The sequence below is a fragment of the Bos mutus genome, chromosome 1 (assembly GCF_027580195.1).
Source record: "Bos mutus isolate GX-2022 chromosome 1, NWIPB_WYAK_1.1, whole genome shotgun sequence".
Lineage (NCBI taxonomy): Eukaryota > Metazoa > Chordata > Mammalia > Artiodactyla > Bovidae > Bos > Bos mutus.
In genome coordinates, this window is record NC_091617.1 from 43,804,290 (window position 1) to 43,876,378 (window position 72,089).

Consider the following 72,089-nt stretch of genomic DNA (forward strand, 5'->3'; position numbering starts at 1 on the left):
GGGAAGAACTGACTCATTTGAAAAGACCCTGATTCTGGGAAAGAGTGAAGGTGGGAGGAGAAGGGGATGACATCACTGACTCAATGGACATGAGTTTGAGTAAGCTCTGGAAGTTTGTGATGGACAGGGAAGCCTGGCGTACTGCAGTCCATGGGCTCACAGAGAGTTGGACACAACTGAGTGACTGAACTGAACTGAATCTTCATTCCAGCTTATGCTTCATCCAGCCCAGCATTTTGCATGATATACTTTGAATATAAATTAAATAGGCAGGGTGACAATATACAGCCTTGACATACTCCTTTCCTGATTTGGAACCAGTCTGTTGTTCCATGTCCAATTCTAACTGTTGCTTCTTATAGTGCATACAGATTTCTTAGGAGGCAGGTCAGGTGGTCTGGTATTCCCATCTCTTTCAGAATTTTCCATAGGTTATTGTGATCCACACAGTCAAAGGCTTTAGCATAGTCAATGAAGCAGAAATAGATGTTTTTCTTGTATTCTCTTTCTTTTTCTCTGATCCAACGAATGTTGACAATTTGATCTGTGGTTCCTCTGCCTTTTCTGCTGCTGCTGCTGTTGCTCAGTCGCTTCAGTCATGTCCAACTCTGTGAGACCCCATGGACTGCAGCCTACCAGGCTTCTCTGTCCATGGGATTCTCCAGGCAAGAACACTGGAGTGGGTTGCCATTTCCTTCTCCAATGCATGAAAGTGGAAAGTGAAAGTGAAGTCGCTCAGTTGTGTCTGACTCTTAGCGACCCCATGGACTGCAGCCTACCAGGGGCTCCTCCATCCATGGGATTTTCCAGGCAACAGTACTGGAGTGGGGTGCCATTGCCTTCTCCCCTGCCTTTTCTAATCCCAGCTTGAACATCTGGAAGTTCTTGTTTCTTTTTCTGTTGAAGGCTAGCTTGGAGAATTTTGAGCATTACTTTTAGCGTGTTAGATGAATGCAATAGTTTTATATAGTGCTGACCAAAAAGGAGGATATGTGTGATTTTTATTGGTCAATCATGTAGCAATGGAATGAACAGAATTTGCAGTATGTTTTAGCTTGGTATCCCTTTGGATCTGCTTGATTAAGCTATTAAACCTCAACATTTAAATGACTTAACCTAATAAAGGGTTGTTTCTTGTAGAAATCTGATGCAGGCTGTTTGATTGTCTTCTATCTTGTAGATATGCTATGCCCAGGTTGCCAAGGCAGGGGAAAAGTGAGTTAAAGGAAGCATGTAGATTCTTAACTGACTCACCCTGGAAGTGACAAATGCCACAGTCCACTGCTCAGAACTGGAAATGTGATTCTGATCAAATGGTGAAGTGGCTGGGAAAAGTGTGGAAGAGTACACAGATATTTGATAAGTACTAATGATCTTTTCCACACTCTTGGTGTTTGATACTTTGAAATTACCTATTTAAAAATTCTTGTAGGCAATTTTATATCACTTCAAGTTTTAAACATAAAGATAAAACTTTCATGTTACTTTCTTTCAAATATATTTAAAATGTGTTGGTTGAGTACACACTATCATTTTTCAAAGATCTTTTCAGTTCTCTGTTAAAAACAATGAAGTTTTTTTTTTTTTTCCCAATAGTTGTGAGGTTTGGGTAAGTCATTTCACTTCCTATACTTGTATGCCAATTGAAAATGTGATTTAACCCTTGATTTATGCGTATGTTGTGAATATTACGTTAGAGATTACATGTAAACCACTTGACACAGTGCCTAGACAAAGGTAAGTGTTCAACAAATGTGGATTTTTCTACTTGCTGGTATTGTTGATATTGTAATAGGTCTACTACTGTCATCAGTAATACTGGATCCTCTGACTCAGTGGTATATCTACCATTATCAGAGATAGTATACTTTACAGAAAAAGTGACATTTAGGCCAAGTTCTGGAAATGAAATGCCTTCATCTTCTCTATGTTCTTATTTTGGTAGTCATGGGGGATTTCAAAGGCCATATTCTCCCTGGCGTCTTCTTAATTACATTGGGGATTTGGTGGACTACAAAGTGCGTTCTGAAATATGCCTTCAAAAACCAGAAGCAGACTTCCTACTTCGATCCCAAAGCATTATTCTGTCGAATGGAAATGTTGGAGGGAATTGTACTAGTTGGAATGGCTTTAATCGGTGAGTGATCCTTTTCTGTGTTCTGTTTGCTTTCTTGGTGTATTTTCACATGCAAAGAGAAGACTGAATATCAAAACAAGAGATTACTAAAACAAATTTTTTATTCAAATACATCTGAATACGTATTCTAATTGTATTTCTGTTTTTTATTGCTTGATCATGTAGCAATTCAGTTCAAGCCTGGTTTTCTAACAGTTCGGTTCAGTTGCTCAGTTGTATTTGGTTATCCTTAATTGGGGAGAAGCTGAACTCTAGCATTTTAATCCTGAACCAAGCACAACTCCCGACCCAAAGACGTACTGTGTAAGAAGGAAGTAATCAGATGCTATAGGATTGGTCTCACAAATCTAAATCCAAAATTACTCAGGATTTATCTAGTCATTAGATTAAAATAGGAACTTAGTCTGTCAGTGTAACTGATCGGGGAACTCAGTGGAACTAAGTCCATTAGCTTTGAAGATCTGACATAGCTGTTTGACAGAATTGGCTATCTTTGACTAAAAGGGATTATCTAAACCAGTCTTTTAAGCTCTAAACCAGTCTAAAGAACCAGTGCTCAGCTGTTAGGTAATGGCCCAGAAAGAAGAATCAGTGCCATAAAAAGACAATATATTGGGCTAAGCTGTAGGCTGATCCTTCTGCATCTTCAGTTTTCAGTAAAGCTGTGGAAAGATGGCTTAAAGTGTGATTTATCCCTCTGCAGGCATACTTTCAGGACAGTTTATTCCTGGAGGACCGCACTTGATCTTATACAACTACAAAGAGAATCAATGGGTCAGACTCCTAGACTGGCATCATTTTACCATATACCTCTTCTTTGGGCTGCTGGGTGTGACAAACATCTTATGTTCCATCAGGTCACTTCCTCCCTCCTTTAGCAAGTTAATGCTATTAAATGCCTTATTTGTGGAGGGTAAGTATGAGTGTTTTCATTTATCTTTCATTATTATTGGACATTTGTCTAGCCCTTTACAACAATAAAGGGCACCTTTCCTTTGGTGTCCTGGTACAGCCTTGACCTATAGGCCAGCTGTCTGGGTCATGGTAAGCTATTGAGGTGTCCTAGACAGGATGCCAAAGATTTCCCTTCCCTACTAACTTATTTAGTAAAACTGGACAAGCACAATATTCAGGTATCGTATTCAAATTTCACATCTACCTTAAAGAACCACCTGCTATGCTCATTTATCTCAGGTTTATCCTGGAGATGATCATTATTTCCATTTTTAACACAACAAACTAGCTCAGAGTAGTGAAGCGTTGTTGTTGTTGTTTTTTAGTCACTCAGTTGTGTCCAACTCTTTGTGATCCCATGGACTGAAATCCATCAGGCTTCTCTGTCCATGAGATTTCCCAGGCAAGAATATTGAAGTGGGTTGCCATTTCCTTCTCTGGGGTTAGTAAAGCATGAAGATCCTCCAAAGAAGAGACCACTCAAAGCAGAATAGTTCCCATACCTATGAAGTAGCCTTTTTAATATTGATATAATGAAACTCCACCATTACATGATAAACAGAGTCCAAAAAATCCAGTCACATAAAATTGAGGTCCTAACACTTTTTGTTCAGTTGGCCTCCCTGTTACTGCATAAGAAAACACTGATGACAAGTATTTAATGCTTTGTTTTCATTTATTTTATATGTATGGAGAAGGAAATGGCAACACACTCCAGTATTGTTGCCTGGATAATCCCATGGAAGAGGAGCCTGGTGGGCTGCAGTCCATGGGGTCACAGAAGAGTTGGATACGACTTAGTGACTGAACCACAACATTTTATATGTAAGGGGTAGACTGGTCATAGAACTAAAAAGCCCCCAGTTATCAAGAGGCAGTCATTTCTAATGTCCACCTTGCCTCCTACATCTAAAGATAAGTGCTTTTGCCAAATGCTCTTTGAGAACAAGTGATAGATAAAAGTTGGGCAACAGTCACCAACAGCATGATTCTCATTATCTCAGATGTTATATTATTTTAAACTTTTTATTTTATATTGGAGTATAGTTGATTAACAATGCTTTGATAGTTTCAGGTGGACAGCAAAGGGACTCAACCATACATATCTGCATGTATCCATTCACACCGAAGCTACTCTCCAGATGTTACTATATTTTGAATGAACATCTTTTCCTATACATCCGAATGAAAAGGATGAAGTTGAAGCCACTATCTGTCCATAGGATTAAAAATATAGTTAGTTACTACTTCTTGGGAGCTTCCAGAGAACCTTGCCCTACCCATCGCAGTGCACCCTTATGATTTGTGTTTATATTTGCTGCCTCCAGTAGACTAAATTGCTTAAGGAAAGACTATTTCATTCATCTGTCCACTTGCCCTAACTCCTGCTCCCCTGCCTTCATCATGCTTATTATTTATCCTTTTGCATAAAATATGGTTTGAAATTTAGTTAGTTGAAAATGTCATGATGTATTGGAGAAGAGAATAAAGACTGGGGAAGGGAAAAGGAGATTTCAAAGATTACATTGTAAACAGGTATAGTGATGACTCCAAAAATGCTAGAGATTTCCATTATTAATGGAAGCAGTGGGCACCTTATATTTTGGACAAATGTGTGTGCTTAATGTAAAGCTGTGTGGAGATGGGGGAGGAACAGTAGTTTCATTGAGAAAGACAAACTATTTTTTCTGCCTCCAACAGCTTTTGTTTTCTACAATCACACTCATGGCCGGGAAGTGCTGGACATCTTTGTGCACAATCTTCTGTTCTTGGCCATCTGTTTGACAGCCCTGATTACCTTCATGGAGCTCTTCATACAGGCCAAGATAACTGTGGAACTTCTGCGGACAAGCCTTTTCCTGCTTCAGGGAAGCTGGTTCTGGCAGGTGAGTTGGGGCCTCCAGTGAATGTGCCTGGTGTCTGCACTGATGACCTTCTCTCTTTGATTGTGGGTGTTGTGCCCTGGAACCCAAAGATTTCCTTCTGATATGCTGCTGGTAGTGAGAATGCAGGCCTTTGAGGGGCCCAGCAGCCCTGGTGAGAATAGTGGCAGAGCAGCAGGGAAGGAGGTGGGAGGTGTACACCTTCATCACACACCTGAATATCCATTTGTAGGAACTCTGAGCTGGTGCTTAGCTGGAAGCAGTTCCCGATGCTAAAGTCACTTAAAGCCTAATGGGTAATAAGCTCGAGAAACATAAGGAAGGCAGGAAAGGAAGGGAATTATTATCTATTGAGGAATAAGTATGTGCCGGCCCCTGGACATGACTTTTACATACACATTGTTTCATTTTCATTTTGTCTTCACGACAACTTGGAAGTTAGATATTATCATCCCCAACTAACTGATAAAGAGACTCAGAGAGAGCAGGTTACTTGCTCAGGATCACACAGTAGTGGAACTAGGATCTAAATGTGGGTCTGTCTGACTCCAAATCCCAGGCACTTTTATTGTTGACTCCCTAACCTTGGAGTGTTGTTGAAAACATATATTCCAATCAGTGAACATATACTTTATCAGTTCAGTTCAGTTCGGTCAGTCATGTCCGACTCTTTGTGACCCCATGGACTGCAGCACACCAGGCCTCCCTGTCCATCATCAACTCCTGGAGTTTACTCAAATTCATATCCACTGAGTTGGTGACGCCATCCAACCATCTCATCCTCTGTCTGAACATACATTCATGAATATAAGGAAAGTCTGGAATAAAAGGTGAATGTGGTTTAATCACAGAAGATTTCTTAGAGGAGGTTTTTAGTCACTAAAGTGCAGGGATTTGGGATGATGAGGTTCTTCCAGGGATTTGCATTTCAGTGAAGATTGATAAGTAAGCTCTGGTAGACTCAGAGAAACATCATGGTCAAACGGGGGCTAGGAAAGATGTGATATTTAAGCTTGTGGGGGAGTAGAAAGGTTGTTGGAGCACAGGCTAGTAAATAGGGTCTGAGATTCAGGGGTTTTTTGAAGGTAAAATGATTTGGAAAAAATAACAAATACCTTATCATGGTATAATTTGATAATCAGTGAATTTAACCATTTGGTATATAGATGTTGTATTGTGAGATTATTTACCATCAGTTGGCAAGCTAAATAGAATGGCATGTAAGATGTGATTATGCATTCTATATCTCTTGATTGGAATATTTTACTATGTTCTGGTATTGCTGATTCAAAACTAAAAATAAAATTAAACAACTTAATAGTGATAATTTCAGATCAAGATGACACAGTGAGTTTATGCCTCAGTGTATTGCCTCTGCTTCAAATATGTAACAATGACACATAAACTATCAAAAATACCTATAAAATAAAAAGTAAATTAAAAGAATAGAAAAGTAAATGAAAGTAAGAGAGTTTAAAAATACACAGTTGCAAATTAAACACCACAAACAAAAATAGGGCAAGCCCCCAGTGAATAGAATAGAAATAGACGAGACTAGACATTCCCAGACTGAGCAGAGCTGGGCTGTAGCTCTGTGGACTCCAAGTCTGGGGTAGGCATGATGGTTGGTTATTTGGCTCCAGGGGAACTAAAAGGAAATTAGAGATTTCTCTGGATGTAGGGGTAAAGTCAAGCTCTTCGACTCTTTTTATTTTTTTAATTTTTATTTTTAAACTTTGCAATATTGTATTAGTTTTGCCAAATATCGAAATGAATCCGCCACATGTATACATGCGTTCCCCATCCTGAACCCTCCTCCCTCCTCCCTCCCCATACCATCCCTCTGGGTTGTCCCAGTGCACCAGCCGCAAGCATCCAGTATCGTGCATCGAACCTGGACTGGCGACTCGTTTCATACATGATATTATACATGTTTCAATGCCATTCTTCCAAATCTTCCCACCCTCTCCGTCTCCCACGGAGTCCAAAAGACTGTTCTGTACATCAGTGTCTCTTTTGCTGTCTCGTACACAGGGTTATTGTTACCATCTTTCTAAATTCCATATATATGCATTAGTATACTGTATTGGTGTTTTTCTTTCTGGCTTACTTCACTCTGTATAATAGGCTCCAGTTTCATCCACCTCATTAGAACTGATTCAAATGTATTCTTTTTAATGGCTGAGTAATACTCCATTGTGTATATGTACCACAGCTTTCTTATCCATTCATCTGCTGATGGACATCTAGGTTGCTTCCATGTCCTGGCTATTATAAACAGTGCTGCGATGAACATTGGGGTACACGTGTCTCTTTCCCTTCTGGTTTCCTCGGTGTGTATGCCCAGCAGTGGGATTGCTGGATCATAAGACACTTCTATTTCCAGATTCTTAAGGAATCTCCACGCTGTTCTCCATAGTGGCTGTACTAGTTTGCATTCCCACCAACAGTGTAAGAAGGTTCCCTTTTCTTCACACCCTTTCTAGCATTTATTGCTTGTAGACTTTAGGATTGCAGCCATTCTGACTAGCATGAAATGGTACCTCATAGTGGTTTTGATTTGCATTTCTCTGATAATGAGTGATGTTGAGCATCTTTTCATGTGTTTGTTAGCCATCTGTATGTCTTCTTTGGAGAAATGTCTCTTTAGTTCTTTGGCCCATTTTTTGATTGGGTCATTTATTTTTCTGGATTTGAACGTTAGGAGTTGCTTGTATATTTTTGAGATTAGTTGTTTGTCCGTTGCTTCATTTGCTATTATTTTCTCCCATTCTGAAGGCTGTCTTTTCACCTTGCTAATAGTTTCCTTTGTTGTGCAGAAGCTTTTAAGTTTAATTAGGTCTGATTTGTTTATTTTTGCTTTTATTTCCAATATTCTGGGAGATGGGTCATAGAGGATCCTGCTGTGATGTATGTCAGAGAGTGTTTTGCCTGTGTTCTCCTCTAGGAGTTTTATAGTTTCTGGTCTTACATTGAGATCTTTAATCCATTTTGAGTTTATTTTTGTGTATGGTGTTAGGAAGTGTTCTAGTTTCATTCTTTTACAAGTGGTTGACCAGTTTTCCCAGCACCACTTGTTAAAGAGATTGTCTTTAATCCATTGTATATTCTTGCCTCCTTTGTCAAAGATAAGGTGTCCATAGGTGCGTGGATATATCTCTGGGCTTTCTATTTTGTTCCATTGATCTATATTTCTGTCTTTGTGCCAGTACCATACTGTCTTGATAACTGTGGCTTTGTAGTAGAGCCTGAAGTCAGGTAGGTTGATTCCTCCAGTTCCATTCTTCTTTCTCAAGATCGCTTTGGCTATTCGAGGTTTTTTTTTGCATTTCCATACAAATTGTGAAATTATTTGTTCTAGCTCTGTGAAGAATACCATTGGTAGCTTGATAGGGATTGCATTGAATCTATAAATTGCTTTGGGTAGTATACTCATTTTCACTATATTGATTCTTCCAATCCATGAACAAGGTATATTTCTACATCTATTAGTGTCCTCTTTGATTTCTTTCACCAGTGTTTTATAGTTTTATAGTTTTCTATATATAGGTCTTTAGTTTCTTTAGGTAGATATATTCCTAAGTATTTTATTCTTTCCATTGCAATGGTGAATGGAATTGTTTCCTTAATTTCTCTTTCTGTTTTCTCATTATTAGTGTATAGGAATGCAAGGGATTTCTGTGTGTTGATTTTGTATCCTGCAACTTTACTATAATCATTGATTAGTTCTAGTAATTTTCTGGTGGAGTCTTTAGGGTTTTCTATGTAGAGGATCATGTCATCTGCAAACAGGGAGAGTTTTACTTCTTCTTTTCCAATTTGGATTCCTTTTATTTCTTTTTCTGCTCTGACTGCTGTGGCCAGAACTTCCAAAACTATGTTAAATAGTAATGGTGAAAATGGGCACCCTTGTCTTGTTCCTGACTTTAGAGGAAATGCTTTCAATTTTTCACCATTGAGGATAATGTTTGCTGTGGGTTTGTCATATATAACTTTTATTATGTTGAGGTATGTTCCCTCTATTCCTGCTTTCTGGAGAGTTTTTATCATAAATGGATGTTGAATTTTGTCAAAGGCTTTCTCTGCATCTATTGAGATAATCATATGGTTTTTATTTTTCAATTTGTTAATGTGGTGTATTACATTGATTGATTTGTGGATATTGAAGAATCCTTGCATCCCTGGGATAAAGCCCACTTGGTTATGGTGTATGATCTTTTTAATGTGTTGTTGGATTCTGATTGCTAGAATTTTGTTAAGGATTTTTGCATCTATGTTCATCAGTGATATTGGCCTGTAGTTTTTTTTTTTTTGTGGGATCTTTGTCAGGTTTTGGTATTAGGGTGATGGTGGCCTCATAGAATGAGTTTGGAAGTTTACCTTCCTCTGCAATTTTCTGGAAGAGTTTGAGTAGGATAGGTGTTAGCTCTTCTCTAAATTTTTGGTAGAATTCAGCTGTGAAGCCATCTGGACCTGGGCTTTTGTTTGCTGGAAGATTTTTGATTACAGTTTCAATTTCCGTGCTTGTGATGGGTCTGTTAAGATTTTCTATTTCTTCCTGGTCCAGTTTTGGAAAGTTGTACTTTTCTAAGAATTTGTCCATTTCTTCCACGTTGTCCATTTTATTGGCATATAATTGTTGATAGTAGTCTCTTATGATCCTTTGTATTTCTGTGTTGTCTGTTGTGATCTCTCCATTTTCATTTCTAATTTTATTGATTTGATTTTTCTCCCTTTGTTTCTTGATGAGTCTGGCTAATGGTTTGTCAATTTTATTTATCCTTTCAAAGAACCAGCTTTTGGCTTTGTTGAATTTTGCTATGGTCTCTTTTGTTTCTTTTGCATTTATTTCTGCCCTAATTTTTAAGATTTCTTTCCTTCTACTAACCCTGGGGTTCTTCATTTCTTCCTTTTCTAGTTGCTTTAGGTGTAGAGTTAGGTTATTATTTATTTGACTTTTCTTGTTTCTTGAGGTATGCCTGTATTGCTATGAACTTTCCCCTTAGGACTGCTTTTACAGTGTCCCACAGGTTTTGGGTTGTTGTGTTTTCATTTTCATTCGTTTCTATGCAAATTTTGATTTCTTTTTTGATTTCTTCTGTGATTTGTTGGTTATTCAGCAGCGTGTTGTTCAGCCTCCATATGTTGAAATTTTTAATAGTTTTTCTCCTGTAATTGAGATCTAATCTTACTGCATTGTGGTCAGAAAAGATGCTTGGAATGATTTCTATTTTTTTGAATTTACCAAGGCTAGATTTATGGCCCAGGATGTGATCTATCCTGGAGAAGGTTCCATGTGCGCTTGAGAAAAAGGCGAAATTCATTGTTTTGGGATGAAATGTCCTATAGATATCAATTAGGTCTAACTGGTCTATTGTATCATTTAAAATTTGTGTTTCCTTGTTAATTTTCTGTTTAGTTGATCTATCCATAGGTGTGAGTGGGATATTAAAGTCTCCCACTATTATTGTGTTATTGTTAATTTCTCCTTTTATACTTGTTAGCATTTGTCTTACTTATTGTGGTGCTCCCGTGTTGAGTGCATATATATTTATAATTGTTATATCTTCTTCTTGGATTGATCCTTTGATCATTATGTAGTGATCATCTTTGTCTCTTTTCACAGCCTTTGTTTTAAAGTCTATTTTATCTGATATGAGTATTGCTACTCTTGCTTTCTTTTGGTCCCTATCTGCGTGGAAAATCTTTTTCCAGCCCTTCACTTTCAGTCTGTATGTGTCCCCTGTTTTGAAGTGGGTGTCTTGTAGACAACATATATAGGGGTCTTGTTTTTGTATCCATTCAGCCAGTCTTTGTCTTTTGGTTGGGGCATTCAACCCATTTACATTTAAGGTAATTACTGATAAGTATGATCCTGTTGCCATTTACTTTATTGTTTTGGGTTTGAATTTATACACCATTTTTGTGTTTCCTGTCTAGAGAATATCCTTTAGTATTTGTTGGAGAGCTGGTTTGGTGGTGCAGAATTCTCTCAGCTTTTGCTTGTCTGAAAAGCTTTTGATTTCTCCTTCATATTTGAATGAGATCCTTGCTGGGTACAATAATCTGGGCTGTAGGTTATTTTCTTTCATCATTTTAAGTATGTCTTGCCATTCCCTCCTGGCTTGAAGAGTTTCTATTGAAAGATCAGCTGTTATCCTTATGGGAATTCCCTTGTGTGTTATTTGTTGTTTTTCCCTTGCTGCTTTTAATATTTGTTCTTTGTGTTTGATCTTTGTTAATTTGATTAATATGTGTCTTGGGGTGTTTTGCCTTGGGTTTATCCTGTTTGGGACTCTCTGTGTTTCTTGGACTTGAGTGATTATTTCCTTCCCCATTTTAGGGAAGTTTTCAACTATTATCTCCTCAAGTATTTTCTCATGGTCTTTCTTTTTGTCTTCTTCTTCTGGAACCCCTGTGATTCGAATGTTGTAGCATTTAATATTGTCCTGGAGGTCTCTGAGATTGTCCTCATTTCTTTAAATTCATTTTTCTTTTATCCTCTCTGATTCATTTATTTCTACCATTCTATCTTCTAATTCACTAATCCTATCTTCTGCCTCTGTTATTCTACTATTTGTTGCCTCTAGAGTGTTTTTAATTTTATTTATTGCATTATTCATTATGTATTGACTCTTTTTTATTTCTTCTAGGTCCTTGTTAAACCTTTCTTGCATCCTCTCAATCCTTGTCTCCAGGCTATTTATCTGTGATTCCATTTTGATTTCAAGATTTTGGATCAATTTCACTATCATTATTAGGAATTCTTTATCAGGTAGATTCCCTATCTCTTCCTCTTTTGTTTGGTTTGGTGGGCATTTATCCTGTTCCTTTATCTGCTGGGTATTCCTCTGTCTCTTCATCTTGTTTAAATTGCTGAGTTTGGGGTGTCCTTTCTGTATTCTGGCAGTTTGTGGAGTTCTCTTTATTGTGGTGTTTCCTGGCTGTGTGTGGGTTTGTACAGGTGGCTTGTCAAGGTTTCTTGGTTAGGGAAGCTTGTGACGGTGTTCTGGTGGGTGGAGCTGTATTTCTTTTCTCTGGAGTGCAATTAAGTGTCCAGTAATGAGTTATGGGATGTCTGTGGTTTTGGTGTGACTTTAGGTAGCCTATATCTTGGAGCTCAGGGCTGTGTTCCTTCGTTGCTGGAGAATTTGCTTGGTATGTCTTGCCCTGGAACTTGTTGGCCCTTGTGTGGTGCTTGGTTTCAGTGTAGGTATGGAGGCGTTGATGAGCACCTGTCAATTAATGTTCCTTGGAGTCAGGAGTTCCCTGGAGTCAGGGTTTGGACTTAAACCTCCTGCTTCCAGTTATCGGTCTTATTTTTACAGTAGTTTCAAAATTTCTCCTTCTATATAGCACCATTGATAAAACATCTACATTAAAGATGAAAAGTTTCTCTACCATGAGGGTCACCCAGAGAGATTCCCAGCGTTACATGGAGAAGAGAAGAGGGAGGAGGGAGTTAGAGGTGACCCGAATGAGATGAGGTGGAATCAGTAGAGGAGAGAGTGGGCTAGCCAGTAATCACTTCCTTATGTGCACTCCACAACTGGACCACTCAGAGATGTTCACGGAGTTATACAGAGAAGAGAAGAAGGAGGAAGGAGACAGAGGTGGCCAGGAGGATAAAAGGGGGGAATGAAAAGGAGGGAGACAGATTCAGCCAGTAATCAGTTCCCTAAGTGTTCTCCACCGTCTGGAGCACACAGAAATTCACAGAGTTGGGTAGAGTGGAGAGGGGTTAGGGAGGAGACACAGGCGACCTGGTGGAGAAAAAGGAGAGTTCAAAGGGAGAGAGAGCAGTCAAGCCAGTAATCTCGCTCCCTAGTGAAAAATGGGTACTGAAGATTGGGTTCTTAAAGGTACAAAATTGGTAACAAATACATAAAAGCAAAAATTAAAAATCTAGAGTAGAGTTTGGAATTTCAAAAATATGATGTTAAAGGAAAGAAGAAGGGAAAGAAAGAGAGAAAAAATGAACAAACAAAAACAAACAAGGTCACGAAAATTATAAAAAAAATATAGGTACAAAATTGATAACTAATACCAAAAAGCAAAAGTTAAAAATCTAGAGTAGAGTTTGGAATTTCAAAAATAAAATGTTAAAAAAGAGAAGAAGAAAAAGAAAGAGAAAAAACAAAACAAAACAAAAACAAAGTCGTAAAATTATAAAGAAAATACATGTACAAAATTGATAACAAATACCAAAAAACATAAATTAAAAATCTAGAGTACAGTTTGGGATTTCAGATATACAATGTTATATAAAAGAAGAAGAGAAAGAAAAAGAAAAAAAAAAAAAAAGTCACAGAAATTATATAAAAAAACTATAGGTACAAAATTGATAACAAATACCAAAAAGCTAAAATTAAAAATCTAGGATAGAGTTTGGAATTTCAAAAATACAATGTTAAAGAAAAGAAGAAAAAACAAAAGCAAAAAGAAACAAACAAACAAAAAAAACAAGGTCAAAAAAATGATAAAATTTATATATATGAAGTTTGCTTTGTAAAAGAAATGGGTCTTTTTTTTTTGCAAAGTAATAGGTTATAAAAGTGAAAATTAAAGGAATAATACAGGACTTAAAATTTTTTTAAAAAATTTAAAAAAAAAAGAAAGAATGATCGTAAAAATAGTAAAAGTATATCTAGGACTTTCTCTGGTTTTGTTGTGAGTTTTGTGGGTTCAGTTCATTTTCGGCTAGTTCCTTGGTCTGACTTATATTTCTCAAGATCTATAGGCCCCTTCCTATGTAGTTGGTACTAACCACAGGGTTTTAATCTATTGCCTGTAGCTTCCAAGGCGGTTCCCTCTGTTATAGCTCCTTCTGTTTGCTGGTCTCTTCAGTGTCTGGTTTCCGCCCTGACACAAAGGGGACGGTGGAGGACACTTTTTTTTTTTTAGGCTCACTTGTTCAGTCACACTGTGGGGAGGGAGGGAGGGATGCTGCAAACAAATAACACTGGCGTGTGCTCGCAGTGCCTCAGCCACACTGGGCCAGCCCCCGCTCACTGCGCATGTAGCCTCCCTGCCCACACTGCTCAGGCTCTAGGTTGCTCCGCCAGGAACCATCCGTGCCCGGCCCTGGGCTGCCTGCACCTCCCAGGTCCAAGCAGCTCAGGTTCAGGCACTCGGGTAGTCCTCAGAGGCGCAGACTCGGTTGGGCCTGCGTTTTGTGCCCTTCCCAGGTCCGAGCAGCTCAGGTGATGAGGTGTTTGGTGAGCACAATTGCTGCGACTTATCGCCTCCCTGCTGCTCGGTTATCTAGGTGTACAACCGGCGCACCTTCTCAGGCAGATGTTGACCGTCCAGACCCCCAAGAAGTTTTAGTTAGCAAAGAAGCCTGCTTAGTTTTATAGATAATGTTTCTCTGGGGCTGCGATTGCCCCCTTCCGGCTCTGGCTGCCTGTCACTGGAGGGGGATGGTCTGCAGCCGGCTATCTCTGTTCAGTCCTTTGTTCCGTGTGCAGGCCTGGCAGTGTCTTAGGTTAGGGCTGGCTTTTCGCGTGGTAGATATCCCACAGTCTGGTTTGCTAGCCCAAATTATTTCACTCAGATAGCGCTCAGGGTATTCAGGCCAGACCTTTACTCTAAGCCATGCAGCCCGCGCCGCGCCTCCCTGCCCAGCCCAGCCCCCGCTTGCTAGTGGCGTGTGCAGGCATCTGCGCTGCTTCTCTGCTGGGGGAGTTACCATAGGGCTTGCAATCTCCTTTTGAAGACTTGGGTTGCTTTTCTGGGTGCCTGATGTCCTCTGCCGGTATTCAGAAGTTGTTTTGTGGAATTTACTCAGTGTTTAAATGTTCTTTTGATGAATTTGTGGGGGAGAAAGTGTTCTCCCCGTCCTACTCCTCCCCCATCTTCTGGGGGGATCTCTTTGACTCTTTTTAATTAAATGTTTCTAAATATTTTCTATTTCTAATTGCTTTCCATCCAGTTGATCATTTTATGTTATATTTATGGATTTGTCAGTTTCTCCTAATTTTCAGTTTTCTTTAATGTCATGAGGCTATATTCTTCTCCTCTATTTTTAGTTTTTTTGAGTTGAATATTCACTTATATTTAATTTTTCTTATTTTTATTTAAATATTCCTAAGACTGTAGAATTCGTCCTATACACTAGTATAACTACTTCCTATGAGATTTTGTGGAAGAAGGCAATGGCACCCCACTCCAGTACTGTTGCCTCTGAAATCCCACGGGTGGAGGAGCCTGGTAGGCTGCAGTCCATGGCATCGCTAAGAGTCAGACACGACTGAGTGACTTCACTTTCACTTTCCACTTTCATGTATTGGAGAAGGAAATGGCAACCCACTCCAGTGTTACTGCCTGGAGAATCCCATGGATGGAGAAGCCTGGTAGGCTGCAGTCCGTGGGGTCGCACAGAGTCGGACATGACTGAAGCGACTTGGCAGGCAGCATGAGATTTTGTATGTGGTAGCTTTCACCTTGGGTGATTTTGAATGTTGCATTTTCTATGTGCTTTCCTCTTTAATTTATGAGTTATTCAGAAACATTCTTTTCAATTTCCAAAAATATTCTTTTTATTATTTGTTTTCAATTCCTTTGTATGTGTTCCCTTTGAAATGTGTCAAGACTTTTTCGGGATGCAGCCCAATGTCAGTGGTAGTAAATATATATTTGAGAAGAAAGTGTATGCCATCTTTTGGGCTGAAGATTATCCACATGTTTATGCAATCCAATTTCTTAAAGAGCTAAATATTCAAATAAAGAAACTAAGATAAATGGGGGAAACCCAAAGATAGTTGAATAAAGTAATAATACAATTAAGAGCAGAACTGATGAAACTAGTGTTCCATTAAAAATTAATGATTAATTAATTAAATATCTGAGGGAAGAAGCTGTGAACTTTTGCAACTGAGCATAGGTTGGCTTAATGTTGTCCCTTTTGGCAGAGTAATAATGTTTTCATATTTCCCCAAGAGCTTTTCTAAAGAAGATATATGAGATTAAATTTTGAGGGTATAAATTTGAGATTATTTTTAAAACTTTCTATCCATCATTATGTCCAGACTAGTATTTTTCTTTACTGGGTGGTCAGACTAAATGACATTTGAGACTTAGAGAAAAATGAATATTTGATACCAATACAAGCAAACATACTTGCAGGATAGGAAGCTTTAGCCATGGTACATGTCCCTCGTCCCCTCTGTGCTGGATTCTTCTGAAATGAAAATGTTTCAGGGACTTAGGTGAATTTATTATGCTTCCATGTTTGGTTGCTTTGAATGTTTATTTCCCGAACTCTATCCCAAGCTAATAAAATTACATTGTTATTTGCTTTTCACAATTTTTTTCTCCCACTACTTCTCCATACAAAATGTCCTCTTCATTATGGGGGACTAGAGTGCAAAAGTAGAAGGTCAAGAGCTGCCTGGAGTAACAGGAAAATTTGACCGTGGAGTACAAAATGAAGCAGAGCAAAAGCTAGCAGAGTTTTGCCAAGAGAATGCACTGATCATAGCAAACACCCTCTTCCAACAACAGAAGATAAGGCTCTACCCATGGACATCGCCAGATGGTCAATACCAAAATCAGATTGATTATATTCTTTGCAGCCAAATAGAGAAGCTCTATGCAGTCAGCAAAAACAAGATGGGAGCTGACTGTGGCTTAGATCACGAACTCCTTACTGCCAAATTCAGACTTAAATTGAAGAAAGTAGGGAACACCACTAGACCATTCAGGTATGACAGAAATCAAATCCCTTATGATTATAGTGGAAGTGACAAATAGATTCAAAAGATTAGATCTGATAGACAGAGTGCCTGATGGACTATGGATGGAGGCTCGTGACATTGTACAGGAGGCAGTGATCAAGACCATCCCCAAGAAGAAATGCAAAAAGGCAAAATGGTTGTCTGAGGAGGCCTTAGAAATAGCTGAGAAAAGAAGAGAAGCTAAAGGCAAAGGAGAAAAGGAAAGATATACCCATTTGAATGCAGGGTTCCAAAGAATAGCAAGGAGACATAAGAAAGTCTTCCTCAGTGATCAGTGTAATGAATTAGAGGAAAACAATAGAATGGGAAAGACTAGAGATCTCTTCAAGAAAATTAGAGATACCAAGGGAACATTTCAAGATGAGCGCAATAAAGGACAGAAATGGTATGGACTTAACAGAAGCATAAGAGATTAAGAAGAGGTGGCAAGAATACACAGAAGAACTGTACAAAAAAAGATCTTTATGACCCAAATAACCATAGTGGTGTGATCACTCACCTAGAGCCAGACATCCTGGAATGGGAAGTCAAGTGGACCTTAGGAAGCATCACCAGAAACAAAGCTAGTGGAGGTGATAGAATTCCAGTTGAGCTATTTCAGATCCTAAAAGATGATGCTGTGAAAGTGCCGCACTCAGTATGCCAGCAAATCTGGAAAACTCAGCAGTGGGCACAGGGCTGGAAAAGGTCAGTTTTCTTTCCAATCACAAAGAAAGGCAATGTGAAAGAATGTTCAAACTACCACACAGTTGCACTCATCTCACACACTAGCAAAGGAATGTTCAAAATTCTCCATGCCAGGCTTCAATCGTACATGAACTGTGAACTTCCAGATGTTCAAGCAGGATTTAGAAAAGGCAGAAGAACCAGAGTTCAAGTTGCCAACATCCATTGGATCATGGAAAAAGCAATAGAGTTTCAGAAAATCATCTACTTCTGCTTTATTGACTGTGCCAAAACCTTTGACTGTGTTTGTTGTGGTTGGTTGTGGAAAATTTTTAAACAGATGGGGATACCAGACCACCTTACCTGCCTCCTGAGAAATGTGTATGCAGGTCAAGAAGCAACAGTTAGAACTAGATACCAATTCCTTATTAGATACGTGATTTGCAAGGATTTTCTCCTATGCAGAGGATTTTCTTTTTATTTTCTTGATACTGTCCTTTGATGTACAAAAATTCTTAATTTTAATGCGTCTTGGTGTCGTGTATAAGAAATCATCACTAAAACCCAGGACATGAAACTTTTTCCTTATGTTTTCTTCTAGCAGTTATGATTTTAGTTCTCATATTTAGGTTTTTGACTCATTTTGAGTTAACTTTTATATATAGTGTAAAATAAGGGTAAATAATTTTTTTTTTTTTTGCATGTATATATTCATTTGTCCCAGCACCGGTTGTTGAAGAGACTTTAACTTCCCCATTGAATGGCCTTGGCACTCTTGTCAAAAACCAATTTATTTCAGGCTTATGGTCTTATTTCTGGACTCACAATTTTATTTCATTGATCTGTATGTCTACCATTATGTTAGTACCACAATGTTTTCATTATTGTAGTTTTTGTCATAAGTTTTGAAATCACTAAGTGTAAGACTTACAACTTTGCTTTGCTTTTTCAAGGCTGTTTGGGCTATTCAGGGTCCCTTGCAATACCACATAAATTTTAGAATCAGATTTCCATTTCTGCAAAAAAAAGACCATTGGGATTTTGATAGGGATGGTAGTGAATCTGTGGCGCGCTTTGGGTGCTATTGCTGTCTTCACAATATTAAATGCTCCAGTTCATGAACATGACGTATACTTTCATTTATTTAGATCTTTGATCTCTTTTGACAATATTTTATAGTTTTGCAAGGTACAAGACTTGAACCTCCTTGATTAAATTTATTCCTAAATATTTTATTCTTTTCAGTGTTTTTATAAGTGGAGTTGTTTCCCTAATTTACTTTTTTGAATTGTCCATTACATGTTTTGAGTGTTGCTTTTGTATCCTGCAAGTTTGCTAAATTCATTTATTAGCTCGAATAGGCTTTTTGTGGATTCTTTAGAATTTTCTGTACATACGATCATTTTATTTGTGAATATAGATAGTTTTACTTCTGCCTTTGCAGTGTGGATGCCCTTTATCTATTTTTCTTGACTAGTTGCTCTGGCTAGAATTTCTAGTACAGTGTTGAACAGAAATGGTAAAACCAAACACCCTGTCTTGCTCCTGATCTTAGGAGACAAACTTTAAGTATAAATATAATGTTACCCATGGGCTTTGTTTATTTCAAAAACTTAAAAAAAAAAAACTCTGATTTTGAAATAATAGAGTGAAACCGAGCAACTTAGAATCCTACCAAATTCTCTGAAAGTCTACCAATCTACAGAGATGACTACTAGTCATATTTTGAAAATTGATCTGTAAATATCCCAAACATTTTTGCAAAAATATGATTTAGTAGATATTGTCTATCTTAGTAAAACAGATAGCAGTTTCTTATCTGTAGCATCTCAGATAATGGGAGTTATCTGTCACCATTAATCTTGAAACAAAGCATTTTGAATTGCACCATCTTTGGGAATATGGCAGTAATGCTTTAATGTTCACTTTTTCTTTTAAATTACAGATGGCGTTTGTCCTTTATCCCATCAACGGAAACCCTCCTTGGGATTTAGTGGATCATAACAACATTATGTTTCTCACCATATGCTTTTGCTGGCATTATGCAATAGCCATTATCATCACTGGAGCAATTTATGCCTTTGTCACCTGGTAAGTTAGTGATTATTATTCATAGAAATTCTATTTTTTTTTTTTTGGTATATGATCATCAAGACTCGACAGTCTGAACTTTAAGTTCAAAGAGGTATTTTATTCCTTAGCATCCCACAAACAGGGTAATATAGCAGAAAATTATCTACAAACACAAACATTTCCAATTAAAATAATAAATGCTGGTTTAAGATTGGAATAGCTAAAGAGTGTCTCTGCTGTACTCTGAACCTATGCATCACCCTTCAATATGTTCTTCTGTGCCTTCATGTCTTTGTATATTCTGTTTTCTTTCCCAAATGGTCATCAACATACCTGCAGTGAGCCCCCTCCGTTTGCCCATGTGTACATCAGTTATGTCACTTCCCAAATGTGGTGGCATTTTTGACCAACATGTATGCCTCTCATTAACTTTGAGTATCTGATTAATTTGATAATTGCTGTAATATTTGTAACAGTAAGATGAAGTTGAATGCTACATGTTTTTATAAGGACTTTGATACAGTGTTTCATGATGGGTGAGGAGCAATGTAACAGATTGCTAAGAACCCATGTTTCCAGCTCTGCTTCTTGTCAGCTAAAAGACTTTGGGTAAATGATTTAACTACATTAAATATCAGTTTTGTTGTCTGCAAAATGGGGATAATGATGGTACCTAAATAAGATCATATCATTAAACTGCCCTTAATATAATAAGAGCTCAACAGAAATTCTTCTTACCCTTGCTCTTTTTTTCCCCCGCTTTGGTTCCTATGATAGATTTCTTTTTCAGTTGAAGTACAATTGACATGGGCTTCCCTGGTGGTTCAGTGGTAAAGAATTAGCCTGCCAATGCAAGAGATGGGGGTTTGGTTCCTGGGTTGGGAACTTTCCCTGGAGAAGGAAATGGCAACCCACTCCAGTATTCTTGCCTGGGAAATCCTATGGACAGAGGAGACTGGCGGGCTATAGCCTAAGGGGTTGCAAAGAGTCAGATACAACCTAGAGACTAAACAACAACCACCACAATTGACGTACAACATTATACTAGTGTCATTTCGTACAACATAATGATTCAACTTTTGTATACATTGCAAAATGACCACCACAATCAGTCTATTAATAGTTACCATCCGTCACCATATTAACACCATCTGTCACCATATTAATGTTGCAAAAATTTTTTCTTGTGATGAGAACTTTCAAGATTTACTTTTTTAACCAACTTTCATATCTGCAATAGAATATTTTTGATTATAGTCACTGTGTTATATACAAAATCCCCATGACTTATTTTATTGTTTTTAAAATTTTTTAATGTTATATTATAGTATAGTTGATTAACAGTGTTGTGCTAATTAAAGTGTACAGAATAGTGATTCAGTTCTACATATACATATATCTATTCTTTTTCAAATTCTTTTTGCATTTATTTTATTACAGAATATTTAGCAGAGTTCCTTATGTTATACAGTCAGTCCTCTTTGGTTATCCATTTTAGAGGCAGCAGTGTGTACATATCAATTCCAAACTCTCTAAATATCCCTCCCCCCACTATTCTCCCCTGTAACTATAAGTTCCTTCTCTAAGTCTGTGAGTCTGTTTCTGTTTCATAAATAAGATATGATATTTCTTTCTCTGTCTGACTTACTTTACTAAGTATGACAATCTCTGGGTCTACCCATGTTGCTGCAAATAGCAGTATTCTTTTTAATGGCTGAGTAATATTCCGTTGTATATATATGTACCACATATTCTTTAGATCAGATTAGTCACTCAGTTGTGTCTGACTCTTTGCGACCCCATGAATCGCAGCACACCAGGCCTCCCTGTCCATCACCAACTCCCGGAGTTCACTCAGACTCACGTCCATCGAGTCAGTGATGCCATCCACCCAGCTCATCCTCTGTCGTCCCCTTCTCCTTCTGCCCCCCATCCCTCCCAGCATCAGACTCTTCTCCATGAGTCAACTCTTCGCATGAGGTGGCCAAAGTACTAGAGTTTCAGCTTCAGCATCATTCCTTCCAAAGAAATCCCAGGGCTGATCTCCTTCAGAATGGACTGGTTGGATCTCCTTGCAGTCCAAGGGACTCTCAAGAGTCTTCTCCAACACCAGAGTTCAAAAGGATCAATTCTTCAGCGCTCAGCTTTCTTCATAGTCCAACTCTCACATCCATACATGACCACAGGAAAAACAATTGCCTTGACTAGACGAACCTTTGTTAACAAAGTAATGTCTCTGCTTTTGAATATGCTATCTAGGTTGGTCATAACTTTCCTTCCAAGGAGTAAGCTTCTTTTAATTTCATGGCTACAATCCCCATCTGCAGTGATTTTGGAGCCCAGAAAAATAAAGTCTGACGCTGTTTCCACTGTTTGCCCATCTATTTCCCATGAAGTGGTGGGACTGGATGCCATGATCTTCGTTTTCTGAATGTTGAGCTTTAAGCCAACTTTTTCACTCTCCTCTTTCACTTTCATCAAGAGGCTTTTGAGTTCCTCTTCACTTTCTGCCATAAGGGTGGTGTCATCTGCATATCTGAGGTTATTGAAATTTCTCCTGGCAATCTTGATTCCAGCTTGTGCTTCTTCCAGTCCAGCGTTTCTCATGATGTACTCTGCATATAAGTTAAATAAGCAGGGTGACAATATACAGCCTTGACGAACTCCTTTTCCTATTTGGAACCAGTCTGTTGTTCCATGTCCAGTTCTAACTGTTGCTTTCTGACCTGCATACAGGTTTCTCAAGAGGCAGGTCAGGTGGTCTGGTATTCCCATCTCTTTCAGAATTTTCCACAGTTTATTGTGATCCACACAGTCAAAGGCTTTGGCATAGTCAATAAAGCAGAAATAGATGTTTTTCTGGAACTCTCTTGCTTTTTCCATGATCCAGCGGATGTTGGCAATTTGATCTCTGGTTCCTCTGCCTTTTCTAAAACCAGCTTGAACATCAGGAAGTTCATGGTTCACATATTACTGAAGCCTGGCTTGGAGAATTTTGAGCATTACTTTACTAGCGTGTGAGATGAGTGCAATTGTGTGGTAGTTTGAGCATTCTTTGGCATTGCCTTTCTTTGGGATTGGAATGAAAACTGACCTTTTCCAGTCCTGTGGCCACTGCTGAGTTTTCCAAATTTGCTGGCATATTGAGTGCAGCACTTTCACAGCATCATCTTTCAGGATTTGGAATAGCTCAACTGGAATTCCATTACCTCCACTAGCTTTGTTTGTAGTGATGCTCTCCAAGGCCCACTTGACTTCACATTCCAGGATGTCTGGCTCTAGGTCAGTGATCACACCATCGTGATTATCTGGGTCGTGAAGATCTTTTTGTACAGTTTGTCTGTGTATTCTTGCCATCTCTTCTTAATATCTTCTGCTTCTGTTAGGTCCATACCATTTTTGTCCTTTATCGAGCTCATCTTTGCATGAAATATTCCTTTGGTATCTCTGATTTTCTTGAAGAGATCCCTAGTCTTTCCCATTCTGTTGTTTTCCTCTATTTCTTTGCATTGATTGCTGAAGAAGGCTTTCTTATCTCTTCTTGCTATTCTTTGGAACTCTGCATTCAGATGTTTATATCTTTCCTTTTCTCCTTTGCTTTTCACTTCTCTTCTTTTCACAGTTATTTGTAAGACCTCCCCAGACAGCCATTTTGCTTTTTTGCATTTCTTTTCTATGGGAATGGTCTTGATCCCTGTCTCCTGTACAATGTCATGAACCTCCATCCATAGTTCATCAGGCACTCTGTCTATCAGATCTAGGCCCTTAAATCTATTTCTCACTTCTACTGTATAATCATAAGTGATTTGATTTAGGTCATACATAATGGTCTAGTGGTTTGCCCTACTTTCTTCAATTTAAGTCTGAATTTGGCAATAAGGAATTCATGGTCTGAGCCACAGTCAGCTCCTGGTCTTGTTTTTGCTGACTGTGTAGAGCTTCTCCATCTTTGGCTGCAAAGAATATAATCAATCTGATTTCGGTGTTGACCATCTGGTGATGTCCTTGTATAGAGTCTTCTTTTGTGTTGTTGGAAGAGGGTGTTTGTTATGACCAGGGAATTTTCTTGGCAAAACTCTATTAGTCTTTGCCCTGCTTCATTCTGTATTCCAAGGCCAAACTTGCCTGTTACTCCAGGTGTTTCTTGACTTCCTACTTTTGCATTCCAGTCCCCTATAATGAAAAGGACATCTTTTTTGGGTGTTAGTTCTAAAAGGTCTTGTAGGTCTTCATAGAACTGTTCAACTTCAGCTTCTTCAGTGTTACTGGTTGGGGCATAGACTTGGATTACTGTGATATTGAATGGTTTGCCTTGGAAACGAACAGAGATCATTCTGTCGTTTTTGAGATTGCATCCAAGTACTGCATTTCAGACTCTTTTGTTGACCATGATGGCCACTCCATTTCTTCTGAGGGATTCCTGCCCACAGTAGTAGATATAATGGTCATCTGAGTTAAATTCACCCATTCTAGTCCATTTCAGTTCGCTGATTCCTAGAATGTCGACATTCACTCTTGCCATCTCTTGTTTGACCACTTCCAATTTGCCTTGATACATGGACCTGACATTCCAGGTTCCTATGCAATATTTCTCTTTACAGCATCGGACCTTGCTTCTATCACCAGTCACATCCACAGCTGGGTATTCTTTTTGCTTTGGCTCCATCCCTTTGATGGACATTTAGGTTGCTTCCATATCTTGTCTACTGTAAATAATGCTTCAGTGAACATTGGGGTGCATGTATCCTTTTGGATCATGTTTTTCTCTGGTTGTATGCCCAGGAGTGGGATTGCAGGATCATATGGTAACTCTATTTTTAGCTTCTTAAGGAGAAGGCAATGACACCCCACTCCAGTACTCTTGCCTGGAAAATCCCATGGATGGAGGAGCCTGGTGGGCTGCAGTCCATGGGGTCGCGAAGAGTCAGACATGACTGAGCGACTTCACTTTCACTTTTCACTTTCATGCATTGGAGAAGGAAATGGCAACCCGCTCCAGTGCTCTTGCCTGGAGAATCCCAGGGACAGAAGAGCCTAGTGGGCTGCTGTCTATGGGGTCGCACAGGGTCAGACACAACTGAAGCGACTTAGCAGCAGTAGCAGCAAGGAATCTCCATACTGTTCTCCATAGTGGCTGCAATTTACATTCTCATCAACAGTGTAGGAGGGCTACCTTCTCTCAACACCCTCTCAAGCATTTGTTGTTTGTAGATTTTTTGATGATAGCAATTCTGACTGGTGTGAGGTGATATGATTATCTCAATAGATGCATAAAAAGCTTTAGACAAAATTCAACACCCATTTATGATAAAAACTCCAGAAGTGGGCATGGAGGGACCATACCTCAACATAATAAACCCCATATATGACGAACTATAACTAACAATCATATTTATTGGTGAAAAGCTAAACGCATTTCCTCTAAGATCAGGAACAAGACAAAGATGTCCACTCTCACCACTTCTATTTGACTTAGTTTTGGAAGTCCTAGCTACAGCAATCAGGGAAGAGAAAGAAATACATGAAATTCAAATGAGAAAGAAGTTAAATTCATGTCACTGTTTGCAAATGACATGATCCTATACATGTAGAAAATGTTTTAGAAAATCCTAAAAACACCGAAAGAAAACTACTAGAGCTCATTATGAATTTGGTAAATTTGCAGGTTACAGAGTTAATACATAGAAGTCTGTTCTTATCTATACACTAACAATAAAAGATCCAAAAGAAAATTCAAGAAACAACCCCATTTACCAAGAATAATAACTTGGTAATAACAAGAATAACAACCCCATTAGAAGAATAAAATATCTTGGAATAAACCTACCTAAGGAGACCAAAGACCTGTATTCCCCAAACTATAAGACTTACTTATTTTATAACTGGAAGTTTGTACCTTTTGATCCCCTTCATCCATTTTTGCCTACCTCCCCCAACTCTGGCAACCGTGAATCTGTTCCTTCTTTTGTTTGTTCCTTTGTTTTTTAGATCTCACAGATAAGTGAAATCATTTGGTATTTGTCTTTCTCTATCTGTTGTATTGTGTTTAGCATAATACCTCAAGGTCCATTTCATTCTTTTTTATGGTTGGGTAATATTCTATTATATACATATAAGTATAAAATATTTATCTTATATAAACACATATATAAAACATCTCCTTTATCCATTCATCAATTGATAGACATTTGTTTCCATATCCTGGTTTTGTGTGTGTGTGTTCAGTTGTGTCTGAGTCCGTGCGACCCTATAGCCCGCTGGCTTCTCTGTCCATGGGATTCTCCAGGTAAAAATACTGGAATGGGTTGCCATTTCCTTCTTCAGGGGATATTCCTGATCCAGGTATCAAACTCACCTTTCCTACATCTTCTGCCCTGCAGGCAGATTCTTTACCACTAAGCCATTGGGGAAGCCCAAATATTTTGGTTATTATATTATAAATATGGTACAGTGAACCTAGAGGTGCCTTTTTCAATTAGTGTTTTCATTTTCTTCAGATAAATACCCAGAAGTGGATTTGCTGGATTGTATGGTACTTCTGTTTTTAATTTTTTGAGGACACTTTATGCTGTTTCCCATAGTGGCTATACAAATTTACATTTATACCAAATAGTACATCAGAGTTCTCTTTTCTCTATATTCTGGCCAATACTTGTTATATCTAGTCCTTTTGATAACAGCTGTTCTGCAGGTATGCCTTTTAGTTGTCTGTAGGTTTTCTTTGGAATAATGTCTATTCAGATTCTCTGCCTATTTTTATTTTTACTTATTTATTTTGATGGTTTAATTTTTATTTTATTTTTAAACTTTACATAATTGTATTAGTTTTGCCAAATATCGAAATGAATCCACCACAGGTATACATGTGTTCCCCATCCTGAACCCTCCTCCCTCCTCCCTCCCCATACTATCCCTCTGGGTCATCCCAGTGCACCAGCCCCAAGCATCCAGTATCGTGCATTGAACCTGGACTGGCAACTCATTTCATATATGCTATTATACATATTTCAATGCCATTCTCCCAAATCATCCCACCCTCTCCCTCTCCCACAGAGTCCAAAAGACTGTTCTATACATCAGTGTCTCTTTTGCTGTCTCGTATACAGGGTTATTGTTACCATCTTTCTAAATTCCATATATATGCGTTAGTATACTATATTGGTGTTTTTCTTTCTGGCTTACTTCACTCTGTATAATAGGCTCCAGTTTCATCCACCTCATTAGAACTGATTCAAATGTATTCTTTTTAATGGCTGAGTAATACTCCATTGTGTATATGTACCACAGCTTTCTTATCCATTCATCTGCTGATGGACATCTAGGTTGCTTCCATGTCCTGGCTATTATAAACAGTGCTGCGATGAGCATTGGGATACATGTGTCTCTTTCCCTTCTGGTTTCCTCAGTGTGTATGCCCAGCAGTGGGATTGCTGGGTCATAAGGCAGTTCTATTTCCAGTTTTTTAAGGAATCTCCACACTGTTCTCCATAGTGGCTGTACTAGTTTGCATCCCCACCAACAGTGTAAGAGGGTTCCCTTTTCTCCACATTGTCTCCAGCATTTATTACTTGTAGACTTTTGGATCGCAGCCATTCTGACTGTCTGCCTATTTTTAAATTGAATTTTCATTGTTGTTATGGGGTTGTTTGATTTCTTTATGTATTTTGGATATAACCTTTTATCAGATAACATTTAGGAATATCTTCTTCCATTCAGTGTTTCCTTTTTATTTTGTTGATGGTTTCCTTCACTGTGCAGAAGCTTTCTATTTGTTGTAGTTCCATTTGTTTAGTTTTTCTTTTGTTGCCATTTCCTTTGGAGTCAGATCCAGAAAATACTAACAAGAGCAATATCAAGGAACTTACTGCTTATATTTTCCTCTAGGAAGTTTATGGTTTTAGTCCTACATTCAAGACTTTAATCCATTTTGAGTTAGTTTCTATGTATAGTATAAGAGTGTCCAAATTTCATTATTTTGCACGTGGCTATACAGTTTTCCTAGCACAACAAAAAGACTGGCCTTTTCTCGTTTTATATTCTTGCCTCCTTTATCATAAATTAATTGACAATGTATTTATGAGGTTAGTTCTTTATTTTGTGTCATTGATCTATGGGTTTGTTTTTATGCCAATATCATACTGTTTTGATTTTATAGCTTTGTTGTATAGTCTGAAATTAGAAAGTATGAGCCCCCCCCCCCCAGCTTTGTTCTTCTTTTTTAAGAAGAACAACCTCTTTTTGACTATTCAGGATCTTTTGTGATTCCATACAAACTTTGGGATTGTTTGTTCTATTTCTGTGAAAAATGCCATTCATAATTTGATAGGGATTGCATTGAATCTGTAGATCAATTTGGGTAATGTAGATATTTTAATGATGTTAATTTTTCCAGTCCATAAGCATGGAATATCATTCCATTTATTTATGTCTTCAATTATTTTTATCAATGTTTTATAGTTTTTAGCATATGCTGCTGCTAAGTCGTGTCAGTTGTGTCTGACTCTGTGCGACCCCGTAGACAGCAGCCCACCAGGGTCCCCCGTCCCTGGGATTCTCCAGGCAAGAACACTGGAGTGGGTTTCCATTTCCTTCTCCAATGCATGAAAGTGAAAGGTGAAAGTGAAGTCGTTCAGTCGTGCCCGACTCTTAGCAACCCCATGGACTGCAGACCACCAGGCTCCTCCGTCCATGGGATTTTCCAGGCAAGAGTACTGGAGTCGGGCGCCATTGCCTTGGGTCTTTCATTTTCTTGGTTAAATTTGTTCATAGGTATTTTATTCTTTTTGATGCCATTGTAAATGGGACTGTTTTCTTAATATCTCTTTCTAATAGTTCCTTGTTACTGTATAAAATGCAACATGTTTGCATATTGATTTTGTACCATGCAGCTTTACTAAAATTATTTATTAATTCTAACAGTTTTTTTGATGGAGTCTTTAGGGTTTTCTATACTGAGTATCATGTCCTCTGCAAATAGTAACAGTTTTACCTCTTCCTTTACAATTTGGATGCCTTTTTTTCTTGCCTAAATGTTATGGCTAGGACTTAAACTCTATTTTGACTGAAAGTAGTGAGAGTGAACCTTATTGTCTTGGTCCTGATTTTAAGGAATAAAATTTCATGACTTCATCACTGAGTATGGTGTTACCTGTGAGCATGTCATATATGGTCTTTATTATGTTAAGATACATCTTTTTATATTCACTGTTGAAAGTTTTTATCATAAATGATGTTGAATTTTGTCAAATGTTTTTATACATCTATTGAGATAATCATATGATTTTAATCCTTCTTTTTGTTAATGTGATATATTACATTGATTAATTTGTAGATGTTGAACTATTCTTACATCCCTGGAATACATCCCACTTGATCAGGGTATATGATCCTTTTAATATAGCCTTTAATTCAGTTTACTTATAGTGTTGAAAGTTTTACCCTATTTTTATCAGTGATATTGGCCTGTAATTTTCTTTTTTGTATGTGATATCTTTGTCTGATTTTAGTGTGAGGGTAATGTTGGTTTCTCCTTTTTTTATTTCTGATTTTCTTTGAGCCTTCTCTCTTTCATTCCTTCCCTGGTAGCTCAGATGGTAAAGAATCTGCCTGCAATGTGGTAGACCTAGGTTTGATCCCTGGGTCGGGAAAATCCCCTGGAGAAGGAAATGGCACCCCACTTCAGTATTCTTACCTGGAGAATCCCATGATCACAGGAACCTGGCAGGCTACAGTCCATGGGCTCACGAAGAGTCAGACATGACTAAATGACTAGCATTTCATTTTCTTTTTTCCTTAGTGAGTCTATCTAAAGGTTTGTCAATTTTGTTTCAGTCAGTTCAGTTCAGTTCAGTCACTCAGTCGTGTCCGACTCTTTGCGACCCCATGAATTGCAGCACGCCAGGCCTCCCTGTCCATCACCAACTCCCGGAGTTCACTCAGACTCATGTCCATCGAGTCAGTGATGCCATCCAGCCATCTCATCATCTGTCGTCCCCTTCTCCTCCTGCTCCAAATCCCTCCCAGCATCAGAGTCTTTTCCAAGGAATCAACTCTTTGCATGAGGTAGGCAAAGTACTGGAGTTTCAGCTTCAGCATCATTCCTTCCAAAGAAATCCCAGGGCTGATCTCCTTCAGAATGGACTGGTTGGATCTCCTTGCAGTCCAAGGGACTCTCAAGAGTCTTCTCCAACACCACAGTTCAAAAGCATCAATTCTTCAGTGCTCAGCTTTCTTCACAGTCCAACTCTCACATCCACACATGACCACTGGAAAAACCATAGCCTTGACTAGAAGGACCTTTGTTGGCAAAGTAATGTCTCTGCTTTTGAATATGCTATCTAGGTTGGTCATAACTTTCCTTCCAAGGAGTAAGCGTCTTTTAATTTCATGGCTGCAGTCATCATCTGCAGTGATTTTGGAGCCCAGAAAAATAAAGTCTGACACTGTTTCCACTGTTTCCCCACATATTTCTCATGAAGTGATGGGACCAGATGCCATGATCTTCGTTTTCTGAATGTTGAGCTTTAAGCCAACATTTCACTCTCCTCTTTCACTCTCATCAAGAGGCTTTTGAGTTCCTCTTCACTTTCTGCCATAAGGGTGGTGTCATCTGCATATCTGAGGTTATTGATATTTCTCCCGGCAATCTTGATTCCAGCTTGCGCTTCTTCCAGCCCAGCGTTTCTCATGATGTATTCTGCATATAAGTTAAATAAGCAGGGTGACAATATACAGCCTTGACACACTCCTTTTCCTGTTTGGAACCAGTCTGTTGTTCTATGTCCAGTTCTAACTGTTGCTTCCTGACCTGCATACAGGTTTCTCAAGAGGCAGGTCAGGAGGTCTGGTATTCCCATCTCTTTCAGAATTTTCCACAGTTTATTGTGATCCACACAGTCAAAGGCTTTGGCATAGTCAATAAAGCAGAAATACATGTTTTTCTGGAACTCTCTTGCTTTTTCCATGATCCAGCAGATGTTGGTAATTTGATCTCTGGTTCCTCTGCCTTTTCTAAAACCAGCTTGAACATCTGGAAGTTCACGGTTCATGTACTGCTGAAGCCTGGCTGGGAATATTTTGAGCAATTTTGTTTAAATTTTTTCAAATAATCAGCTGTTTGTTTCACTGATCTCTTCTATTGTCTTTTCACTTTCTATTTCATTTATTTCTACTCCGATCTTTACTATTTCCTTCCTTATAGTAATTTTGGGCTTTGTTTGCTCTTCTTTTTCCAGTTCCCTTTGGTGTAAAAGTGAGGTTGTTTATTTGAAATTTTTCTTTTCTTTTTTTTTTTAGTTATTTAAGAATAGCTTTATATCTTTTTTTTTTTTTTAATTTTTAAAAGAAAATCCATCCTGAACCCTCCTCCCTCCTCCCTCCCCATACCATCCCTCTGGGTCGTCCCAGTGCACCAGTCCCAAGCATCCAGCATCGTGCATTGAACCTGGACTGGCATCTCGTTTCATACATGACATTTCACATGTTTCAATGCCATTCTCCCAAATCTTACCACCCTCTCCCTCTCCCACAGAGTCCATAAGCCTGTTCTATACATCAGTGTCTCTTTTGCTGTCTCGTATACAGGGTTATCGTTACCATCTTTCTAAATTCCATATATATGCGTTAGTATACTGTATTGGTGTTTGTCCTTCTGGCTTACTTCACTCTGTATAATAGGCTCCAGTTTCATCCACCTCATTAGAACTGATTCAAATGTATTCTTTTTAATGGCTGAGTAATACTCCATTGTGTATATGTACCACAGCTTTCTTATCCATTCATCTGCTGATGGACATCCAGGTTGCTTCCATGTCCTGGCTATTATAAACAGTGCTGCAATGAACATTGGGGTACACGTGTCTCTTTCAATTCTGGTTTCCTCAGTGTGTAAACACAAACTTTAAACGATACAATAGACCAGTTAGACCTAATTGATATCTATAGGACATTTCATCCCAAAACAATGAATTTCACCTTTTTCTCAAGCGCACATGGAACCTTCTCCAGGATAGATCACATCCTGGGCCATAAAGCTAGTCTTGGTAAATTCAAAAAAATAGAAATCATTCCAAGCATCTTTTCTGACCACAACGCAATAAGATTAGATCTCAATTACAGGAGAAAAACTATTAAAAATTCCAACATATGGAGGATGAACAACACCCTGCTGAATAACCAACAAATCACAGAAGAAATCAAAAAAGAAATCAAAATTTGCATAGAAACGAATGAAAATGAAAACACAACAACCCAAAATCTGTGGGACACAGTAAAAGCAGTCCTAAGGGGAAAGTTCATAGCAATACAGGCACACCTCAAGAAACAAGAAAAAAGTCAAATAAATAACCTAACTCTACACCTAAAGCAACTAAAAAAGGAAGAAATGAAGAACCCCAGGGTTAGTAGAAGGAAAGAAATCTTAAAAATTAGAGCAGAAATAAATGCAAAAGAAACAAAAGAGACCATAGCAAAATTCAACAAAGCCAAAAGCTGGTTCTTTGAAAGGATAAATAAAATTGACAAACCATTAGCCAGACTCATCAAGAAACAAAGGGAGAAAAATCAAATCAATAAAATTAGAAATGAAAATGGAGAGATCACAACAGACAACACAGAAATACAAAGGATCATAAGAGACTATTATCAACAATTATATGCCAATAAAATGGACAACGAGGAAGAAATGGACAAATTCTTAGAAAAGTACAACTTTCCAAAACTGGACCAGGAAGAAATAGAAAACCTTAACAGACCCATCACAAGCACGGAAATTGAAACTGTAATCAAAAATCTTCCAGCAAACAAAAGCCCAGGTCCAGACGGCTTCACAGCTGAAATTTTTCTTATTTCTCAAGGTAGGACTATTGCTATAAACTTCCATCTTACAACTGCTTTTGTTGCATTGCATAGATTTTAGTATGTTGTATTTCCATTTTCCACTTGTCTCCAGGTGGTTTTTAATTTCTCCTCTGATCTAACACTGGTGCTAGCAAGTTAGAATTAGAGTACAAAAATGGTTGCCACTAGTGCTGGCACTAGCAAAGTAGAGGGGGAAGAAAGTGAAAATGGTACCTGCCAGTGCTTCCATTCCTGGGAGAGAATCCTAACAGATTTCTTCCTTGCTGGCAGATGCTTTAAGATTAGCAAATGAATCCCATTCACATATGGTTTGGACTCTTCAGACTGTGGTTTTTGTGCTGTATGGCCAGGTGGGTGAGTCTGCATGCAAGCCCATTAAGAGTGGAATCTCCATTCCTTACAGCCCTTTGGTTCTTCTGGACATCAGCACTGTTGATCTTCAAAGCCAGATGTTTTGGGGGCTCATCTCATCAATGCAAGTCCAAAGGGTTCGGGTGCCTGATATAGGGCACAAATCCTTGCTCCTCAGGAAGAAGCTCTGTATCTGTGAGATCTCTTTGACTGTGGGTCTCCAACCTGGAGGTGGGGTCTTTGGTGGGACCACATCTCTGCCTCTTTTACCCATCTCATTGTGGACCTTTTGTCCTTTATTGTAGAGGAGCTGTTTGGCTAGTTTTCAGGTCTTTTTCTATTTCTATTCTAAAATTGTTCCTTATGTAGCTGTAGATTTGCTGTGTCCATGGGAGACGGTGAATTCAGGACCTTCCTAGGCTGCTCTCTTGAACCACCTCCCCCACCCTCCCTTGTTGTTTTTATTATTCCTTTTGTTCTTGTTCTCCTTCTTCTTCTGCATCAAAAATTGTGTAAGGTATCCAAAATCACTGCAGATGGTGACTGCAGCCATGAAATTAAAAGACGCTTACTCCTTGGAAGAAAAGTTATGACTGATCTAGATAGCATATTGAAAAGCAGAGACATTACTTTGCCAACAAAGGTCTGTCTAGTCAAGACTATGGTTTTTCGAGTGGTCATGTATGGATATGAGAGTTGGACTGTGAAGAAAGCTGAGCACTGAAGAATTGATGCTTTTGAACTGTGGTGTTGGAGAAGACTCTTGAGAGTCCCTTGGACTGCAAGGAGATCCAACCAGTCCATTCTGAAGGAGATCAGCCCTGGGATTTCTTTGGAAGGAATGATGCTAAAGCTGAAACTCCAGTACTTTGGCGAGTTACTCATGCGAAGAGTTGACTCATTGGAAAAGACTCTGATGCTGGGAGGGATTGGGGGCAGGAGGAGAAGGGGACGACAGAGGATGAGATGGCTGGATGGCATCACTGACTTGATGGACGTGAGTCTGAGTGAACTCCGGGAGTTGGTGACGGACAGGGAGGCCTGGCGTGCTGCGATTCATGGGGTCACAAAGAGTCAGACACGACTGAGCAACTGAACTGAACTGAACTAAACTGATGGACCTTATGGAGAAAGAAAGACAGTTTAAATATAGTACGATGAATGGAAATAGTGTAAGAATAAAGCACTATTGGAACACACAGGAGGCCTCCTCACAATTGAGAATTAAGCTGCAACTTGAAGGATGAGTAGGAATAGAATGGAATGAGCATGGTTCCTTATTTCCATTAGCATGGTAGCTAATGCCAAACCACAGTTGGCTTGGCTGATTCCAACTGTTAATCATGCAGGCTCTAAACCTTCAGACTTTAGCATTGATTGAAGTGTTCTATATCTGCAGTCTCCACCATGTAGCCATGATCTATGTGTGATTATTGCACACTTGACATGTGCCTTGTTATTGTTGTTGCTATTCAGTTGCCAAGTCATATCTGACTCTTTTGCAACCCCATGTCCTGTGGCTCGCAGGGCTCCTCTGTCCATGGGATTTCCCAGGCAAGAATACTGGAGTGGTTTGACATTTCCTTGTCCAGAGGATCTTCCCAACCCAGTACTACATTAATTTTAATGAATTTTAGCTTTCATATATACATAGTGACTATCATTTTGGATAGTACACGTCTAGCATGTTCTCTAGATCCCTAGATTCAGTAGTTGATTCGAGGCCCAATGGGGTCTCAGCCTCTGCCCAAACTAGCTTTCTAGTCCTCTCTAGATGTTTCCCCAGCTACCTCTACTTCTCTGTGCTTCTGTGGGTTTTACTGCTAAAGAGCTTTGGTGCTGTGTCTCTGGGTAAAAAGGCCTTTTCCTTGTCTAGCTCCCAGATGTCTCTAGTAGGCTTTGATTTGTAGTTACCTTCTTCTAGAGGTCTAAGTGCTATGCCTGCTTGAAATTCTACCTTCTTATGGGATGATTTCTATTAGTCCTATTCAGTTCCCCCAAAGCATGTGTATGCACTGATGGTTAAGGTTCACTCTGCCACTGAATGAAACTTGACTTCTTCCTCTGTTGTTTTAGGCTGACTTTGGGCCTCATCTCCTTAGGGTTTGGACAGCCTCCAAGAATAAAGCCGGCATTCAAGAAGCCTCTCTATTCCATGTCAGTTCTAGAGCCAAAAGAAGACTATTGCTTCTTTCTGTTTTAAAAACCTCAGACCCCTAATGAGCCGCTTACCCACGTATAGTTTTCTAGAAACCAGAAAGTTCATGTTTACTTTTGCAACTGCCTCTCCTTCCCCGGCACCCTGGACTTCTTGACCACATGTTGTCTCTTCCTGGCATATCCAATCAAATGCTCATCTCTTCTATGAAAACTTATGTGATTGTTCTTGTCTTTGCTTATCTCCTTGCATGAGTTTACAGTACTTTAGTCTTGATCACACATTTTAACAGTTGTGATCTATCTTGTTATATTTACTATTAGCTCATGTTAGGCTTATCTGCTAACTAGATTGTGCTACCTGGAGGAAAAGATCTTTTTCATATCTCTCACTGATCTTGGCATACTCTCAATAAACACTTATTTTCTATTTTAACAGCTCTGCTTCAGAACTTCTCAAACAGGGTTCAGTTGTTTGGGAATGTTTTATATGCTTTTAAGTTTTACTCTCATACTGCTTATGAAATATAAGGCCAAGAGCTTGTATTCTGATATATTTTAATATAATATTAAGCAGTAGATTAAACAATATCATGAAGATTGAATATTGACTTTTAGCATGGTTATTTGTAGGATAATTCAATTCAATCCTGTAGTCATAAAGAGCTTTGAAAATATGCACATCTGGGTTTGACTGTGAAGTGGATTATAACTCAGTCACAGGTGATAGGTTTTAAGGACAGTCTATCTGAATTTATTTGACAAAGCACAAAGATCACCATGGAAACAAAACTGGGTTATGGAACTGCTGCCCCCCAAATCTCTGAAGAATGAAGCTGTGCTTTGCAGCTTTCCCGAATAATGGTTTAAAGATTGCTTCATCTAGTCCCATGCCTGTTGTTCTCATGACAGCTCATAGGAGACCCCTATCTGTTGGGAAATCTTATTGTGTGTTTTACTGTATTTCACATATAAACTTACATAAATATCACTGTGATACAGAAGTACTTCAAAAGCCCCTTTGGATGGACAAAGAAATATTACCCATTTTCAGGTTGGTTTTCCAAACAAATGATTCTTGTGAGCCATTTTGAAGAACAAAATAGAAATGACCAAATTCATGGTAGATGGTAGTTTGCCTTTTGGAAGTTTGATTTCCACTTCAACTCTGGAAGTATACCCAGAATCTCAGCTCTACTCTTATATTAAGAGCAGAAGAGAACATGTGGGAGCAAAAGCCCAGACACACCCTGAACTTAGTTTCCTGAACTTGCACCATTCCAGGATTTAGCAATTATTTGTACTTCCTGTTTATTATTCCATCCCTCAATCTCTCCCCAGTAGCCATTTCTGTGTGTGCCAATACCAAGGGCTTCAGGGTGTGGACAGAGCCTGAATATGCTTCAGCTTGATGGCGTCTAACAACAGCAGATACAACTCAGAGAGGAGGAATCTGGAACAGGAGTAGTCACTGTGTTAACACTGTTAACCGTGTAAACAATTTCTACAGCAAATTTCCTACAGACAAATGAATTCTGTTCTGAGAGCATGTTCATAAGTCCAATTTGTTTGTAAGTGCAAGTGGCTTCACTTTCACTTTTCACTTTCATGCATTGGAGAAGGAAATGGCAACCCACTCCAGTGTTCTTGCCTGGAGAATCCCAGGGACGGGGAAGCCTGGTGGGCTGCTGTCTATGGGGTCGCACAGAGTCGGACACGACTGAAGTGACTTAGCAGCAGCAGTACTGTAATAGGTTTATAATACTTCTCACACAAGTAATATATACATAAAAAACAAACACAAAAATAAAGAAGTATTTTTAACCTCACAATACAGTACCTTGAAAAGTACAGTACTATAGTACAACAGCTGGCATATAGGGGCTGGCATGCACATTCACATATTTGAAAGTGTGTGACTTGAAGTTTCACATGTAGGCAACTTACACTAAATAGCTAGTTCTTTGTTTCACTTTCCAGAAGAGTCATCAAGAATGAATCTAATGAATGTACTAATTAATCCCTTTCATTTAGCACCTACTCAGGTTTTGCAATGTGGAGATAACCATGTGGGTTTAAAAAAATGAAATGATACAGTGTCCTAGTTTTAACCTTAGTTAAAACTATTAGCTTTTCATGAAAACAGTGCCTTGAAGAGTTGAGAACATTGGGAACCAGGTCAATGGTCAACTAATTATCAAGGCAAAAGATTCTGAGTAGTTTTTCTTGGCTTCTGATGAGTCAGTAGATGTTACTGATACCACTCAATTGTTGTGTGTTGGAGAAATTAATGTTGAGTTGGAAATGACTGAAGAATTACCTCTGGGTAGATGAGTGATATGAACTTCTGTAGGACTGCTCCACAGTCCACTGAATCATCACATACATAGTGAACCACTATTACGAACCAGTGAACAGTTATTCTATGAACCATAGAACAATTATTATGAATTGTTCTAGACTCTGACAAGAGTTAGAGCAGTAAATAAGATGAAGCCTCTGCTCTTAGGAAACTCATACTCTAGTGAGATCCAGAGCACAAGTAAAAGCCTGGTGTATTGAGAGGGATGGGCCAGACCTTCTTTGGGAGAAAAAGACAGAAAACAAGTGTAAAGTTAAAGATAGGCTGGTGACGTTTTTCATAAAACAATAATGATTTTGGATTTGGTTTATCAGTTTGTTTGCGTATCCTTATGTACTTCTGGAAGTTAACAATATTTTATTGACATAGTCACGCACCATTTCTTCACAAATAATCCTGCACAGGAAAAGCTTTATGTAGTTCTGATTACATCAGAAAAGTTGAGAGCCTGCTGAGTTTCTGCTACCAAGAAACTTGGCATCTTTCAATTCTGAAATTTCCCCCCAGCACCTACACATTTTCTTAATCTATGAAAACAGTTACAAGAATAGAGGTCACTTCTTTCAACTTCTTAGTGCATCAGGGACCATCACATTCAACAGAACAGCCTGGGGCCAGCACAGAAGCAGCTCTCTGAAGACACAGTAAGGGCTGCAGTACAGCCCAGACTTGACATGGGGCTCAACCTGGGGAAGGCGATGGCTTCATGGGCTTCCTTCTCAGGACAGGGCTCCTTTTTGTAATACTCAGCTGAGCTCAGTTTCTTCAGGACCTACTACAGTCCAGAGATTCTTTTGTTTGTCTTAGAAATGGTTAAAGTTATGAATTTTGAATATGATGCAAACAATTATGTTACATATTAGAGGTTTATTGTGTCTGTTTGCTTATAGACTGCTTTAATCCACAAAATGCTCGCAGGTAGCGCCAAAGACAAATAAAAGTGATTTTCTTTTTGAGGGTGCCTCTTCCATTTGCACAGATAATTTGGAGTTTGTTGTACTATAGATACAGATAGTTTGGGGTTTTAATTTTAAATGGAATAATGTAAGATGACTTTCATTCTCCTCAGGTTGGTTAAATCTCGATTTACGAGGTTCTGCCCTTCAGAAGTTGAACTGCTGAAAAATGCTGAACGAGAACAAGATTCAGAAGAAGAGATGTGACTTTGATGGGCATCCAGTCTTTCTAGATGAAATTTTTCTTTTTCTATTATTTTTGCCTTTTTATCTTTTGTTTGGAGAACAGCTGATTGAGAATGATTCTTGGTGTCATGATATTGGGGGCTTGAGGTGGCTCTCTCTAGATTAGTTAAAGCATGATGCCCACATTCTGAAAAATACTTGTTTTGTTTGCCTTATAGATATATATGCTCAAGGTTCCTGGGCTTACTATCATTTGTAACTCATAGATGGGATTTCACTTGTTTACTGCCTTGCTACGGTGGGAAATAAACAAATCCGTGGATCTTGGTTCAAACACCTCAGATATTTTTGTTATTCAGCTGCACCCCACCTTTATATCATGAAGATAGAACCTGTGTGACACCGAAATTCCTTTTCGCGAGACATCTCTTTCTGTAGCACCTGTGTTCTCTCCTGGGAAGAGCAAGCTGGAAGTCATCCTGTGGTGCACTCTCTCAAAGAAGATAAAAGGCATGATCCATGGTTACAGAAGGGTACGTGGTGAAAAAGCCATGAAAATCTAGGAAAGGAGAGTTTGAATATTATCTGTAGAGGAAAAAATCATCACATGGCTTAGTATGGCCACCATGCCATCTACCCTGCTAGAATAACTGAGGGGTTAAAACAGAAGCCTTTTATGGAATACATGGGCAAACAATCAGAGCCCTTTTTCACTGGTGGACTAAGTAACTCCCAAAGGAGAGTCTGAAATTCTTTCTCATTCTGGCTTTACCATCACTAGCCTCTAGGGTTTAAACAGTGACCATGTCTTCTCTGTGAAGGTAGGGAATTCAATCAAATGGATCAATTTCTGGCTGTCATATTTTATGAATCTAGAATCTCTGAGACAAAATTGAAGCTAATTTAGTACAGATTAGTCAGAAAGGCCAGTCTCTGCTGTGACAGGAAAGATAAGGAGCACTGCATGAGTCCATGGATGGCTGACCTGAATATGAAGGAAAAGAGGCAGTCTAGCAGGTAGAGGAGCCTGGGGGGCTAGTCCATGGGGTCACAAAAGAGTTGGACACAATTTAGTGATTAAACAACAACCAGAAAAAAAAAGTGAGTAGCTGGAGGTGACATGCACTCAATTTAAACCAGAAGCTCCCTGGTGTTCCAGAAGCACTGACTAATCCAGAAAGCTGCCCCAGTCTGGTATTTTCACATGACAGTGAAGAGGGATGTGAGTGGATTCTTTAGGCCAAAGGACTGGACCCATTTCTTTTTTTATGTAATGGTTGAAAAGAGCTGATGAGGGGGCCTAAAGGTTTATCTTGAACAATGCAATAGACCCTAGTACATTTCTGGCATATGAAATGCCCACATGCTGTGGTCCCCAGGTGACCATGGCATTCTGCCCCCATATGTATACTATATCTTAGGGCAAGTTTCTATGATTTTTGGCAATTTGTATTTCAAACAAGTGAGCTGTCAACTGCAGTTATGTCAAAATGGCATTGCTGGTACCTAGGCCTGAGTAGGAACTCTATGATAATTAGCATGAATGAGATTAAGTCTGGAGTTTTGAAAGCTGTAAGTGTAAATATACTAGCAGTCTTTACAAGATAGCAGAAATGTCTATTCCTGCAGTTTCTTCACAGAGAGAACACAAGTGAGATGCAACCCAGTGAGTTCTCAGAGGAGAAACTTCCTGTTCAGGTCTAAGTCCATAGTTTGGGGTTATCTGCCTGTAGTCCATGAAATGAGCAATAAACTAAATATAATTAATATAACTTTATGGAACCTTCATCAAGAAAGGAGTAGAGGAAGAGCATCCTCCCGTACTTTTGTTTGTATTTTATCTCAACTTTTCCAAAAACAAGTCTCAAGTCCTGAGCTTTTATCAAGCCTCTTCAGAGTTAACCCATGCTTGATATGCCATAACCAAGGGAAAGAGATTCTTTAAATAACTCAGCACAATATCAACATGGCTATGGATATGGTAATACCTCCTCAGCTATTTCTGTGGTCTCTAATACCTCCTCAGTGAATTCTGTGATCTCTTACCACCGTTGCTTAGGAAACTGCAGCCTCGCATGGCACCAACTGCCAGTTCACTGTTGAACTGGGAGATCAGGTTATGACCAGCATGGTGTTCTCCTCATCATGTCACTACAGGGCTCATTACTCAAGGTTGTAGTGATTGTGTCTTGGATGTGGATTAAGAAGGTGATGCAATAGTTACTGAGAACTACAGGAGCAGTGAAAATAAAAGCTGAGAAATGACAAGGTATCCCAAATGCAAGGAATTAATAGATTACAAAGCATGAAAGAAACATTTGTATACATGGAGAATAGATCCATGCCGAGGACCAGCCCCGGCTGATCCAGGGTATTCGAAGGAGAGACGGCATAGGCGAGGATCAGGATACAATAGCTTCAATTAGATATTAATTAAAGATATAAAGAGTAATAGAATAAGGATAGCTCAGTAGGAAAATTCAGTGGAGAAAAGAGGCTGAGTAGCTTGGTTTACGCGGGAGACCAATAAAACTTCAAGACAAGAAGTTTGCACCACTTACGTAGGCCGCAGGCGTCCTTCCGTTCTCCCGAAGGAGAGGAGACACTGAGGCCTCCCGGTCGGATCTTAGAAGCCCAGGCATAATTAGTAAGCATGTTGGGTTCCAGCGCCCAGATGGAGACTCAGCCAGAGTGAGAGAGAGAGCGACATGGGGAGACCAGTATTTCGAGAAACTGATCCCAATTCTTTATTTTCCAGAGTCTGTTTTTATACACTGAGATGTTATACAAAAGTCACGTGGGGACAGCAGTCCTGACTTTTATTAAAGTCAGGTGCTTCACACAAATGTATACAGAGGTCTTAGGGGTGTTACATCATCTTCTGGCCAGGGGGGCCTGCTGACAATTTACGACCCTCTCCTTGTGACAGCGGTCAGTCAATCAGGACACTTATTTCTCCAGGGCTGATTATTCTCAAAACAGACACCACCCAAATAAAGTTACATTCCTACAGGGTGAGGGTGTAGTGGGTTTTAGTTAAGGAAAGAATTTACTTAGCCTAAGGTCTAACGTGATTAATATCAAAGGTTAATACTTATTCCTTCTATATATTCATTAATGTGTGTAAGGGCAGGGGATATGGAGACTTAGCAACAAACATTGGCTCAACAAATGAAAAACCCTTCACCAACACAATTTCTAATTAGCCCACTATACTTATACTTATAGTTTTCTAACTTCTCTAAAGAACCTGTTTTTAGAGGGTTTAAAGCATCTTGTGCCTCTCACAGTTGGGAGGCTGTGAGCAATCACATGTGGCCGGAGGAGCCTGTCAGGCAGGCTAGAGAACCTTCAGAGGAGTTTGTAGGTTAAAACACTCTTGTCACACCCAAGAGTTTTTATTGACTGGAGCTCTAGGTTAACTCCTTCTCCGAAAGAGGTGGTGGGGGACAGCCCCCTGTAAAGTCAGAGATGTAGGAAAGAGCACAAAGTAGTAAAGTAGGCAGGCTCTGGTTATGGGGGTAGACGCTCGAGGATTTCCAGGGGGGACTCCTGAGGCTCGATCCCACCTTTGCGTATGTCGAGCCTCCTTCCTCATGACCTTTGCCATGGGCGGAGTACCTCACTCTGGCCCCCAACAGATCCAGAAATTCTATATTCTCCTAATCTGAATTCCAGATGGAGAAGATTGAAAGAATAGAGGACATGCATGAAATAATAGATAAGAATTTTCCCTAAATAATAGCAATAAAAGGAGATGTTTGCTTTAAGCTTGGAGAGGTGCTTCAAGAGCTGTGCAGAAAATACAGTGTTTGGGTTTCTGATTCATACAAGTAAAAATGAAAAATATAAGCCATTCTTATAAATTTAAGTTCAATATGTGAATAGTATTATTCTATTTTTAAGTCTGGAAAATTTAAGCATTCAATTTTAAGGAAACTTTAGTATTTGGGGCACAATTTTAAACTTAGATAATAAGATTGCCCTTTAGATTTCCTCACTGTGTTTATGAATTAAATATTTTTTCAGATTCTTGAGTACTTTAATTAATCAACAGATCTTCTCAAGTTGTTATTATTAAAAGTTTAATTTATTAAACTTTTAAATGTGGTATTATTTAAACTTTCCTAAATATTCCAATACTGTATAAACAGTGAGATTGCAACTGCAACTCACAAGCATAAATTTGTTGGTCAATCGCACACTTATAAACTGAACTTACAAGACTAATCTGCGTAGATAAAATTATTTGTAGGATATAAATACTTAAAATACTATACATGTACAATTCTTTAAGGCACAAATATCAACATTTGTTGATTCTGATGCTCTTAAACATTTCTGTACTTAGCTGGAGTAAGTAACTTACTGGTAAGGAGATGATTTGTTTACAACAGACAATGCCAGGGACATCTAGTCTGCTTGTCGAGATTTTGGGCCCAGATACTGAACAGGACAGGATTCTTGACAGTGACCCTAAAAGCACTTTATGAATGAATGACAGTTAGGAATGAATCCTGTTATTTACAGTCACTACATCAGACCCTCCACATAGGCTGTCTCCCAGTCTTGCACAGCACATGGAAGGAGGCTTCCCCTGCTGGAGTCATACTTAAAATTATCTGTCTTTTCTGCCTGCTTGTGAAAATCTGCAACCCCTGCCCAAGCTGCCATGTCACTTGATGGGATTTCACTCTTCTTTAGCTCTTAAGATATTAATTGTGTTTCCTTCTAAGTAGAAATTTCTGAACTTGATAGAATCCTCCACTCCCCCTCACCCCCCTGACCATTTCCTATATGATGAGACTACTCATTTTCTGCAGATATTAAGATGATATTCTAATGAATTCTAGGTCACTCTCTTTTAACAATGATTCAGCAGCTCTGAGCTTGGATGTCAGTATTTCTTAGCCTTTAATCTTTTAAAGCCAGGACAATACCTCTCTGTTCAGTGCTTGCATGAATTGTGGGAGGAATTGATATGACTAATGCAAAAGGTTAAAATGGAGGCAAAAGAGTGCCTCCTGTCTGGTTCCTCTCATGAACCTGAGCTCTTCTGCCTGTTTTCAAATGTCCAAAAGGGAGAATTAAATACTTTTAGTAAGAAGCCATGTGGAGGAGCCCAATATAAGTCCCACTTATAATTTGTATCTGAAGCCAAAATTAAGGTGATAAAACACAGAAAAACTCAGCCAAGTAATCAAAGGGCTAAACAGTTTAAGTTGAAACAATTCTCTCATGTGCTCAGAGACTGACTTCGGTTGCTTGGCTTCTCAGATTAATTCTAAGTGGACTAACATTACACCCGAATAAAATAAAATTACTTTGAATGTACTTCAATATGTAGTTATACTGTCATATTGTCTAACACAACCCCTGTTCCAGAAATGTGACTTGTTCTCTGTTTCCTAAAATTTGTTTCTTTTAAAACATGTGTATTTCTGTGTCTGTATCATACCAATTGCCCTTTTTTCCCCTCCTCCTCTTTTGCAGCTTAACTTCAGGAGATTCTTTAAGGCCCAGTTTAAAGCTCTTCTTTCCTATTTCTTCTTACCACCCTTTGCTGTTTATAAGTTCCTACGGTATGGAGCCCAGAGCAGCACAGGATCATAGGCTGTTCAATCCCCTAATTACCTCTGCAATGAAATGCTATCTTGTTGCTAAGCTGTAATTCCCTAAAGGCAGTCTCACTTTTTTCGTCTCTGCTGTAGCACCTAAGGAATTCTTCTAAACCTGCAGCATTGAAAGGTGAGCTAGAGGAGTAGGAACGAGAGAGAAGAATCAAAGGAAAATATACGTTAAAGAAAACAGGGCCCCAAAGGTTGTCTATGGGTGAAGATTCTGAGACCAGATTTAGTGATTTATCTAAGATTGTGCTGTCAATTAGTGGCCAAGCCCATGATGGGATATAAATCTCCTGACCCCGGGACAGAGGGCTCTGTCCGCTGAAGAGGCTTCATGACTACACAGTGAATGGCTCGGGTCCGTCTTCAAGGGACCTGCTTCATTCATAAGACCCATTGTCCCCCAGCCCTGCTTTCCACACAAATGTCCATTCAGGGGAAGACTTTGGCTTCTGTTCTAATATGTCTGGTGATTTGATTCTGGTCAGAATTATGTTAGTTTGGGCTGCTGTAATAGAAGACCATAAACTGGGTAACTTAAACAACAAATGTTTGTTTCTGACGATTCTGGAGTCTTGGAAGTCCAAGATCATGGTGCCAGCAGATCTGGTGTCTGGTAAAGGCCCACTTTCTGGTGGGAGAGACAGGTCTTCTCTCTCCAGTCTCTTTCTTATAAGGGCGTTAATCTCAACACTAGAGCGTCACCCTGATGACCTAATTTTCTCCCAACAGCCTCAGGGCCAAATATCATCACACTGGGATTAGTTTCAACACATGAATTTTGAAGGTACACAAACATTCAGTCCATAGCAAAAATTCAGCAGAGGAATCACCAATACAGGGATGACCATGACACTGTGTTCTTCCCAGCTGATACTTTCCCTTCTCCTCACCCCTTGGATAAATGTATCTACAGTTACTTCATATCTGATGTGTCCCCGTTATGGATGAATGGTGAGTACTTAGCAGCAGAAAAAAATAGCAATGATGCTACCCTCTAGTGGTAAAGCATGGAAACACAACTCATAAGCCAAAACACCATGTTTCACACCTGAAAAGAGGGCTTCACTTATCAAAGTAACATGTCAAACCACAAGCATTGTTAGAAGAAGAGTTTGGGTAATTTAAAAATATATTAGATTTTAATTTATCAGCACCCTAACACATTGTGATGGGTGGAGTTTTATCTCCTCAAGTTCAAGTTGAAGTCCTAACCTCCAACACCTCAGACTGTGAACTTATTTGGAAATACAGTGCTGTAGATGTAATTAGCTTGGAGAAGGCAATGGCACCCCACTCCAGTACTCTTGCCTAGAAAATCCCATGAATGGAGGAGCCTGGTAGGCTGCAGTCCATGGAGTCGCTAAGAGTCGGACACGACTGAGCGACTTCACTTTCACTTTTCACTTTCATGCATTGGAGAAGGAAATGGCAACCCACTCCAGTGTTCTTGCCTGGAGAATCCCAAGGATGGAGGAGCCTGGTGGGCTGCCGTCTATGGGGTCGCACAGAGTCGGACATGACTGAAGTGACTTAGCAGTAGCAGATGCAATTAGCTTAGTTAAGGTGAGGTCATACTGGAGTAGGGTGACCCCCAATCCCAATAGACTGATGCCCATATAAAAAGGAATTTGGGTGAAGATACACATAGGGAGAATATCATGCGGACAGGAAGGAACAGACCGGGGTGCCAACAATGCCAGCAAACCATCAGAAACAAGGAGAGAGAGTTGGAACAGATTCTTTCCCAGCACCTCTAGAGGGAAGGAGCATGACCCACCAATAATTTGATCTTGGACTTCTAAGCTACCTGAACTATAAGACAATAAATTTCTGTTAAGCCACTCTATTTGTGTTACTTCGTTACAGCAGCCAAAGAAAACTAATACATTCACTACTCTAACATCAGTTTTAAATTTAATGTTTTAGACTTCAAAATAAGATATGCATTTGAGCTGGGAAATGGCATACTGAAGGTTATATGGCAATTCCAGACATGAAAATATGATCTCTCCTATGTTTTGTTAACAGCCATAAAATACGTTGTCCTTATTGGGAAAACTGCTGACAAGTGGCTTGGTTATACATTTATGCTTTTTTTATGGCCTTACTCAGGTTGGCAAGTTTCCTTAACTGGTTTTTTTGTTCAACATTTCTCAGGTAGGTAGTTTACACTTGGAGAGTAAATCATTTATCAACAAGTAACTTCTGCATTATCATCTTTGGTATTCTCTAAATTTTATATGCCTGTTCTCTAACTAGATCACAAACTCCTTGAGTATCATACACTAATATTAAGTTTTCTGGGAATTACAGTCCTTTTCTGGAAAATGCACGGTGTTCATCACAAGATGCTCTTGTATTAGCCAAGGTTTTTCAGATACATAACCTGTAAGATATACACACACACATATATATGAGTTTTCCCTGTGACTTCGCCTGCAAGAGCCCCAGGAGACTCAGGTTTGATCCCTGTGTCAGAAAGTTCCCCTGGAGAATGGCACAGTAGCCCATTCCCTCCAGTATTCTTGCCTGGAGAATCCCACGGACAGAGGATCCTGTGGGCTATAGTCCATCGGGTCACAAAGAGTCAGACATGACTGAAACGACTTGGCACATACATATATATGATATATTTAATTAAATTTTTGTTTAGTTTGAAATTTAGTTGATTTATAATGTTTTGTTAGTTTCAGGTATACAGCAAAGTGATTCAGTACATATATCATGATATTGAATGTAGTTCCCTGTTCTATTTAGAAGGTCCTTGTTGGTTATCTATTTTATATATAATATTGTATATATTTTAATCACAAACTCCTAGTTTGTCCCATATATATATGTGCATATATATATATATATATACAATTTATGTATTTTAAATAACTGACTCATTGTAGAGGTTGTCAAGTGCAAAATCTGCAGAGTGCCCTCCTAAGCTTTTAAGAAGGCAGGCTGGAAAGAGTTGATGCTGCAGTTTGAGTTCAAAGGCAGCCTGCTGCAGAATTCCGTGTTAGGTGGAAGTCAGTGTTTTTCTGTTAATATTAAGGTCTTCAACTGCTTGGATGAAGGTAATCTACTTTACTCAAAGTCTACAGATGAAACCATTAATCTCATCTAAAAATCACCTTCACAGAAACATCTGGAATAAAGTGTGACCAATAAGAAGGAACCGGGGCCTAGCTTAGTTGACACATAAAATGAAACTTCATGGCCATTAGGGATTCTGCTTACTTGATTTCATGTGTTTTTGTGGTTTCCTCAACCCTGAATCTGGACGGGTCTTACAATTTTGTTTCACCAATGAAATGTGGTAAGACCATGTGGCAAATTATGGTCTTACACTTTAGGAGGTCTTGCAGCTTACCCTGTTGCTGTCTTGAAACCTAGCCTGAATGTGAAGGAAACAAGGCTATTCTGTTGGGAAATCTTCAAGGAGGAGGCCCTGGAGCAGAACAGACCACGAGGTAGAGAGAGGCCCTGGCAGTTGGCCTTTCTGGTCATCTCAGCTGAGATCCCAGACATGTGAGAAAGGTCATCTTGGATCCTTGAAGCTCCTGTGAAACTTTCAGATGATTCGGCTATATGATCATGTGGAGCATAGCCACTGCTGCTGAGTTCTGCCCAAATTACTTGATTATGAGGAAATAAATGATGGTTGTGTTTTAAATCACTAAACTTTGGAGTGGCCAGTTATATAGCAATAGATAATTGATATTTAGGCCAATGATTTCTGTAAAATAATTATACTAATTGAGAGACTTGGGATCTAGAATATTATCTTGTTAAGATATAAATCATAGTGCTTTTTGACACAAGACATTGAAAATATCAACTTAGCTCAGTTAAGCTTAAGACTTTATATTACTATTTTCAGGAGGACTAGCATTTACATGGGACTAATGTTTCTTGGCTAAAGCTCATGTCTATTTGCTATAAATTCTGGATTTGTCTTTCACCTGGAGCTGGGTTTTTAGAAAGGAAAAGAATAAAACTGTTCCCACACTGTTATCCCACACTATGTTTCTTAATCTAACCCATAGTGGACAATTTCTCTCTGCTTTCAGTCTTGACCACATATCTGTGCCCATCAGCTCAAACGAGGGATGAAAAAGAGGAGAAATAAAAGAGAAGAAAACAGGAAAGGAATTTAATAGGAATATGTTGGAATACATGGAGAGAGAAATTGAGATTCTCTGGAGCAAGATGCTGAAGTAAATTTAAAACTAAAAAAAAAATTGAGGGTGCCTTTTCTTTCCTCTTCTGGGGCATGAAGAGGTTAGCTCAGGGTTACATTAACCAAGGCTTCCCCAGTGGCTCAGTGGTAAAGAATCCACCCGCAATGCTGGAGATGCAGGAGACACAAGTTGGATCCCTGGGATAGGAAGATCCCCTGGAGAAGGGAACGACTAACTGCTTCAGTATTCTTGCCTGGAGAACCCCATGAGGTTACAGAGGAGCCTGGTGGGCTACAGTCCACGGGATCGCAAAGAGTCAGAAATGACTGAACACACATTAATCAGAGTGCAGCATCTTCCACATACATTTGAGTTTCTTAGGCAACAAGCTACTACTAGTATTAAACACGGTACTTCCGTCTATGAAGAAATCAGCCCTTGAAATACGATCTGGAACACCTTGCTGTGGGGAGCATAGGAGGTACCTGATGAATAAAGACACACAGAGCATGGGAAAGCAGAAAAGCACAAAGAAAGCAAGGCGAGTGACTTGGTAACTTCCTCTTGGCCCAGAAAAGGTTTTTTTGATATCTTTCTTCCTGTCCTCCATTGACTAGGTAGAAACAGAGGATGGTAGGGTTGAATAGAAATATAAACAGGTGAGTTCAGACTTCTCTATAGGCAATAGTTCAGACTTTTCACTAATTAAGGGGTAGATAATGCCACTGGGATATTTTCCAATAGAGAAACTCAGAGGCTCAGTTCAGTTCAGTTCAGTCGCTCAGTTGTGTCTGACTTTTTGAGGCCTCCCTGTCCATCGCCAACTCCTGGAGTTTACCCAAACTCATGTCCATTGAGTCAGTGATGCCATCCAACCATCTCATCCTCTGTCGTCCCCTTCTCCTCCTTCCTTCAATCTTTCCCAGCATCAGGGTCTTTTCAAATGAGTCAACTCTTCACATCAGGTGGCCAAAGTATTGGAGTTTCAGCTTCAGCATCAGTCCTTCCATTGAACACCCGGGACTCATCTCTAAGTTATAATAGATGGGGAAGTTGAGATTGGCCTTCCTCATCAATGCTGTGGGAGGTAAGGTAAGCAGGTTTATATATACTTAACTCTTTGTTGGGATCACAGTCCAGATGGTAGGAAGATTAAAGGGATTTAAGAACTGCGTGACACTTCTGGGTATAAACCCATTAAAAATCTAGTTGAATAAATGAATAAGATAAAACAGAATGGTAGTTTTACATATGACAAAAAATATAGTCTACTTATGAATTTTAGCATACTTATCTGATATCTGGCAATCTTTAAAGCCATAAGATTTCCCATAAGCATTAACAAAGTAATATCCTATTATTGAAAAAGCCATTCAATCTCTTGCCATTTGCTAGTTTACCACAAACTTGATCACTGCCTTTGGGAGAATCACCTTGAACAGTGGTTACCAAACATTTGTGGGCATAGAGTTGGAGATTGCTGGGCCCACAGATTGCTGAGCCCTACTTCAGATTCAGTAGATTTCCTATTTTATTTAATGAATTATAATGTGTTGTAAACATCATTTATTTTGATGCTCAAATTGTCTCCCATTTGGTAATGGAGAGTCACTTCATGCTGGAGTCTGTGTCCATTTAATATGTACCTATCATTCCTTGTACACTTTTTTGCTTTCTGGTCTAGGATAGTCTAGGCGCAACTTGGATTTTCCCTGCCCCAGTCTTGGAATTAGCCATTTCCTAAAGGAGCCATATTCCTTTTAGTGGAAAATTGTTTTTAGAAGTCAGAATCTGGGCATTGGTGTGCTTATTGATAATGGGGTATAACTGCTTCCAGGCCCTATGAGTGGCTGGAGCTAGAGAATATCTGTGTGATATATATCACAAATGTGCAGTATATACATTTTTGTATTTAACACACTTGCATCTATGCTTGCTTCTATATTATTTACATATAAAATAAATTTATTAAACATATGTTGAAATATATGATGAAAAGTATATCAAAATATATGAAAAACCATGAGTTTATATTGACATATACATCCAATTCCAATTCAACACTACAGTTTGTTATTCAGTTGGTCAGTTGTGTCCAACTCTTTGCAACCCCATGGACTGCAGCATGCCAGGCTTCCCTGTCCTTCACTATCTCCCAGAGTTTTCTCAAACTCATGTCCATTAAGTCAATGGTGCCATCCAACCATCTCATTCTCTGTCACCCACTTCTCATGCCTTCAATCTTTCCCAGAATCAGGGTCTTTTAAAATGAGTTGACTCTTTGCATCAGGAGGCAAAAGTATTGGGACTTCAGCTTTAGCATCAGTCCTTCCAATGAATATTCAGGGTTGATTTTCTATAGTATTGACTGGTTTGATCTCCTTGCTGTTCAAGGGACTCCCAAGAGTCTTCTCTAGCACCATAGTTGCAAAGCATCAGCACTTTGGTGCCCAGACTTTTTATGGTCTAACTCTCACATTCATATATGACTTTTATTAAGGCACAATGGAAATTATTTCATTCAAGCACTAGAAATGAAAAGTAATATTTGTCTTTGTTATAATATGTCTTCAAAATATTTGTTTTTGTTGTATCACAGCAAGTCACAAGTTTTCAGCTTTTGGATTCATTGTTCATTGTTGCATTTATGCATTTGTCTGAGTGCCACTTTCTCTGGAGGATATTGCTTCCTTCAGAATTGACTGTATGTAGCTTTGTTTCTTTCTCCATGTTGCTGATTACTTGTTTTGAAATTCTCATGGAATTAAGTTTTCTTCTTTTGCATTGTTGTAACTCTCTTCTCCTAGAGTAAGGAAATTGGCTCTGATTATTCTTAAACATTGACTTGTTTGATGATCCTCTGTGTAACCAAACTTTTGTCTTCACCCCCACCTCCACCCAATAGCTTCCCTTGTGGTTCAGAGGGTAAAAGCATCTTCCTGCAGTGCAGGAGACCCAGGTTCATTCCCTGGGTCAGGAAGATCCCCTGGAGAAGGAAACGGCAACCCACTCCAATACTCTTGCCTGGAAAATGCCATGGATGGAGAAGCCTGGTGTATACTACAGTCCATGGGGTCACAACGAGTCGGAAATGACTGAGCAACTTCACTTCCCACCTCCATGTGGGACACCCTTTCCTTCTTGCTTGGGGTCTGACTCCCTATTCTAGGCTGCCATTCCATGTGGATACCCTTCCCACTAACCATGACTCTGAGTTCCCACATCAATCAGCTCATCATGAAGATGTCTTTCTGACCCGTCCTGGTCTCTGAAGCACTGTCCTCCTCTGTTCTGACTTTGATTTCCCATATGGGATTGTCTATCACCTGGACACCTTCTTCACATCTGCTTCTGATACCTCATGCCAGGCTCCTCTCCCCATTGTGTGGGTGGCTTATTCATCTTGCTTAGGGGTTAACATCTCATGCCAGGCTTTCCCCATCCTTTGCCCTCAACCATTATGAATCCCCTTCTTATCCTGTTGAATTGTGACACCTGCTCTGGGCTACTTCTACTCTATACCCCCATCACAGATACCTACCTTGTTTTTCCTCAACTATGACTTTATGGCTGAAATTTAAATGAAGGAAAGGGATCTAATAGGTTGTTTAAAATGTGAAGAAACAGAGATTCAGAAGTTTATGTGGCTTATCCCTGGTCACAGACCAAATTGAGACAAAGTCAGTACAAGTCCAGGTCCCCCTGAGTGTCAGCTATGTGAGAGCAGGAACCCTGCCTCTCTTATTCACTGCTTTGTCTTCAGCACCTAGAGTGATGTCTCCATGAATACAATGAACGAATGAGTGAATCATCCCGTGTAGTTCTTTTCCATTCCTTCTTTGTCATCTTAGTATATGTGTGCATAGGTTAATGACTTTATATGTTAATATTGGTCTATAACCAATAGAAATTCATGCTCTTATATAAATGTCAACATCTAAATTTCTGTGCCTAGGGATTTCTTCCATTCCCTGAATTTCTTGAGTGCCTAGGGGGATATCTGGTCTACAGATGAAGATGGAGACACTAAAAAGTTGTGGCTAATGTAGATTCCCAGGATTCCAGCACTTCTACCATGTGTGGAACAGAATATGTCTTGAGCACCACCAAAGCTGGTTTTTAGTCACCCCTTCAACATACCTGGAACTTTACATGAGATGAATGCCCTTAGCTACATGGCAAAGACTTGCCCATCACCAGCGCCTGCAGTCACACTGCTCAACTAAGACCATTCTGCAGATGTTCATGTGGGGCAGTGCTTCCAAAGCACACTCCTAAGAATGCTACCTCTGAAAGGTTCTTCTCAGGAAGAGGATTCTGTGGCCAAATAATGCTGGGAACTTGATAATTCACAAGGTATGTGAGCATACGAAAGGCTCTGAGAAATCCTAGAATTGAAGAAAGCTGTTAACTTTGTGTAACCCAGTGTCACCCAGATGTCCTTAACCACAGAGCTCCTGTTCAGAGTAGTACTTGCCCAAGTCTCATTTCTTCATTCATGCAATGGGCAAAAGTATCTGTTCCATGGGATTATTGTACATATTTATAAATGAAATAAAATATGTAAAGTGCCTAGCACCTTTGTTGGTATTCTTTTACTTGGGTTTCTTATTTATTGAAAATGATTCCCTTTACTATTGAAGAGATAATAGATATATTTGTTATTATAATACTTGAAAAAATAATAAAAATATAAGATGAAAACATAAAAGGGATGAAAAATGAAAAATGTTTTTCATCACATCTCTCAGATTCCCAAGAAGAATTTTTTAAATTGGAGGATAATTGCTTTACAATTAATAATTGTGGTTGTCTCAGCAGTTCAGTTCAGTCACTCAGTCATGTCTGACTCTTGGTCACTCCATGAATCACAGCACGCCAGGCCTCCCTGTCCATCACCAACTCCTGGAGTTCACTCAAACTCATGTCCATCGAGTCAGTGATGCCATCCAGCCAACTCATCCTCTGTCATCCCCTTCTCCTCCTGCACCTAATCCCTCCCAGCATCAGAGTCTTTTACAATGAGTCAACTCTTTGTATGAGGTGGCCAAAGTACTGGCGTTTCAGCTTTAGCATCATTCCTTCCAAAGAAATCCCAGGGCTGATTTCCTTCAGAATGGACTGGTTGGATCTCCTTGCAGTCCAAGGAACTCTCAAGAGTCTTCTCCAACTCCACAGTTCAAAAGCATCAATTCTTCGGTGCTCAGCTTTCTTCACAGTCCAACTCTCACATCCATACATGACCATTGAGAAAACCATAGCCTTGACTAGATGGACCTTTGTTGGCAAAGTAATGTCTCTGCTTTTGAATATGCTATCTAGGTTGGTCATAACTTTCCTTCCAAGGAGTAAGTGTCTTTTATTTCATGGCTGCAATCACCATCTGCAGTGATTTTGGAGCCCCCCAAAATAAAGTCTGACACTGTTTCCACTGTTTCCCCATCTATTTGGCATGAAATGATGGGACCAGATGCCATGATCTTAGTTTGCTGAATGTTGAGCTTTAGGCCAACTTTTTCACTCTCCTCTTTCACTTTCATCAAGAGGGTCTTTAGTTCCTCTTCACTTTCTGCCATAAGAGTGGTGTCACTGATGTATAGATCAGTCTTATGGACTCTGTGGGAGAGGGAGAGGGTGGGGAGATTTGGGAGAATGGCATTGAAACATGTATAATATCATGTATGAAACGAGTCACCAGTCCAGGTTCGATGCATGATACTGGATGCTTGGGGCTGGTGCACTGGGACGACCCAGAGGGAGGGTATGGGGAGGGAGGAGGGAGGAGGGTTCAGAATGGGGAACACAGTTATACCTGTGGTGGATTCATTTCGATATTTGGCAAAACTAATACAATATTGTAAAGCTTAAAAATTAAAAAAAAAAAGGGTGGTGTCATCTGCATATCTGAGGTTATTGATATTTCTCCCGGCAATCTTGATTCCAGCTTGTGCTTTCTCCAGCCCAGCATTTATCATGATATACTCTGCGTATAAGTTAAATAAGCAGGGTGACAATATACAGCCTTGACATACTCCTTTCCCTATTTGGAACCAGTCTGTTGTTCCATGTCCAGTTCTAACTGTTGCTTCCTGACCTGCATACAGGTTTCTCAAGAGGCAGGTCAGGTGTTCTGGCATTCCCATCTCTTTCAACAGTACATCAATACAAATCAGTCATAATTTAATTTTGTTGTTGTTTAGTTGTGGAGTTGTGTCCTACTCTGTGACTCCATGGGCTGCAGCATGCCAGGCCTCTCTGTCCCTCTAAAATAAAAATATAAATTATATCTATATATACATATATAGATAGCTAGATACCCTGCCTCTTAAGCCTCCTTCTGAACCTCCATCCCACCCCTCTAGGTCATCACAGAGTGCCAGACTGGGCTCCCTGTGTTACACTAGCTTCCCGCTAGTATATCTTCATGAATATATGATAGTGTATAGTATGTTAGTGCTACAAGATTGCCTGGAGAAATAGCAATAACCTCAGGTATGCAGATGACACCATCCTTATGGCAGAAAGTGAAGAAGTACTAAAAAGTGTCTTGATGAAAGTGAAAGAGGAGAGTGAAAAAGCTGACTTAAAACTCAATATTTAAAAAACTAAGATCATGGCATCTGGTCCCATCACTTCATGGCAGATAGATGGGGAAACAGTGAAAAAAGTGAGAGACTTTATTTTTTGGGGCTCCAAAATCACTGCGGATGGTGACTGCAGCCATGAAATTAAAAGACACTTGCTCCTCGGAAGAAAAACTATGACCAGCCTAGACAGCATATTCAAAAGCAGAGACATTACTTTGCCAGCAAAGGTCTGTCTAGTCAAGGCTATGGTTTTTCCTGTGGTCATGTGTGGATGTGAGAGTTGGACTGTGAAGAAGGCTGAGCACCGAAGAATTGATGCTTTTGAACTGTGGTGTTGGAGAAAACTCTTGAGAGTCCCTTGGACTGCAAGGAGATCAAACCAGTCAGTTCTCAAGGAAATCAGTCCTGAATATCTTCAGAAGGACTGACGCTGAAGCTGAAACTCCAATATTCTGGTCACCTGATGTGAAGAACTGACTCATTTGAAAAGATCCTGATGCTGGAAAAGATTGAAGGTGAGAAGAGAAGGGGATGACAGAGGATGAGATGGTGGGATGGCATCACTGACTTGATGGACATGAGTTTGAGCAAGCTCTGGGAGTTGGTGATGGACAGAGAAGCCTGGTGTGCTACAGTCCATGGGGTCTCAAAGAATTGGACACAACTGAGCAACTGAAATGAACTATGTCAATGCTACTTTCTTGTCTTACCCTCTCCTTCCTCCACTGTGTCCACCAGTGTCCTCCATGTTTGCACCTTCATTTCTTGTCTGTAAGTAGGTCCATCGGTACTATTTTTCTAGGTTCCATGAAGTGAAAGTGAAAGTGTTAGTCATTCAGTTGTGTCTGACTCTATGAGGCCCATGGACTGTAGCCTGCCAGGCTCCTCTCTCCATGGAATTCTACAGGCAAGAATACTGGAGTGGATAGCCATTCCCTTCTCCAGGGGATCATCCGAACCCAGTGACTGAACCTGGGTCTCCTGCATTGCAGGTGGACTCTTTACCATCTGAGCCACCAGGGAAGCCCAATATATATATTCAGTTCAGTTGCTCAGTCGTGTCCGACTCTTTGCAACCCCATGAATTGCAGCACACCAGGCCTTCCTGTCCATCACAAACTCCTGGAGTTCACTCAAACTCACGTCCATTGAGTCAGTGATGCCATCCAGCTATCTCATCCTCTGTCGTCCCCTTCTCCTCCTGCCCCCAATCCCTCCCAGCATCAGAGTCTTTTCCAATGAGTCAACTCTTCGCATGAGGTGGCCAAAGTACTGGAGTTTCAGCTTCAGCATCATTCCTTCCAAAGAACACCCAGGACTGATCTCCTTTAGAATGAACTGGTTGGATCTCCTTGCAGTCCAAGGGACTCTGAAGAGTCTTCTCCAACACCACAGTTCAAAAGCATCAATTCTTCTGTACTCAGCTTTCTTCACAGTCCAACTCTCACATCCATACATGACTACTGGAAAAACCACAGCCTTGACTAGATGGACCTTTGTTGGCAAAGTAATGTCTCTGTTTTGAATATGCTATCTAGGTTGGTCATAACTTTCCTTCCAAAGAGTAAGGGTCTTTTAATTTCATGGCTGCAGTCACCATCTGCAGTGATTTTGGAGCTCCAAAAAATAAAGTCTGACACTGTTTCCACTGTTTCCCCATCTATTTCCCATGAAGTGATGGGTCCGGATACCATGATCTTCGTTTTCTGAATGTTGAGCTTTAAGCCAACATTTTCACTCTCCTCTTTCACTTTCATCAAGAGGCTTTTTAGTTCCTCTTCACTTTCTGCCATAAGGGTGGTGTCATCTGCATATCTGAGGTTATTGATATTTCTCCCAGGAATCTTGATTCCAGCTTGTGCTTCTTCCAGCCCAGCGTTCCTCATGATGTACTCTGCGTATAAGTTAAATAAGCAGGGTGACAATATACAGCCTTGACATACTCCTTTTCCTATTGGGAACCAGTCTGTTGTTCCATGTCCAGTTCTAACTGTTGCTTTCTGACCTGCATACAGGTTTCTCAAGTGGCAGGTCAGGTGGTCTGGTATTCCCATCTCTTTCAGAATTTTCCACAGTTTATTGTGACCACACAGTCAAAGGCTTTGGCATAGTCAATAAAGCAGAAATAGATGTTTTTCTGGAATCCTCTTGCTTTTTTGATGATCCAGCGGATGTTGGTAATTTGATCTGTGGTTCCTCTGCCTTTTCTAAAACCAGCTTGATCATCAGGAAGTTCACAGTTCACATATTGCTGAAGCCTGGCTTGGAGAATTTGAGCATTAGTTTACTAGCATATATTAATATATAATATTTGTTTTTCTTTCTCTGACTTATTTTGTTTAATAGGCTCTACATTCATCCACCTCATTACAACTGACTCAAATTCAATCCTTTTATGGCTGAGTAATATTCCATTGTATATATGTACCACAACTTCTTTATCCACTCATCTGTCAGTGGACATCTAGATTGATTCCATGTCCTGGCTTTTGTAAGTATTAAATATGATGAATATTTATTATTATCACACTGATGTTATAAAAGAAAAATAGCACTATTAAGTATGTTCCAGTGTATGGAATCTCAAGTAAAATGAAGCTGATGCCCACTTTTCCTGTTATCTCTGTGGTAAAGTTAGGCATTGTGAGGAGGGACCAGGAGGACTTGGTTGCTAATAATGAGATCTGAATTATAGTGCCTACTCAGTTACCAACCAATTATTGAACTAGAAAGAATTGTTCTTAATGGAGAATATACTCACTACATAGGATGAGGAAGTTGGGCCAGTGAAGAGCTAATGCTATGTTTATGAGTCAATAACCCTAAAATACTAGATATAGGATAAAAACAAATCACTCAGTCTTTCTGGATCCGACTTTCTTTACTGAAAACAGAGAGGCTTAAAAATACGAATACTACTTTTAGTATATTTTGTGGGTATTTTAGGTATTTCAGAGGTTAGGGTCTTGAACTGGGGAGCACAAGGAGTTAAAATGCGATTATGATCCAAGAGTAGATAGCTCAGTTTGATATCCTCAACAAAAAGGTAAATGGCAAAGAAGCCAGTGAGCAAAAATTTTGGGGTACTTTCCATGTATCTGGCATTGTGCTAGCAACTGAAGATATAACTCACAGCCTTTCTCTGCTGCTGGTGCTGCTAAGTCGCTTCAGTCGTGTCCGACTCTGTGTGACCCCATAGACAGCAGCCCAGCAGGCTCCCCCGTCTATGGGTTTTCCAGGAAAGAGTACTGGAACAGGTTGCCATTGGCTTCTTCGGACAGCCCTTCTCTAAAGGGAGTCAAAATACTCACTAAGTAAAAGGAATGACTCTAATAACTCTTGATTAATGGCAAAAAGAATAGACACAGATAGGCACCCTTCCTACTTTGTATTTGTATTTGTATGTGTTTGTAATCGGAGAAGGCAATGGCACCCCACTCCAGTACTCTTGCCTGGAAAATCCCATGGACGGAGGAGCCTGGTAGGCTGCAGTCCATGGGGTTGCTAAGAGTCAGACACGACTGAGCGACTTCACTTTCACTTTTCACTTTCCTGTGTTGGAGAAGGAAATGGCAACCCACTCCAGTGTTCTTGCCTGGAGAATCCCAGGGACAGGGGAGCCTGGTGGGCTGCTGTCAATGGAATCGCACAGAGTCGGACACGACTGAAGTGACTTAGCAGTAGCAGTGTTTGTAACACATAAAAATTATAAATAAAAAATAAAAATAATTGAAATAAATAGCAGACTTTCTTTCTTGAAGGGAAATTCCAGGTGGCAGAAACAGAAAAGTCAGTACCATAATGATGAGGCACTGAATTAGCTTTAGAGGCTGGGGGTGGTCATTCAATGTAGACATGGGCACTGGAAGCATGTCTTCCATCCTGTGTCAAGAGGGAAAGCTGGACCTGAGCCACAGGGATTATCCTAAAGCCTTAAAAAGTTGCCTTGACCATTAGAAGGTTAGAAGAGCTCTTTTCACTATTCCAGAGAAGCACTGAAAAATAGTATCATCTGTTCAGGGACCTGAGTAGGAAAAGAAAAGTCACCACATGTAAATGAAACCCCAGGCTATAGAAGCTGAATTTATCCTACCAGTGTCAGTTCAGTTCAGTTCAGTCACTCAGTCGTGTCCGACTCTTTGAGACCCCATGGACTACAGCACACCAGGCTTCCCTGTCCATCACCAACTCCTGGAGTTTACTCAGATTCATGTCCATTGAGTTGGTGATGCCATCCAACCACCTCATCGTCTGTCGTCCCCTTCTCCTCCTGCCCTCAATCTTTCCCAGCATCAGGGTCTTTTCAAATGAGTCAGGTCTTCACATCAGGTGGCCAAAGTATTGGAGTTTCAGCTTCAGCATCAGTCCTTCCAATGAATATTCAGGACTGATTTCCTTTAGGATGGACTGGTTGGATCTCCTTGCAGTCTAAGGGACTCTCAAGAGTCTTCTCCAACACCACAGTTCAAAAGCATCAATTCTTCAGTGCTCAGCTTTCTTTATAGTCCAACTCTCACATCCATACATGACTACTGGGAAAACCATAGCCTTGACTAGATGGACCTTTGTTGGCAAAGTAATGTCTCTGCCTTTTAATATGCTGTCTAGGTGGGTCATAGCTTTTCTTTCAAGCAGCAAGTGTCTTTTAATTTCATGGCTGCCAGTCACCATCTGCAGTGATTTTGGAGCCCAAGAAAATAAAGTCTCTCACTGTCTCCATTGTTTCCCCATCTATTTGCCATGAAGTGATGGGACCTGATACCATGATCTTAGTTTTCTGAATGTTGAGTTTTAAGCCAACTTTTTCACTCTCACTTTCATCAAGAGGCTCTTTAGTTCCTCTTTGCTTTCTGCCATAAAGGTGGTGTCATCTGCATATCTGAGGTTATTGAAATTTCTCCTGGCAAGCTTGATTCCAGCTTGTGCTTCATCCAGCCCAGTGTTTCTCACGATGTACTCTGCATATAAGTTAAATAAGTGGGGTGACAATATACAGCCTTGACATACTCCTTTCCCGATTTGGGAACCAGTCTGTTGTTCCATGTCCAGTTCTAACTGTTCCTTTTTGACCTGCAAACAGATTTCTCAGGAGGCAGGTCAGGGGGTCTGGTATTTCCATCTCCTGAAGAATTTTCAACAGTTGTTTGTTGTGATCCACACAGTCAGAGGCTTTGGCGTAGTCAATAAAGCAGAAATAGATGTTTTTCTGGCACTCTCTTGCTTTTTCGATGATCCAGTGGATGTTGGCAACTTGATCTCTGGTTCCTCTGTCTTTTCTAAATCCACCTTGAACATCTAGAAGTACACGGTTCACATATTGTTGAAGCCTGGCATGCTGTAGTCCATGGGGTCTTAAAGAATCTGACATGACTAAGTGACTGAACTGAACAGATTGACATGTATAGCTTTAGGTATGTATTAAAAAGCAGGACAGAGTGATATTAAGGATTCTAATTTTAGAAGGAAAAATGAAAAGAGTAAGTTCTAAGAAAGTAAGTTTGGCAGTAATAAAAGGAAGACCAATTAATGGGAATCAAAGAAACAAGAGGAGAGATCAACAAAACCAAAAGATTAATTTTTTAAAAAGAATAATTTAAATAGATACATTTCCTGGGAGACTTATTAGGACCCCCCCCCCAAAAAAAGAGCATAATTAAGCAATATATACAAAAATAAGATGTCTCAGATGGTAAAGAATCTGCCTGCAGTGCAGGCGATTCTGGCTCCACTCCCGGTGGGGAAGATCCCCTGGAGAAGGGAATGGCTACCCACTCCAGTAATTTTGCCTGGAGAACCCCATGGACAGAGAAGCCCAGTGGGCTACAGTCCATGGGGATCACAAAGAGTCAGACAGGACTCAGCAACTAACGCTTTCACTTTCTTTCGCTTTCATACAAAAATAAAAGGGTCACGACTCTTTAAGCAAACTCCCACTCCTCTGGGAAGCCAAGGAAATACACCCACCCAGATCCTGCATCACCCCTTCTAACCGCTGCGTGCCTCTTCTGCTTCTGGGTCCTTAGAAGCCCTGACCAGCCTGTGAGACTGTGCTTCCCTTTCCCATCATCCTCTCTTGGGTCAACCTTCGCTGACTGTGAGGGGAGGCTGTCCACAGTGTGGTGTGAGAAGAGCTTGTGGGTGTGGGCTGGGCTGTCGGTGTGTGTGAGCACAAAGCCCCCTGAGGGTGGGTTAGAACGGACATGGGGTGAGAAGGGCAGCTGCCTGTCGCTGGCCTTCTGAGGTAGGGCTCCGAGAAACCCACAGTTTCTAAATTCCAGACCTGGATTTTCAGGTGTTTGTGAAGGTATGTTTATTATGGCATTAGAATAGACTTTTCTGTTTTCTTATATATAAATGGTACGTAGGTCTTCATCGTATTTCGTCCCAGATCATGCATGTGGTTGTGTTGCTGCTGAAAATACAAATTAGCACCACCCCTGTGGCGAGGTGGTAAAAACTGTCAAGATGTGAATGTGTACTCTTTGGCTCAGAAATTTCATTTCTGGAAATTTATTCTACAGATGAATTTGTACAGTGGCAAAATAAAATGTGCATAATGCAACCTGGAAGCAACAACTGAAAACAATGCTAGTGTTGTTCATAAGAAGTTAGTTAGAGTACAGTCACATAATGGAATATAATGCAACTGCAAAGGAAGATGTGGAAGTTCCCTGTGAACTGCCTTGTAAAGATTTTTGACATTTGTAAAGTGTAAGAGCAAGCTACAGAAATGCCTGGAGAATCCCATGGAGGGAGGAGCCTGGTGGGCTACAGTCCACTGGGTTGCAAAGAGTCAGACACAACTGAGTGACTTCACTCACTCAAGCTACAGAAAACGGGAGAAAATAAGACTGTAGATTCATATTTTCTTATCCTTGTGAAAAGAAGATTGGAAAAATGAATAGAAATTAATTACTTGTGTATATTTGTGAATGGAAACAAGTGTTATTTTTATATTTCAACTCTGTATATATTACCTATTAAAATATATATTAAAGTAAGACAGTGATTAAAAAAAAAAACAGTAACTTATGAGGAAACTCATAAGTAAATACCATGAAGAATCTTAGCTACTATAAAACTTTGGTCAAATGGCAATTTTCTTGAAATAATGTAAGTGACCAAAATTTACTCCAAAAAGAAGGGAAAAAACCTAAATAGAACAGTTACCATTAAAATAGTTATTGGTATTTTTTTTCCAAAAGCTACATGCATGCTACATACTGACTTAGATATAACACTAGTATAAAATGTGATGGGGAAGATAATTTCTGAATAGTGTTATTTCTAGGTAGGGGGTTAAAAGAATATCAATAGAAATTCAGAGGGTTTCATCTCTTTCTGTAAAGTTTCATTGCTCATTAAAAAAAATCTAAAGAAAATATGTGAGAGAGTTACTGTCTTTTAAACCTGAATGTGGGTAATTAGTGATGTTTTATTATTATCTGTACTTTGTGTATTTGAAGTATTTCATAATTTAGAAAGATTTGCATATCTCTTGTTCACATAGAGAAGTTTGTCACACAACAGTTACAATTAAATCTCTCTTGCTAGACTGCAAGCTCTTTGAGATCAGGATCCATACCTTGTTTTGAAAAAACTATTTTTAGAGCAGTTTAGGTTTATAGAAAAATTAAGCAGGAAGTACTGAGAATTCCCATTTACTCTCTCTCTCTCATCACTCCTCCTGCTCTATAATTTCCCTTATCATTAATAGCTTACACTGGTGTGTTGCTTTTGTTACAATGGAGAAGCCAATATTGATACATTATTATTAGTTAAAATATATAGTTTACATAATGGTTAACTCTTGTGTTGTATAGTTCTATGGATTTTGACAAAATGACATATTCACTAATATAGGCTCATTAGGAGTAGTTCACTGGCTAAAAATTGACTGTTTCACCTATTCATCTTCCCTCTCTTCCCCAACCACTGATCTTTTTACTGTCTCCATAGTTTTGCCTTTTCCAGAATAACATATTTGGAATCATACAGTATGTAACCTTTTGAGACTAACTTCTTTCACTTAGCTAAATATATATAAGATTCCCTCCTATCTTTTGTGGGCTACAGCTTCATAGCTCGTTTCTTTTTATGGCTGAATAATATACCATTGTATGGATATACTGCAGGCTTTTTTAAAAATCCATTCACCTACTGAAGGTCATCTTGTTTGCTTCCAGTTTTTGGTGATTGTATATACAGCTGTTATAAACGTCCAGGTGCAGCTTTTTATCTGGGGGCAAGTTTTCACTTATTTGGGTGAATGCCTAGGAGCAGCCTAAAGTTTGCAATATACATTTACAATTAATCTAAATATACTTTCTAGTAACAATATATGGCCTCATGGGTAATGCCAGTACCTTATAGCAGAGTATTTCCAGTTCTTCATCCTCATTCCTTATAACACTTTTTGTCATTCATTTCGTTTGTCCATGAGCTTTAATCACCTCATATATCATTACTATTATTATTTTAAACAAACTGTTATCAGTTCAATTAAAAATAAAAGTAACTAAAAGATTTTATTTTACCTTCATTTATTCCTTCTCTAATGTTCTTCTTATGTAGATCTTAGCTTCTGACCTTTATCATTTCCTTCTTTCTGAATAAATTCCTTTGATATTTCTTGCAAGGCAGGTCTACTGGTGACAAACTCCCTCAATTTTTCTTTGTCTTAAATTCTACTTTACTTTTAAATGTCTTTATTTCTACTTTACTTTTAAAGGATAATTCCTTGGATACAGCATTCTTTGTTGGTTTTCGTTCAACACCAAATATTTCACTCTACTTTCTTTTGCTTATGTGATTTCTGAAGAAAATTTCAGTATATTCTTGTACTTGTTGCTCTATAGGTATTTTTCTCCCCTTTTAACTTCTTTAGAAATAATCTCTTCATCTTTGATTTTTCTGCAGTTTGAATAGGAAATGCCTAAGTGTAGGCTTTTGTATTGTACTTAATATTTATCCTGGTTACTGTTCTCTGACTGAGATTTCTGGATCTGTAATTTGGTGTCTGTCATTTATTTTGGAATATTCTCAGACATAAAAACTTCAAATATTTTAAAATTTCTTTTACCTTTTCCTCTCCTGTTATTCCCATTATGTATACACTATACCTTTTGTCCCACATTTCTTGGATATTATATTTTTCATTATTTTTTCTCGTTGCTGTTTAGTTTGGGAAGTTTCTACTGACATTTTTCAAGCTCATTGATTCTTGTCTAGTCTACTAATGAACCCAGAAAAGGCCTTCTTCATTTGTTAATTAATTAAAAAAATTTTTTTTGATGCTCTGGCTTTTTGTTGCTGTGCATGGGCTCTCTCTAGTTGCAGAGACTGGGGGCTACTCTCTGTTTGTGGTGCGTGATCTCATTGTGGTAGCTTCTTTTTTTGAAGAGCTCCAGGGGAAGCAGACTCAGCAGTGGCAGTGCATAGGCTCAGCAGTTGCAATGTACACGCTTAGCAGTTGCAACGCATGGGCCCAGTTGTGGCGCACAGGTTTAGTTGCTGCGAGGAATGTGGAAACTTCCTGGACTAGGGATTGAACCTGTGTTCCCTGCACTGGCAGGTGGATTCTTAACCACTGGCCACCAGGGAAATCTAGCATTTCTTTTGATTCTTGCTTAGAGTTTCCATCTCTCTACTTATATCACCTCCTTGTTTTTAAAAATTGTCCAGTTTTTTCCCTTAATGCTCTTAGCATATTAATCATAATTATCTTAAATTCCTGATCCATAATTCCAAAATCTCTGTCATCTATAAATGTGGTTTTGATGGATGACTTGTCCCTTCAGGCTGTCTTTTGCCTTTCAGCATGCCCTTTAATGTGTACTAGAAAATCAGACATGATATATTAGATGAACGGAACTGAGGTGCAAGCCTTTAGTGTGAGGTTTTATGTTTGTCAGGCCAGGAATTAGACTGTGTTCGCTGTTTATGGTAGCTGTAGGTGTTCCTTGCCAGTCAATCTCCCCGTCCCTACTACCCACCCTTTAGGCCACACTGTTCTGATTTTATCACCGTAAGATTAGTTTTGTTTTCCTTGAACTTCATGAAAAGAACCATACAAGATTTACTGTGTCTGAATACTTTCATTAACATATCTATGTTGAGTGTATTGATTTTATTACTAAACAATCAGTATTCTATTGTATGAATATACCATAATTTGTTTACTCAGTCTCCTGTTGATGGACTGTTTGGGTGGTTTCCTTTTCTTGTGGCTACCATGAATAAAACTTCCAAGAGGCTTCCTTGGCGATCTGGTGGTTGTACTCTGTGCTTGCGCCGCAGGAGGCACAGGTTGATCCTCTGTCAGGCAACTAAGATCTCACAAGCCAAGTGGTGTGGCCAAAAAAAATGAAAAGTTAAAAAAACCCACAAAACTCCAAGATTGTGTTCTCTGGAAAACAAATTCTGAATTGATTTTTCTACATAAAGGTTTCAACAGGTGTTGTTGAGATCAGTACTCATGGGAAATGACAGGCAGGATTGGGTGAAAGGAGAAATTGAACACAGCTGAAACTGGACTGGCCCTTCAGAGTTGCCCTCTGTGTATCAGTTTTCTTGCTGCAGAAGAAATCACCCTGAAACCTAGTGGCTTAAAACAACCACAATCATTTATTATCTGTCAGAATTTAGAATTTGGAAGCAGCCTGCCTGTGTAGTTCTGGATTAGGATCTGTCATAAAGTTGCCCTCAGATGGTGACTGGAGCTGGGTAAATGCTTCTTCACCCGTGTGTGGTGCCTGGGCTTTGTGTGCAGGTGCTAAGTTGTGTCCAACTCTTTGCGACCCCCTGGACTGTAACCTGCCAGTCTCCTCTGTCCATAGGATTTCCCAGGCAAGAATACTGGAATGGGTTGCTATTTCCTTCTCCAGGGGCTTTTCCCAACCCAGGGAAGGAACCTGTGTCTCTTGTTAAGTAAAGAATTGGCAGGCCGATTCTTTACTGCTGTGCCACCTGGGAAGCCCGGTGCCTGGGCTGGGAAGACTCAGAAAGTTGAAACAGCTGAAGCTCTTCCAGCTTCCCTGTCTCTGTGTAGTTCCCTGCTTTGTATCTCCAGCATGGAGGCTTCAGAGTAGCCAGGCTTCTTACATGTCTCTTGTAGGCTCAAGGCTTACTAAAGTGTCTGTCCTGAGTGAGAAGGAGCTAGGTGGAGGGCAAACCACCTTTCATGGTCCAGCGTGGAAGTCACACAGCACATTTCTCCCACCGTATTAGTCAAGACAGATACAAAAGTCCGCAGGATCCAAGGAGAGAACACAAACCTGCTTCTCAATGGAGAAGTGTCATCACTACAAGAAGAGTGAGTGAGATGGAATATGTAGTACAGCTGTCTTTGGAAAATGCATTCTTTGAGGTATTGAGGCTGAGGGATGAGCCTTTATTCCCTGGCATTGACTAGTCATGGCATGTATCACGAGACTCCTGTACAGTCTGACTCTCTTCAGTTGAGGGCAATTTCTAGAAAAGGATTCAGCTATTTTCTTAGTTGCCAACATCCCCCAAGGCAGGAGGAGTGAGTGCTTTAGTCCTAAAGGTGGCATATGATTGATCGCATTTACTGCAGGTGCTAGAAACATTCAAATCTCTTTGTGGACATATATTTCCATTTATTCGTGGAATTTCTGGTAGGTGTGTCTTTAACTTCATGGCAGTACCAAACAGCTTTCCACAGTGGTTGCTTTATTTGAAATTCTCAGCAATTTGCTGAAGTTCCAGTTGTTTCACTTCCTTAACAGCATTTGACCTTGTCTGTTTTGTAATTTTAGCTGTTCTAGTCAAATGTGAGATGATATTTCATTGTGGTTTTAACTTGGATTTCTCTGATGACTAATATGCTGATCATTTTCATGTGCTTAGTACCCTTCTGTATATCTTCTTTTATGAAGTGTATATTCAAGCCTTTTGCCCATTTAAAAAAGTGGGTTGTTTGTGTTCTTATTAATAATGTATACTCTTTACAATCCTAGTTTAAAGTTATAGAAACACTTCCTTTGTCAGAGAAGTACTGCAGACATTTCTCCCAGTCTGTGGTTTCCATTTTTATTTTCTTTAATGGTGTCTTTCGATGAGCAGTTTTTAGTTTTGATTAAGTACAATTGATCAGTATTTTTTCTTTTATGTGTAGTGCTTTTTGTGTCCTCTTAAAAAAAAAAAAACTTTGTCCCAAAGTTGCAAAGGTATTCTCCTGTATTCTTAGAGAAGCTTTGTAGTTTTAGCTTTTGCTTTTGGATCTCTGGTCCATCTTAAATTGCGTTTTGAGTGTGGTATATTATCCAGTTAGTCTAGCACTACTTGTTGAAACTATTTTTCCATTTCCCACTGAATTGCCTTGGAATCTTTTGGAAGAATAAACTGACTATATGTGTTGTATCTATTTCTAAGCAGTGGTGTATTTGACTGTCTTTATGAAGTTCTCATAATGTTTTGATTGCCATGGCTGTATAGTAAGTCATAAAACTAGTAATGTCAACTATCCAACTCTGTTTTTTCCTTTAATTTTTATTGGAATGTAGTTGATTTACTCCAAAATCACTGCAGATGGTGATTGCAGCCATGAAATTAAAAGATGCTTTCTTCTTGGAAGGAAAGTTATGACCAACCTAGATAGCATATTTAAAACCAGAGACATTACTTTGCCAACAAAGGTCCATCTAGTCAAGGCTATGGTTTTTCCAGTAGTCATGTATGGATGTGAGAGTCGGACAGTGAAGAAAGCTGAGTGCCGAAGAATTGATGCTTTTGAACTGTGGTGTTAGAGAAAACTCTTGAGAGTCCCTTGGACTGCAAGAAGATCCAACCAGTCCATTCTAAAGGAGATCAGTCCTGGGTGTTCACTGGAGGGACTGATGCTGAAGCTGAAACTCCAAAACTTTGGCCACCTCATGCAAAGAGTTGACCCATTGGAAAAGACCCTAATGCTGGGAAGGATTGGGGACAGGAGGAGAAGGAGATGACAAAGGATGAGATGGCTGGATGGCATCACTGACTCGATGGACATAGGTTTGAGTGAACTCTGGGAGTTGGTGATGGACGGGGAGGCCAGGCGTGCTGTGATTCATGGGGTCGCAAAGAGTCGGACATGACTGAGCGACTGAACTGAACTGAACCGATTTACAATGTTGTATTAGTTTCAGGTGTACACCAAGTGAATCAGTTATTTATATACATATATCAGAAAACAAAGATCATGGCATCTGGTCCCACCACTTCATGGGAAATAGATGGGGAAACAGTGGAAACAGTGTCAGACTTTATTTTTCTGGGCTCCAAAATCACTACAGATAGTGACTGCAGCCATGAAATTAAAAGACACTTACTCCTTGGAAGGAAAGTTATGACCAACCTAGATAGCATATTCAAAAGCAGAGACGTTACTTTGCAACAACAGTTCATCTAGTCAAGGCTATGGTATTTCCTGTGGTCATGTATGAATGTGAGAGTTGGACTGTGAAGAAGGCTGAGTGCCGAAGAATTGATGCTTTTGAACTGTGGTGTTGGAGAAGACTCTTAAAAGTCCCTTGGACCGCAGGGAGATCCAGCCAGTCCATTCTGAAGGAGATCAGCCCTGGGATTTCTTTGGAAGGAATGATGCTAAAGCTGAATCTCCAGTACTTTGGTCACCTCATGCGAAGAGTTGACTCATTGGAAAAGACTCATTGGAAAAGACTCTGATGCTTGGAGGGATTGGGGGCAGGAGGAGAAGGGGACGACAGAGGATGAGATGGCTGAATGGCATCACTGACTCGATGGACTTGAGTCTCAGTGAACTCCGAGAGTTGGTGATGGACAGGGAGCCTGGCATGCTGTGACTCATGGGGTCGCAAGGAGGTGGACACGACTGAGCGACTGATCTGATCTGATCTGATCCAGTTTAAAAAAATATTCTTTTACCATATTGGCCATTACAGAGTATTGAGTAGAGTTCAACTGTTTATTTTTGCTTTTCCAGGTCTTTTACATTTTTGTAACATTAAAAAATTTTATTTGGCTGCACTGGGTCTTAGTTGTGGTGTATTGGATCTAGTTCCATGACTAGGGATCAAACCTGGGCCTCCTGTATTAGGACTACAGCGTAGTAACCACTGGACCACTAGCAAAGTCCCTCCATGACATTTTCAGATCAGTTCATCAGTTTCTACAAAAGAGTTCTCATGTTTTTGGATTTTGGCTTTATAAATTTGGAGAAAATAGACACCTTAACTTTGAGTCTTTCATAAGTACATGGTATATGTTTCTACTTATTTAGATCTTTTAAAAATTTTTTCAGTACTGAGATCTAACACACATTTTATTAAATTTCTTTTCAAAAATTTAATGATTTTTAAGCTGATTTAAATATAAATTATTTAATAATTTTATTTTCCAATTATGTGATGCTGGCATGTGAAATAAATATAATTTTATTTATTTTATATTGTGAAATCTTGCTAAATTTACTTATTATTTCTAGTAATGTTTTTGAGACACCTTAGAATTTTCTATATATTTGATTATGTCATCTGCAACAGATGGTAGTTCTACTTTGCCATTTCTTTGTGATTTTTATTTCTTTTTCTTACCCATATCACTGGTTAGCATCTTCAGCACAATGTTGAATGAAAGTGGCTATAGCAGTTATATTGACCTCTTTTCTGTCAGTCTCAGGGGTGAAAGCATTCAATATTTACACTATTAAGTATGATGTGAGTGGTAGGTTCTTTATAGATGGTTTATCAGTTTGAAGAAGTTCCCTTTTTGCTGAAAGTTTAAAAATAGATTTTTTTTGCCCCTTTTATTGAAATGATTCTTGAATTTATGATTATTGAAATAATTATATGGTTTTCCCCCTCTATTCTATCACATGGTGAATTAAATAATTTATTTTCTATTGTTAAATCAACTTTGTACTCCTGGTATAAATCTCTTTGTTATGATGTATTGTCAGTTTTATATACTGCTGGATTTGATTTTCTGCTATTTCAGAAAGATCTTTGCATCTGTATAAATGAGGTTTATTGGTCAGTAATTTTATTTCCTTATAATGTTTTTGTCAGATTTTGGTATCAAGGTTATCCTGGCATTATAATATCATTTGGGAAGTTTCTCCCTTTCTCTATTTTCTAAGAGAGTTTATATAAGATTGGTATTTCTTCTCTAACTCAGCAGTAAAACTGTTTGGACTTGTAGTTGGTTGCTTTCAGGATTTTCTTCTTATTTTTTAGCAGTTTGACTACCATGTGTCTAAGTGTGTTTTCCCCTGAACTGCTGGTATAAATCTGGTATAAATTTTACTTGTGCTTTACTGAACTTCTTGGGCCAAGTTTGAAAAGTTTTCACCTTCAGATATTTTTATCTGCCTTATTCCTTTTCTTCTCCCTTTCTGGGACTTCATTTGCTTACAGGTTAGACTCTTGATATTTTTCTACATGTCCCAGAAGTTCTGTTTATTTTTTTCCTCCAGATTTGAGGGGAATTTACACCTAGAATTTGAATTTCCCTTCTGTATGGCTCCCTCCTTTCTGGGATGTCTCCCTTCAGTTTCTAGTTGTGAGTAGCCTCAGCCTTTTCTCCTTTCAAAACTTCGCCCATTAAGATTGCAGCTTTCTGCTGGTGTCTCAGTCACTCTTTCTATATGGACTGGGTAGTGCCCTTCTGTGGAGAAACTCTATAAACTTGAAATAACCTTCAGTTTCTCTCTGGTTTTTTTATTGCTGTCCAGTCTCCTCAAGTAGCTAATTTAAAATTTTTGTCCAGAGTTTAAAATTGTCAGCTGTGGAAGAATTAATGTGGTACAATCCACTCCATCATTATTGGAACTGGAACTCTGCCTCCTATATTTTTAACCTTAGTTAATTTGTTCATCATCCACCCTGTGTTTCAATTTAGAGTCCCCAGTGTCCCCAGCTCAAAATGTCCCCATCACTAGATCCAAACAGTCCTGTCTCAGGTGTGCTCCTGAGCTGATTGACACCTAACTTCTTTAGAACTGCTATTTTAGATCAGGTTCTCATTTAGCTGGTCTTCTTTTCCTTCCAGCCCCAGTCACTTCCCATATTGCTTCCCATATCGTAGGAGACAGCTTCCTAAAAAGATTCCTTATTTTGTTACTCCCTTGTTTTTAGACCCCTCAAGGCCTGTGCAGGGTTAAATCTTTTTAGCTTGGTCTATAAACTGCTAAATGCAGTTTATGTCCTGCTGTTGATCCATCTAGAACCAATGCTCATGATATGTTAAGTATTTCTCTGTTCTTGGGCACATCAGAACTTTCTGTTTTTGATTTTTTGCTGTTTGTATCCTGCCTACATTTTATCTGACTTTTCTAGATTTAGTGTTAAAATTTGATGCTAACAGCACCTCTTCCCTGTGTGAGTTACCAGTATTTCCCGGAGAGTTTGTCTCAATCCTCAACATCTGTCTTCTGTGTTCTTACAGCACTTAAAAATCTACATGTTGACATGGTTTGTCTATATCTGTCGATCTAGTCTATCTATCGGAGAAGGCAATGGCACCGCACTCCAGTACTTTTGTCTGGAAAATCCCATGGATGGAGGAGCCCGGTAGGCTGCAGTCCATGGGGTCACTAGAGTCGGACACGACTGAGTAACTTCACTTTCACTTTTCACTTTCATGCATTGGAGAAGGAAATGGCAACCCACTCCGGTGTTCTTGCCTGGAGAATCCCAGGGACGGGGAAGCCTGGTGGGCTGCCGTCTATGGGATCGCACAGAGTCGGACACGACTGAAGCGACTTAGCAGCAGCAGCAGCAGTCTATCTATAAGTCTCCTTTTTCCTCCAGTAGATTCTAATCTTCTTGGTCAAGATGCTGTTATCTTTCAAATATGTTTTTTTTTTTTTTTTTGGTATCCATAACATCTAGTAAGCTTTGTATACCCTGTATAGATTCTCAGTGTATATATTTTTTGATGATATTACAAAGAATGTTTTTCAGCAGTGGTATTCAAAATAATGGTTTTACATATGTAAATTACAGGCCATAGAACCCAAAAGAGAAACTAATCAGCCAGTTCATATACTACTCTGTTATTGTTTCATTAGGAACAGTTAATCTCCACATTAAGCACCCTTGTAGAGTTCTGCAAGAATGCGGGACCTGGGAAAATGGCAGATGCATTTGCCCAGAAGAACGGAAAGGACTGAGATGTACAATCAGTGAGTTACTTGGGATAATACTAGGGTGCGAGATTTAGGTGACTCTTGTGTTTATAAGGACAGCAACAAAGACTTTCAAAGCTTCCATTAATGACTGTAGTAACAATGGGCTTTGGGATGATGGATTTAAGATGTATTTTTTAGCTCAGTAGTAAAAGCTGAGGTTTCTTATGCTATTTACTTGTATGTTCAATGCACCTTGTTTATTTCCAAAC

The 72,089-nt window shown here is 39.3% G+C and overlaps 1 protein-coding gene across 1 annotated transcript; it reads left to right on the forward strand.

Moving 5' to 3' along the window:
- The first annotated feature begins 1,947 nt into the window (after positions 1 to 1,947).
- Positions 1,948 to 38,423, forward strand: LOC102282696 (transmembrane protein 45A). Its single transcript, XM_005890052.2, has 5 exons — positions 1,948 to 2,137; positions 2,841 to 3,050; positions 4,793 to 4,977; positions 19,324 to 19,469; positions 38,249 to 38,423. Exons 1-5 carry the CDS (start codon positions 1,948 to 1,950, stop codon positions 38,340 to 38,342), a joined length of 825 nt encoding a protein of 274 aa, XP_005890114.1. The 3' UTR covers positions 38,343 to 38,423.
- Positions 38,424 to 72,089: the final 33,666 nt, after the last annotated feature.

What these genes read in the sequence shown, in the direction of transcription:
- LOC102282696 (XM_005890052.2), top strand. Translation starts at nt 1,948, where the DNA reads ATGGGGGATTTCAAAGGCCATATTCTCCCTGGCGTCTTCTTAATTACA. An exon ending in AAATGCCTTATTTGTGGAGG is followed by an intron (nt 3,051 to 4,792) that starts GTAAGTATGAGT and finishes TGCCTCCAACAG; the next exon opens with CTTTTGTTTTCTACAATCAC. An exon ending in AGGGAAGCTGGTTCTGGCAG is followed by an intron (nt 4,978 to 19,323) that starts GTGAGTTGGGGC and finishes TTTAAATTACAG; the next exon opens with ATGGCGTTTGTCCTTTATCC.